Consider the following 72,089-nt stretch of genomic DNA (forward strand, 5'->3'; position numbering starts at 1 on the left):
TTACCTGGTAGTAGGGGAGGGAGGTGATGTGTCTAGTTACCTGGTAGTAGGGGAGGGGTGATGTGTGTCTAGTTACCTGGTAGTAGTGGCAGGTGATGTGTCTAGTTACCTGGTAGTAGGGGTAGGTGATGTGTCTAGTTACCTGGTGGTAGGGGTAGGGGGAGATGATGTGTCTAGTTACCTGGTAGTAGTAGGGAGGTGATGTGTCTAGTTACCTGGCAGTAGGGGTAGGGTGATGTGTCCAGTTACCTGGTGGTAGTAGGGGAGGTGATGTGTCTAGTTACCTGGTAGTAGGGCAGGGTCCAGTAGGTGATGTGTCTAGTTACCTGGTGATGTGTCCAGGGGAGGGTAGGTGATGTGTCTAGTTACCTGGTAGTAGGGGAGGTGGATGTGTCTAGTTACCTGGTAGTAGGGGAGGTGATGTGTCTAGTTACCTGGTAGTAGGGGTAGGTGATGTGTCTAGTTACCTGGTAGTAGGGGTAGGTGATGTGTCTAGTTGCCTGGCAGTAGGGTAGGTGATGTCTTAGTTACCTGGTAGTAGATGATGTGTCTAGTTACCTGGTGTAGTGGTAGGGGTAGGTGATGTGTCTGAGTTGACCTGGTAGTAGGGGTAGGTGATGTGTCTAGTTACCTGGTAGTAGGGGTAGGGGGAGGTGATGTGTCTAGCTACCTGGTGTAGGGTAGGTGATGTGTCTAGTTACCTGGTAGTAGGGGTAGGTGATGTGTCTAGTATACCTGGTAGTAGGGTAGGTGATGTGTCTAGTTACCTGGGTGGTCCTGGTAGGTGATGTGTCTAGTTACCTGGTAGTAGTGGTAGTAGGTGATGCTCTAGTTGCCTGCAGTAGGGGAGGTGATGTGTCTAGTTACCTGGTAGGGGAGGGGTAGGTGATGTGTCTAGTTACCTGGTAGTACCTGGGGGGTAGGTGATGTGTCTAGTTACCTGGTGTAGGGGTAGGTGATGTGTCTAGTTACCTGGTAGTAGTGGTAGGTGATGTGTCTAGTTACCTGGTAGTAGGGGTAGGTGATGTGTCTAGTTACCTGGGTAGTAGGGTAGGTGATGTGTCTAGTTACCTGCGGTAGGGTAGGTGATGTGTCTAGTTACCTGGTGGTAGGGGTAGGTGATGTGTCTAGTTACCTGGTAGTAGGGGTAGGTGATGTGTCTAGTTACCTGGCAGTAGGGGTGGGTGATGTGTCTAGTTACCTGGTGTAGTGGTAGGGTGATGATGTCTAGTTACCTGGCAGTAGGGGTGAGGTGATGTGTCTAGTTACCTGGTAGTAGGGTAGGGGTGAGGTGATGTGTCTAGTTACCTGGTAGTAGGGGTAGGGGAGGTGATGTGTCTAGTTACCTGGCAGTAGGGGGTGATGTGTCTAGGGCAGTAGTGGAGGTGATGTGTCTAGTTACCTGGCAGTAGGGGTAGGGGAGGTGATGTGTCTAGTTACCTGGCAGTAGGGCAGGTGATGTGTCTAGTTACCTGGTAGTAGGGGAGGTGATGTGTCTAGTTACCTGGCAGTAGGGTAGGTGATGTGTCTAGTTACCTGGTAGTAGGGTAGGTGATGTCTAGTTACCTGGCAGTAGGGAGGTGATGTGTCTAGTTACCTGGTAGTAGGGGTAGGTGATGTGTCTAGTTACCTGGTAGTAGGGGTAGGTGATGTGTCTAGTTTACCTGGCAGTAGGGGTAGGTGATGTGTCTAGTTACCTGGTAGTAGGGGAGGTGATGTGTCTAGTTGCCTGGTAGGGGAGGTGATGTGTCTAGGGGAGGTGATGTGTCTAGTTACCTGGTAGTAGGGGAGGTGATGTGTCTAGTTACCTGGCAGTAGGGGAGGTAGGGGTGATGTGTCTAGTTACCTGGTAGTAGGGGTAGTGATGTGTGAGTAGTGGAGGTGTCCAGTCACCTGGTAGTAATGGTAGGGATGTGTCTAGGGCAGTAGGTGATGTGTCCAGTTACCTGGCAGTAGGGTAGGGTGAGTGATGTGTCTAGTTACCTGGTAGTAGTGGTAGGTGATGTGTCTGAGTGCCTGGTAGTAGGGGTAGGTGATGTGTCTAGCCAGGGGTAGGGGTAGGTGATGTGTCCTGGTAGTAGGGGTAGGTGATGTGTCTAGTTACCTGGTAGGGTGGCAGGTGATGTGTCTAGTTACCTGGTAGTGATGTGGGTAGTAGGGGTAGGGTGATGTGTCTAGTTACCTGGTAGTAGTAGGGAGGTGATGTGTCTAGTTACCTGGCAGTAGGGGAGGTGATGTGGTAGTAGGGAGGGGTAGGTGATGTGTCTGTTACCTGGTAGTAGTGGTAGGTGATGTGTCTAGTTACCTGGCAGTAGGGAGGTGATGTGTCTAGTTACCTGGCAGTAGTGGTAGGTGATGTGTCTAGTTACCTGGCAGTAGGGGTAGGTGATGTGTCTAGTTACCTGGTAGTAGGGGTAGGTGATGTGTCCAGTACCTGGTAGTAGGGGAGGTGATGTGTCTAGTTACCTGGTAGTAGGGGTAGGTGATGTGTCCAGTTACCTGGCAGTAGGGGTAGGTGATGTGTCTAGTTACCTGGGTAGTAGGGCAGGTGATGTGTCTAGTTACCTGGCAGTAGGGTAGGTGATGTGTCTAGTTACCTGGTAGTAGTGGTAGGTGATGTGTCTAGTTACCTGGTAGTGGTAGGGTAGGTGATGTCTAGTTACCTGGTAGTAGGGGTAGGGGGAGGTGATGTGTCTGGTTACCTGGTAGTAGTGGTAGGTGATGTGTCTAGTTGGCAGTAGTGGAGTGATGTGTCTAGTAGGGGAGTGGATGATGTCTAGTTACCTGGCAGTAGGGTAGGTGATGTGTCTAGTTACCTGGTAGTAGGGGTAGGTGATGGCAGTAGTCTAGCTACCTGGTAGTAGGGTAGGTGATGTGTCTAGTTACCTGCCAGCCCTTGTCTGCAGTGCGATAGTAGGGGTAGTGTTTGGTGGGGCATGATGTGTGTAGATTCCAGACAGGTCAGCTGTCTGTCTGGTGCTGAAGAGATGGCCTGTACTATCAACTGGGCGTAGGAGTAGGGAGGTTCGATTCATCCTGGATAAGACAGGAGAGAGGGGTTCTGCATATATATATTGTGTCTAACCCCATTATATACTGAAGCATATACACTACACACTGGGACACACACACACACCTGGATACACAGGGGACACACACACACACACACACACACACACACACACACACACACACACACACACACACACACACACAGAGTGAAGTATACCTTGGGGCTGTCTCCGCCGGACTCTCCGTGTTGCTCAGCAACGCCCCGCTGTTGCTCGGAGACAGCCTTGGCAGCGAACTCCGCAGCCAGCTGGAGGTCAGATGTCACGCTGCGTCCGTAGCGAGTAACCTCGATGACCCCGCACCCCTCGGACTGGCCGGGCACGAGTTAGGAACACTGGAGAGGAGGATGAGAGGGGAGAAGGAGAATGAGAAGGAGAGCAGAACCTGAGAGGGGAGAAGGAGAGGACAATGAGAGGGGAGAAGGAGAGGACAATGAGAGGGGAGAAGGAGAGGACAATGAGAGGGGAGAAGGAGAGGACAATGAGAGGGGAGAAGGAGAGGACAATGAGAGGGAGAAGGAGAGCGACAATGAGAGGGGCCGGGCAGAAGGAACAGGAGAGGAGGACAACGAGAGGGGAGAAGGAGAGGACAGAATGAGAGGGGAGAAGGAGAGGACAATGAGAGGGAGAAGGAGAGACAATGAGAGGGGAGAAGGAGAGGACAATGAGAGGGGAGAAGGAGAGGACAATGAGAGGGGAGAAGGAGAGGACAATGGAGGAGAGAAGGAGAGGAGAGAAGGGAGAGGAGAGAAGGAGAGGAGAATGAGAGGGGAGAAGGAGAGGACAATGAGAGGGGAGAAGGAGAGGACAATGAGAGGAGAAGGAGAGGACAATGAGAGGGGAGAAGGAGAGGAGAATGAGAGGGGAGAAGGAGAGGACAGATGAGAGGGGAGAAGGAGAGGAGAATGGGAGGAGAGAAGGAGAGAGAATGGAGAGGGGAGAAGGAGAGGAGAAAGAGAGGGGAGAAGGAGAGGACAATGAGAGGGGAGAAGGAGAGGACAATGAGAGGGAGAAGGAGAGGACAATGAGAGGGGAGAAGGAGAGGACAATGAGAGGGGAGAAGGAGAGGACAATGAGAGGGAGAAGGAAAGGACAATGAGAGGGGATAACGGAGAGGAGAATGAGGGGAGAAGGAGAGGACAATGAGAGGGGAGAAGGAGAGGACAATGGGAGAGGAGAATGAGAGGGGAGAAGGAGAGGAGAATGAGAGGACAATGAGAGGGGAGAAGGAGAGGAGAATGAGAGGGAGAAGGATGAGAGAAGGATGAGGAGAGAGAGAGTAAGATCTAGAATAGGGTAACTCCACCTAACGGAATTGCGAATACATTTTTAAGTTAAAAATGAGCGTATGTCAAGGAGAGAACCATCAGTTCAAAGTTCAACAACAAATTCAATCCAATCAAATAAACCATTGACACGGAACATTTGACCCCATTACCTGGAACAACTGATTTACTGAGCGCCGCCAGCCCCTACGCTGTGTTCCAGATTAATTTATTTGGACCGTGGTGATTTGTAACACTGAAAGAGGCCCCTGGGTGTCACCATAACCCACCATATGACAACACCACCATACCATCACTACTATAACAGAGCTATACTATCACCACATGGTGACACCACCACTACTATAACAGAGCCATACTATCACCACTAAAATAACCGAACCAATAACACCACCATACTATCACCACTAAAATAACACCACTATACTATCACCACTAAAATAACACCACCATACTATCACCACTAAAATAACACCACCACTGTGCTAATAACACCATACTACATACTACCACCACTAAAATAACCGAACCAATCAATAACCACCACTAAAATAACACCACCATACTATCACCACTAAAATAACCCACCATACTATCACCACTAAAATAACCGAACCAATAACACCACCATACTACCACCACCACTAAAATAACACCACCATACTATCACCACTAAAATAACACCACCATACACCACCATATCACCACTAAAATAACCGAAATAACACAATAACACCACTAAAATAACATAACTATCACCACTAAAATAACACCACCATACTATCACCACTGAAATCAATAACACCACCATACTATCACCACTAAAATAACACCACCATACTATCACCACTAAAATAACCACTAAAATAACCAATAACACCACTAAAATACTATCACCACTAAAATAACACCACCATACTATCACCACTAAAATAACCGAACCAATAACACCATCATACTATCACCACTAAAATAACACCACCATACTATCACCACTAAAATAACACCACCATACTATCACCACTAAAATAACACCACCATACTATCACCACTAAAATAACACCACCATACTATCACCACTAAAATAACACCACCATACTATCACCACTAAAATAACCGAACCAATAACACCACCATACTACACACCACTAAAATAACTCACCACTGTAAAATAACACCACCATACTACCACCACTAAAATAACACCACCATACATACTATCACCACTAAAAAAATAACACCACACCACTATACTATCACCACTAAAATAACACCAATAAGCCAATAACACCACCATACTATCACCACTAAAATAACAGAACCAATAACACCACTATACTATCACCACTAAAATAACACCACCATACTATCACCACTAAAATAACAGAGCCAATAACACCACTATACTATCACCACTAAAATAACCGAACCAATAACACCACCATACTATCACCACTAAAATAACCTCACCACTGTACCAATAACACCACCATACTATCACCACTAAAATAACCGAACCAATAACACCACTATACTATCACCACTAAAATAACACCACTATACTATCACCACTAAAATAACACCACTATACTATCACCACTAAAATAACACCACCACTGTGCCAATAACACCACCATACTATCACCACTAAAATAACCGAACCAATAACACCACCATACTATCACCACTATACTATCACCACTAAAATAACCGAACCAATAACACCACCATACCATCACCACATGGTGACACCATCACTACTGTAACAGAGCTATACTATCACCACGAAAATTAACCACCACTCACCACTGTGCCAATAACACCACCATACTATCACCACTAAAATAACACCACCATACTATCACCACTAAAATAACCGAGCCAATAACAGCACCATACTATCACCACTAAAATAACCGAACCAATAACACCACTATACTATCACCACTAAAATAACACCACCATACTATCACCACTAAAATAACCGAGCCAATAACACCACCATACTATCACCACTAAAATAACCGAACCAATAACACCACCATACTACCACCACTAAAATAACACCACCATACTATCACCACTGAGTCAATAACACCACCATACCATCACCACTAAAATAACCGATAACAATAACAACCCTGCTGTCTGATCCCATGTATTAGATACCATCTCCTCCTGCTGTCTGATCCCATGTATTAGATACCATCTCCTGCTGTCTGATCCCATGTATTAGATACCATCTCCTCCTGCTGTCTGATCCCATGTATTAGATACCATCTCCTCCTGCTGTCTGATCCCATGTATTAGATACCATCTCCTGCTGCTGTCTGATCCCATGTATTAGATACCATCTCCTGCTGCTGTCTGATCCCATGTATTAGATACCATCTCCTCCTGCTGCTGTCTGATCCCATGTATTAGATACCATCTCCTCCTGCTGTCTGATCCCATGTATTAGATACCATCTCCTCCTGCTGTCTGATCCCATGTATTAGATACCATCTCCTCCTGCTGTCTGATCCCATGTATTAGATACCATCTCCTGCTGTCTGATCCCATGTATTAGATACCATCTCCTCCTGTCTGATCCCATGTATTAGATACCATCTCCTGCTGTCTGATCCCATGTATTAGATACCATCTCCTGCCAGTCTGATCCCATGTATTAGATACCATCTCCTCCTGCTGTCTGATCCCATGTATTAGATGCCATCTCCTCCTGCTGTCTGATCCCATGTATTAGATACCATCTCCTCCTGTCTGATCCCATGTATTAGATACCATCTCCTCCTGTCTCTGATCCCATGTATTACCATCTCCTCCTGCTGTCTGATCCCATGTATTAGATACCATCTCCTGCTGTCTGATCCCATGTATTAGATACCATCTCCTCCTGCTCTCTGATCCCATGTATTAGATACCATCTCCTCCTGCTGTCTGATCCCATGTATTAGATACCATCTCCTCCTGCTCTCTCTGATCCCATGTATTAGATACCATCTCCTCCTGCTGTCTGATCCCATGTATTAGATACCATCTCCTCCTGCTGTCTGATCCCATGTATTAGATACCATCTCCTCCTGCTGTCTGATCCCATGTATTAGATACCATCTCCTCCTGCTGTCTGATCCCATGTATTAGATACCATCTCCTCCTGCTGTCTGATCCCATGTATTAGATACCATCTCCTCCTGCTGTCTGATCCCATGTATTAGATACCATCTCCTCCTGCTGTCTGATCCCATGTATTAGATACCATCTCCTCCTGTCTGATCCCATGTATTAGATACCATCTCCTCCTGCTGTCTGATCCCATGTATTAGATACCATCTCCTCCTGCTGTCTCTCCTCCTGATCCCATGTATTAGATACCTCCTCCTGCTGTCTGATCCCATGTATTAGATACCATCTCCTGCTGTCTGATCCCATGTATTAGATACCATCTCCTCCTGCTGTCTGAACCCATGTATTAGATACCATCTCCTGCTGTCTGATCCCATGTATTAGATACCATCTCCTCCTGCTGCTGTCTGATCCCATGTATTAGATACCATCTCCTGCTGTCTGATCCCATGTATTAGATACCATCTCCTCCTGATCCCATGCTCTCCTGTCTGATCCCATGTATTAGATACCATCTCCTCCTCCTGTCTGATCCCATGTATTAGATACCATCTCCTGCTGTCTGATCCCATGTATTAGATACCATCTCCTGCTGCTGTCTGATCCCATGTATTAGATACCATCTCCTCCTGCTGTCTGATCCCATGTATTAGATACCATCTCCTCCTGTCTGATCCCATGTATTAGATACCATCTCCTCCTGTCTGATCCCATGTATTAGATACCATCTCCTGCTATTGGAGCCTGCTCTGCTCTGATTGGCTGCTGTATAAAACACATGTGGTCCGTCACCCCTCCATCTGCTACTGGGCGTGCAGGTTCTTGGTTCAACCCTGCTCAAACCTACCAGTCAGCTTATCAAGGTTCGGTTGAGCAGCTGAAATTTTACAACGTGGTTGTGTTAGAGCAGGGCTGGAGTAAAGCCTGCACCCCAACAGCTGGAATCTCCTGGAGGACAGTTGACCACCCTGCAACATTACATTTATAACCAAATACTGTGAGCGGCCCAGCCAGAGCCCGGACTTGAACCCGATCAAACATCTCCGAGAGAGACGTGTGTAATGAATTTCGTCTGCTGTTTGAAGAGAGTCAGACCGAAATGCAGCGTGTAGGTTACTCATGACTTTTAATGAAGAAATATGCGGTACATGAAATAACGGAAGAAGAAAACAACAAACGAGTGAAACTAATTACAGCCTATCTGGTGACTAACACTAAGACAGGTACAATCACCCACGAAATACAACGCGCACTCAGGCTGCCTAAATACGGTTCCAATCCGAGACAACGAGAATCAGCTGACTCCAATTAGGAATCGCCTCAGGCAGCCAAGCCTAACTAGACACAACCCTAATAATACACACTCCCAATTAATACAAACCCCAATACGAAATACAACATATAAACCCATGTCACACCCTGGCCTACCCAAACATATAACAAAAACACAAGATACAATGACCAAGGCGTGACAACGTGAAAATAATGGTACAGCGACGCTCCCCATCCAACCTGACAGAGCTTGAGAAGAACTACAGAAAGAATGGGAGAAATTTCCCAAATACAGGTGTGCCAAGCTTGTAGCGTCAAACCCAAGAAGACTCGATGCTGTAATCGCTGCCAAAGGTGCTTCAACAAAGTACTGAGGAAAGGGTCTGAATAGTTATGTAAAACGTGATATATATTAATTTTTTGGGGCAAACATGTCTAAAAACCTGTTTTCCCTTTGTCATTATGGAGTATTGTGATGTCGTTATGGGGTATTGTGATGTCGTTATAGGGTATTGTGATGTCGTTATGGGGTATTGTGATGTCGTTATGGGGTATTGTGATGTCGTTATGGGGTATTGTGATGTCGTTATGGGGTATTGTGATGTCGTTATAATATAATAATATGGGTATTGTGATGTCGTTATGGGGTATTGTGATGTCGTTATGGGGTATTGTGATGTCGTTATGGGGTATTGTGATGTCGTTATGGGGTATTGTGATGTCGTTATGGGGTATTGTGTGTAGATTGATGGGGGGGGTGATATAATCCAATTTAGAATAAGGCTTTAGCGTTGACAAAAGGTGTAAAAAGTCAAGTGGTTTGAATACCTTCTGAAGGCATATGTATATCCCTACTTTACAGTGTGAAGATCCCAACCCCACACACATACAGGCCCCCTCCTCTGGGCAGCAAAGTAAACACTGGTTTCCAGGGGAGAGTGTGTGTGTGTGTTTGTTTCGGCTCAGATGCTGTAGTGCGTCTGCAGGTGTTTCAAACAAAAGAAGAAGGAGACATGAGGAAGAAGAGTGAAAGACGTATGAAAGGAGAAAGAAAATACAGGAAAAGTAAGAAAAAATTACAAAAAAACTCAAATCAAACTGTAGAACTATAAAACTATAATCAAACAACCGTAGAACTATAATTAAACAACCGTAGAACGAGCTGGAACTATAATCAAACAACCGTAGAACTATAATCAAACAACCGTAGAACTATAATTAAACAACTGTAGAACTAGCTGGAACTATAATCAAACAACCATAGAGCTATAATCAAACAACCGTAGAACTAACTGGAGCTATAATCATACAACCGTAGAACGAGCTGGAACTATAATCAAACAACCGTAGAACTATAATCAAACAACCGTAGAACTATAATCAAACAACCGTAGAACTATAATTAAACAACTGTAGAACTAACTGGAACTATAATCAAACAACCGTAGAACTATAATTAAACAACTGTAGAACTAACTGGAACTATAATCAAACAACCGTAGAACTATAATCAAACAACTGTAAAACTAGCTGGAGCAATAATCAAACAACTGTAAAACTATGCAAATAGGTGTACAACTCTAGAACTATGCAAATAGGTGTACAACTCTAGAACTATGCAAATAGGTGTACAACTCTAGAACTATGCAAATAGGTGTACAACTCTAGAACTATGCAAATAGGTGTACAACTCTAGAACTATGCAAATAGGTGTACAACTCTAGAACTATGCAAATAGGTGTACAACTCTAGAACTATGCAAATAGGTGTACAACTCTAGAACTATGCAAATAGGTGTACAACTCTAGAACTATGCAAATAGATAGTGTACAACTCTAGAACTATTAACAAATAGAGTGTTGTACAAGTAACTCTTACAACTGTAGAACTAGAGAAATAGATAGTTGTAATTAACATGGTAGTAACCCTGTCATTAACCAACTGTAGAAATAGAGAAATAGATAGTTGTAATTAACATGGTAGTAACCCCTGTCATTAACCAACTGTAAAATAGAGAAATAGATAGTTGTAATGGTAGTAACCCTGTCATTAACCAACTGTAGAAATAGATAGTTGTAATTAACATGGTAGTAACCCTGTCATTAACCAACTGTAGAAATAGAGAAATAGATAGTTGTAATTAACATGGTAGTAACCCCTGTCATTAACCAACTGTAGAAATAGAGAAATAGATAGTTGTAATTAACATGGTAGTAACCCTGTCATTAACCAACTGTAGAAATAGATAGTTGTAATTAACATGGTAGTAACCCCTGTCATTAACCAACTGTAGAAATAGATAGTTGTAATTAACATGGTAGTAACCCCTGTCATTAACCAACTGTAGAAATAGAGAAATAGATAGTTGTAATTAACATGGTAGTAACCCCTGTCATTAACCAACTGTAGAAATAGAGAAATAGATAGTTGTAATTAACATGGTAGTAACCCCTGTCATTAACCAACTGTAGAAATAGAGAAATAGATAGTTGTAATTAACATGGTAGTAACCCCTGTCATTAACCAACTGTAGAAATAGATAGTTGTAATTAACATGGTAGTAACCCCTGTCATTAACCAACTGTAGAAATAGAGAAATAGATAGTTGTAATTAACATGGTAGTAACCCCTGTCATTAACCAACTGTAGAAATAGAGAAATAGATAGTTGTAATTAACATGGTAGTAACCCCTGTCATTAACCAACTGTAGAAATAGATAGTTGTAATTAACATGGTAGTAACCCCTGTCATTAACCAACTGTAGAAATAGATAGTTGTAATTAACATGGTAGTAACCCCTGTCATTAACCAACTGTAGAAATAGAGAAATAGATAGTTGTAATTAACATGGTAGTAACCCCTGTCATTAACCAACTGTAGAAATAGAGAAATAGATAGTTGTAATTAACATGGTAGTAACCCCTGTCATTAACCAACTGTAGAAATAGATAGTTGTAATTAACATGGTAGTAACCCCTGTCATTAACCAACTGTAGAAATAGATAGTTGTAATTAACATGGTAGTAACCCCTGTCATTAACCAACTGTAGAAATAGATAGTTGTAATTAACATGGTAGTAACCCCTGTCATTAACCAACTGTAGAAATAGATAGTTGTAATTAACATGGTAGTAACCCCTGTCATTAACCAACTGTAGATAGATAGTTGTAAACATGGTAGTAACCCCTGTCATTAACCAACTGTAGAAATAGATAGATAGTTGTAATTAACATGGTAGTAACCCCTGTCATTAACCAACTGTAGAAATAGATAGTTGTAATTAACATGGTAGTAACCCCTGTCATTAACCAACTGTAGAAATAGATAGTTGTAATTAACATGGTAGTAACCCCTGTCATTAACCAACTGTAGAAATAGATAGTTGTAATTAACATGGTAGTAACCCCTGTCATTAACCAACTGTAGAAATAGATAGTTGTAATTAACATGGTAGTAACCCCTGTCATTAACCAACTGTAGAAATAGATAGTTGTAATTAACATGGTAGTAACCCCTGTCATTAACCAACTGTAGAAATAGATAGTTGTAATTAACATGGTAGTAACCCCTGTCATTAACCAACTGTAGAAATAGATAGTTGTAATTAACATGGTAGTAACCCAGTCATTAACCAACTGTAGAAATAGATAGTTGTAATTAACATGGTAGTAACCCCTGTCATTAACCAACTGTAGAAATAGATAGTTGTAATTAACATGGTAGTAACCCCTGTCATTAACCAACTGTAGAAATAGATAGTTGTAATTAACATGGTAGTAACCCCTGTCATTAACCAACTGTAGAAATAGATAGTTGTAATTAACATGGTAGTAACCCCTGTCATTAACCAACTGTAGAAATAGATAGTTGTAATTAACATGGTAGTAACCCCTGTCATTAACCAACTGTAGAAATAGATAGTTGTAATTAACATGGTAGTAACCCCTGTCATTAACCAACTGTAGAAATAGATAGTTGTAATTAACATGGTAGTAACCCCTGTCATTAACCAACTGTAGAAATAGATAGTTGTAATTAACATGGTAGTAACCCCTGTCATTAACCAACTGTAGAAATAGATAGTTGTAATTAACATGGTAGTAACCCCTGTCATTAACCAACTGTAGAAATAGATAGTTGTAATTAACATGGTAGTAACCCCTGTCATTAACCAACTGTAGAAATAGAACCCCTGTCATAGTAGAAATAGTAATTAACATGGTAGTAACCCCTGTCATTAACCAACTGTAGAAATAGATAGTTGTAATTAACATGGTAGTAACCCCTGTCATTAACCAACTGTAGAAATAGATAGAAATAGATAGTTGTAATTAACATGGTAGTAACCCCTGTCATTAACCAACTGTAGAAATAGATAGTTGTAATTAACATGGTAGTAACCCCTGTCATTAACCAACTGTAGAAATAGATAGTAGTAATTAACATGGTAGTAACCCTGTCATTAACCAACTGTAGAAATGTAGAAATAGATAGTAGTAATTAACATGGTAGTAACCCCTGTCATTAACCAACTGTAGAAATAGATAGTAGTAATTAACATGGTAGTAACCCCTGTCATTAACCAACTGTAGAAATAGATAGTTGTAATTAACATGGTAGTAACCCAGTCATTAACCAACTGTAGAAATAGATAGTTGTAATTAACATGGTAGTAACCCCTGTCATTAACCAACTGTAGAAATAGAGAAATAGATAGTTGTAATTAACATGGTAGTAACCCCTGTCATTAACCAACTGTAGAAATAGATAGTTGTAATTAACATGGTAGTAACCCCTGTCATTAACCAACTGTAGAAATAGATAGTAGTTGTAATTAACATGGTAGTAACCCCTGTCATTAACCAACTGTAGAAATAGATAGAAATAGTAACCCTAGTTGTAATTAACATGGTAGTAACCCCTGTCATTAACCAACTGTAGAAATAGAAATAGAAATTAACATGGTAGTAACCCCTGTCATTAACCAACTGTAGAAATAGATAGTAGTTGTAATTAACATGGTAGTAACCCCTGTCATTAACCAACTGTAGAAATAGATAGTTGTAATTAACATGGTAGTAACCCCTGTCATTAACCAACTGTAGAAATAGATAGTTGTAATTAACATGGTAGTAACCCCTGTCATTAACCAACTGTAGAAATAGATAGTTGTAATTAACATGGTAGTAACCCCTGTCATTAACCAACTGTAGAAATAGATAGTTGTAATTAACATGGTAGTAACCCCTGTCATTAACCAACTGTAGAAATAGATAGTTGTAATTAACATGGTAGTAACCCCTGTCATTAACCAACTGTAGAAATAGATAGTTGTAATTAACATGGTAGTAACCCCTGTCATTAACCAACTGTAGAAATAGATAGTTGTAATTAACATGGTAGTAACCCCTGTCATTAACCAACTGTAGAAATAGATAGTTGTAATTAACATGGTAGTAACCCCTGTCATTAACCAACTGTAGAAATAGATAGATAGTTGTAATTAACATGGTAGTAACCCCTGTCATTAACCAACTGTAGAAATAGATAGTTGTAATTAACATGGTAGTAACCCCTGTCATTAACCAACTGTAGAAATAGATAGTTGTAATTAACATGGTAGTAACCCCTGTCATTAACCAACTGTAGAAAATAGAACCCCTAGTTGTAATTAACATGGTAGTAACCCCTGTCATTAACCAACTGTAGAAATAGATAGTTGTAATTAACATGGTAGTAACCCCTGTCATTAACCAACTGTAGAAATAGATAGTTTGTAATTAACATGGTAGTAACCCCTGTCATTAACCAACTGTAGAAATAGATAGTTGTAATTAACATGGTAGTAACCCCTGTCATTAACCAACTGTAGAAATAGATAGATAGTTGTAATTAACATGGTAGTAACCCCTGTCATTAACCAACTGTAGAAATAGATAGTTGTAATTAACATGGTAGTAACCCCTGTCATTAACCAACTGTAGAAATAGATAGTTGTAATTAACATGGTAGTAACCCCTGTCATTAACCAACTGAAATAGAAATAGATAGTAAATTAACATGGTAGTAACCCCTGTAATTAAATAGATAGTTGTAATTAACATGGTAGTAACCCCTGTCATTAACCAACTGTAGAAATAGATAGTTGTAATTAACATGGTAGTAACCCCTGTCATTAACCAACTGTAGAAATAGATAGTTGTAATTAACATGGTAGTAACCCCTGTCATTAACCAACTGTAGAAATAGATAGTTGTAATTAACATGGTAGTAACCCCTGTCATTAACCAACTGTAGAAATAGATAGTAGTTAACATGGTAATTAACAACTGTAGAAATAGATAGTTGTACATGGTAGTAACCCTGTCATTAACCAACTGTAGAAATAGATAGTTGTAATTAACATGGTAGTAACCCCTGTCATTAACCAACTGTAGAAATAGATAGTTGTAATTAACATGGTAGTAACCCCTGTCATTAACCAACTGTAGAAATAGATAGTTGTAATTAACATGGTAGTAACCCCTGTCATTAACCAACTGTAGAAATAGATAGTTGTAATTAACATGGTAGTAACCCCTGTCATTAACCAACTGTAGAAATAGATAGTTGTAATTAACATGGTAGTAACCCCTGTCATTAACCAACTGTAGAAATAGATAGTTGTAATTAACATGGTAGTAACCCCTGTCATTAACCAACTGTAGAAATAGATAGTTGTAATTAACATGGTAGTAACCCCTGTCATTAACCAACTGTAGAAATAGATAGTTGTAATTAACATGGTAGTAACCCCTGTCATTAACCAACTGTAGAAATAGATAGTTGTAATTAACATGGTAGTAACCCCTGTCATTAACCAACTGTAGAAATAGATAGTTGTAATTAACATGGTAGTAACCCCTGTCATTAACCAACTGTAGAAATAGATAGTTGTAATTAACATGGTAGTAACCCCTGTCATTAACCAACTGTAGAAATAGATAGTTGTAATTAACATGGTAGTAACCCCTGTCATTAACCAACTGTAGAAATAGATAGTTGTAATTAACATGGTAGTAACCCCTGTCATTAACCAACTGTAGAAATAGATAGTTGTAATTAACATGGTAGTAACCCCTGTCATTAACCAACTGTAGAAATAGATAGTTGTAATTAACATGGTAGTAACCCCTGTCATTAACCAACTGTAGAAATAGAGATAGTTGTAAATAGATAGTTGTAATTAACATGGTAGTAACCCCTGTCATTAACCAACTGTAGAAATAGAGAAATAGATAGTTGTAATTAACATGGTAGTAACCCCTGTCATTAACCAACTGTAGAAATAGATAGTTGTAATTAACATGGTAGTAACCCCTGTCATTAACCAACTGTAGAAATAGATAGATAGTTGTAATTAACATGGTAGTAACCCCTGTCATTAACCAACTGTAGAAATAGATAGAAATAGATAGTTGTAATTAACATGGTAGTAACCCCTGTCATTAACCAACTGTAGAAATAGATAGTTGTAATTAACATGGTAGTAACCCCTGTCATTAACCAACTGTAGAAATAGAGATAGTGTAATTAACATGGTAGTAACCCTATTAACCAACTGTTAGTAATTAACATGGTAGTAACCCCTGTCATTAACCAACTGTAGAAATAGATAGTTGTAATTAACATGGTAGTAACCCCTGTCATTAACCAACTGTAGAAATAGATAGTTGTAATTAACATGGTAGTAACCCCTGTCATTAACCAACTGTAGAAATAGATAGTTGTAATTAACATGGTAGTAACCCCTGTCATTAACCAACTGTAGAAATAGATAGTTGTAATTAACATGGTAGTAACCCCTGTCATTAACCAACTGTAGAAATAGATAGTTGTAATTAACATGGTAGTAACCCCTGTCATTAACCAACTGTAGAAATAGATAGTTGTAATTAACATGGTAGTAACCCCTGTCATTAACCAACTGTAGAAATAGATAGTTGTAATTAACATGGTAGTAACCCCTGTCATTAACCAACTGTAGAAATAGATAGTTGTAATTAACATGGTAGTAACCCCTGTCATTAACCAACTGTAGAAATAGATAGAAACCCCTGTCAGAAATAGTTGTAATTAACATGGTAGTAACCCCTGTCATTAACCAACTGTAGAAATAGATAGTTGTAATTAACATGGTAGTAACCCCTGTCATTAACCAACTGTAGAAATAGATAGTTGTAATTAACATGGTAGTAACCCCTGTCATTAACCAACTGTAGAAATAGAAATAGATAGTTGTAATTAACATGGTAGTAACCCCTGTCATTAACCAACTGTAGAAATAGATAGTTGTAATTAACATGGTAGTAACCCCTGTCATTAACCAACTGTAGAAATAGAAGTTGTAATTAACATGGTAGTAACCCCTGTCATTAACCAACTGTAGAAATAGATAGTTGTAATTAACATGGTAGTAACCCCTGTCATTAACCAACTGTAGAAATAGATAGTTGTAATTAACATGGTAGTAACCCCTGTCATTAACCAACTGTAGAAATAGATAGTTGTAATTAACATGGTAGTAACCCCTGTCATTAACCAACTGTAGAAATAGATAGTTGTAATTAACATGGTAGTAACCCCTGTCATTAACCAACTGTAGAAATAGATAGTTGTAATTAACATGGTAGTAACCCCTGTCATTAACCAACTGTAGAAATAGATAGTTGTAATTAACATGGTAGTAACCCCTGTCATTAACCAACTGTAGAAATAGATAGTTGTAATTAACATGGTAGTAACCCTGTCATTAACCAACTGTAGAAATAGATAGTTGTAATTAACATGGTAGTAACCCCATTAACCAACTGTCATTAACCAACTGTAGAAATAGAGAAATAGATAGTTGTAATTAACATGGTAGTAACCCCTGTCATTAACCAACTGTAGAAATAGATAGATTTGTAATTAACATGGTAGTAACCCCTGTCATTAACCAACTGTAGAAATAGAGAAATAGATAGTTGTAATTAACATGGTAGTAACCCTGTCATTAACCAACTGTAGAAATAGATAGTTGTAATTAACATGGTAGTAACCCCTGTCATTAACCAACTGTAGAAATAGATAGTTGTAATTAACATGGTAGTAACCCCTGTCATTAACCAACTGTAGAAATAGAAATAGATAGTTGTAATTAACATGGTAGTAACCCCTGTCATTAACCAACTGTAGAAATAGAGAAATAGATAGTTGTAATTAACATGGTAGTAACCCCTGTCATTAACCAACTGTAGAAATAGATAGTTGTAATTAACATGGTAGTAACCCCTGTCATTAACCAACTGTAGAAATAGATAGTTGTAATTAACATGGTAGTAACCCCTGTCATTAACCAACTGTAGAAATAGATAGTTGTAATTAACATGGTAGTAACCCCTGTCATTAACCAACTGTAGAAATAGAGAAATAGATAGTTGTAATTAACATGGTAGTAACCCCTGTCATTAACCAACTGTAGAAATAGATAGTTGTAATAGTTGTAATTAACATTAACCAACTAGTAACCCCTAGTCATTAACCAACTGTAGAAATAACTGAGAAATAGATAGTTGTAATTAACATGGTAGTAACCCCTGTCATTAACCAACTGTAGAAATAGATAGTTGTAATTAACATGGTAGTAACCCCTGTCATTAACCAACTGTAGAAATAGATAGTTGTAATTAACATGGTAGTAACCCCTGTCATTAACCAACTGTAGAAATAGATAGTTGTAATTAACATGGTAGTAACCCCTGTCATTAACCAACTGTAGAAATAGATAGTTGTAATTAACATGGTAGTAACCCCTGTCATTAACCAACTGTAGAAATAGATAGTTGTAATTAACATGGTAGTAACCCCTGTCATTAACCAACTGTAGAAATAGATAGTTGTAATTAACATGGTAGTAACCCCTGTCATTAACCAACTGTAGAAATAGATAGTTGTAATTAACATGGTAGTAACCCAGTCATTAACCAACTGTAGAAATAGATAGTTGTAATTAACATGGTAGTAACCCCTGTCATTAACCAACTGTAGAAATAGATAGTTGTAATTAACATGGTAGTAACCCCTGTCATTAACCAACTGTAGAAATAGATAGTTGTAATTAACATGGTAGTAACCCAGTCATTAACCAACTGTAGAAATAGATAGTTGTAATTAACATGGTAGTAACCCCTGTCATTAACCAACTGTAGAAATAGATAGTTGTAATTAACATGGTAGTAACCCCTGTCATTAACCAACTGTAGAAATAGATAGTTGTAATTAACATGGTAGTAACCCCTGTCATTAACCAACTGTAGAAATAGATAGTTGTAATTAACATGGTAGTAACCCCTGTCATTAACCAACTGTAGAAATAGATAGTTGTAATTAACATGGTAGTAACCCTTGTCATTAACCAACTGTAGAAATAGATAGTTGTAATTAACATGGTAGTAACCCCTGTCATTAACCAACTGTAGAAATAGATAGTTGTAATTAACATGGTAGTAACCCCTGTCATTAACCAACTGTAGAAATAGATAGTTGTAATTAACATGGTAGTAACCCCTGTCATTAACCAACTGTAGAAATAGATAGTTGTAATTAACATGGTAGTAACCCCTGTCATTAACCAACTGTAGAAATAGATAGTTGTAATTAACATGGTAGTAACCCCTGTCATTAACCAACTGTAGAAATAGATAGTTGTAATTAACATGGTAGTAACCCCTGTCATTAACCAACTGTAGAAATAGATAGTTGTAATTAACATGGTAGTAACCCCTGTCATTAACCAACTGTAGAAATAGATAGAATTAACATGGTAGTAACCCCTGTCATTAACCAACTGTTGTAATTAACATGGTAGTAACCCCTGTCATTAACCAACTGTAGAAATAGATAGTTGTAATTAACATGGTAGTAACCCCTGTCATTAACCAACTGTAGAAATAGATAGTAACCCCTGTCATGTAATTAACATGGTAGTAACCCCTGTCATTAACCAACTGTAGAAATAGATAGTTGTAATTAACATGGTAGTAACCCCTGTCATTAACCAACTGTAGAAATAGATAGTTGTAATTAACATGGTAGTAACCCCTGTCATTAACCAACTGTAGAAATAGATAGTTGTAATTAACATGGTAGTAACCCTGTCATTAACCAACTGTAGAAATAGAGAAATAGATAGTTGTAATTAACATGGTAGTAACCCCTGTCATTAACCAACTGTAGAAATAGAGAATTAACATAGATAGTTGTAATTAACATGGTAGTAACCCTGTAGAAATAGATAGTTGTAATTAACATGTCATTAACCAACTGTAGAAATAGATAGTTGTAATTAACATGGTAGTAACCCCTGTCATTAACCAACTGTAGAAATAGATAGTTGTAATTAACAGGGTTAGTAACCCCTGTCATTAACCAACTGTAGAACTGTAGAAATAGATAGTTGTAATTAACATGGTAGTAACCCCTGTCATTAACCAACTGTAGAAATAGATAGTTGTAATTAACATGGTAGTAACCCCTGTCATTAACCAACTGTAGAAATAGATAGTTGTAATTAACATGGTAGTAACCCCTGTCATTAACCAACTGTAGAAATAGATAGTTGTAATTAACATGGTAGTAACCCCTGTCATTAACCAACTGTAGAAATAGATAGTTGTAATTAACAGGGTTAGTAACCCCTGTCATTAACCAACTGTAGAAATAGATAGTTGTAATTAACATGGTAGTAACCCCTGTCATTAACCAACTGTAGAAATAGATAGTTGTAATTAACATGGTAGTAACCCCTGTCATTAACCAACTGTAGAAATAGATAGTTGTAATTAACATGGTAGTAACCCCTGTCATTAACCAACTGTAGAAATAGATAGTTGTAATTAACATGGTAGTAACCCCAGTCATTAACCAACTGTAGAAATAGATAGTTGTAATTAACATGGTAGTAACCCCTGTCATTAACCAACTGTAGAAATAGAGAAATAGATAGTTGTAATTAACATGGTAGTAACCCCTGTCATTAACCAACTGTAGAAATAGATAGATAGTTGTAATTAACATGGTAGTAACCCCAGTCATTAACCAACTGTAGAAATAGATAGTTGTAATTAACATGGTAGTAACCCCTGTCATTAACCAACTGTAGAAAACATAGTAACCCCTGTCAAATAGATAGATAGTTGTAATTAACATGGTAGTAACCCCTGTCATTAACCAACTGTAGAAATAGATAGTTGTAATTAACATGGTAGTAACCCCTGTCATTAACCAACTGTAGAAATAGATAGTTGTAATTAACATGGTAGTAACCCAGTCATTAACCAACTGTAGAAATAGATAGTTGTAATTAACATGGTAGTAACCCCTGTCATTAACCAACTGTAGAAATAGATAGTTGTAATTAACATGGTAGTAACCCCTGTCATTAACCAACTGTAGAAATAGATAGTTGTAATTAACATGGTAGTAACCCCTGTCATTAACCAACTGTAGAAATAGATAGTTGTAATTAACATGGTAGTAACCCCTGTCATTAACCAACTGTAGAAATAGATAGTTGTAATTAACATGGTAGTAACCCCTGTCATTAACCAACTGTAGAAATAGATAGTTGTAATTAACATGGTAGTAACCCTGTCATTAACCAACTGTAGAAATAGATAGTTGTAATTAACATGGTAGTAACCCCAGTCATTAACCAACTGTAGAAATAGATAGTTGTAATTAACATGGTAGTAACCCCTGTCATTAACCAACTGTAGAAATAGATAGTTGTAATTAACATGGTAGTAACCCCTGTCATTAACCAACTGTAGAAATAGATAGTTGTAATTAACATGGTAGTAACCCCTGTCATTAACCAACTGTAGAAATAGATAGTTGTAATTAGAGTAACCCCTGTCATTAACCAACTGTAAAATTAGATAGTTGTAATTAACATGGTAGTAACCCCTGTCATTAACCAACTGTAGAAATAGATAGTAGTTGTAATTAACATGGTAGTAACCCCTGTCATTAACCAACTGTAGAAATAGAGAAATAGATAGTTGTAATTAACATGGTAGTAACCCCTGTCATTAACCAACTGTAGAAATAGATAGTTGTAATTAACATGGTAGTAACCCTTGTCATTAACCAACTGTAGAAATAGAGAAATAGATAGTTGTAATTAACATGGTAGTAACCCCTGTCATTAACCAACTGTAGAAATAGATAGTTGTAATTAACATGGTAGTAACCCCTGTCATTAACCAACTGTAGAAATAGATAGTAGTTGTAATTAACATGGTAGTAACCCCTGTCATTAACCAACTGTAGAAATAGATAGTTGTAATTAACATGGTAGTAACCCCTGTCATTAACCAACTGTAGAAATAGATAGTTGTAATTAACATGGTAGTAACCCCTGTCATTAACCAACTGTAGAAATAGATAGTTGTAATTAACATGGTAGTAACCCCTGTCATTAACCAACTGTAGAAATAGATAGTTGTAATTAACATGGTAGTAACCCCTGTCATTAACCAACTGTAGAAATAGATAGTTGTAATTAACATGGTAGTAACCCCTGTCATTAACCAACTGTAGAAATAGATAGTTGTAATTAACATGGTAGTAACCCCTGTCATTAACCAACTGTAGAAATAGATAGTTGTAATTAACATGGTAGTAACCCCTGTCATTAACCAACTGTAGAAATAGATAGTTGTAATTAACATGGTAGTAACCCCTGTCATTAACCAACTGTAGAAATAGATAGTTGTAATTAACATGGTAGTAACCCCTGTCATTAACCAACTAGAGAAATAGATAGTTGTAATTAACATGGTAGTAACCCTGTCATTAACCAACTGTAGAAATAGATAGTTGTAATTAACATGGTAGTAACCCCTGTCATTAACCAACTGTAGAAATAGATAGTTGTAATTAACATGGTAGTAACCCCTGTCATTAACCAACTGTAGAAATAGATAGTTGTAATTAACATGGTAGTAACCCCTGTCATTAACCAACTGTAGAAATAGATAGTTGTAATTAACATGGTAGTAACCCCTGTCATTAACCAACTGTAGAAATAGATAGATAGATAGTTGTAATTAACATGGTAGTAACCCCTGTCATTAACCAACTGTAGAAATAGATAGTTGTAATTAACATGGTAGTAACCCCTGTCATTAACCAACTGTAGAAATAGATAGTTGTAATTAACATGGTAGTAACCCCTGTCATTAACCAACTGTAGAAATAGATAGTTGTAATTAACATGGTAGTAACCCCTGTCATTAACCAACTGTAGAAATAGATAGTTGTAATTAACATGGTAGTAACCCCTGTCATTAACCAACTGTAGAAATAGATAGTTGTAATTAACATGGTAGTAACCCCTGTCATTAACCAACTGTAGAAATAGATAGTTGTAATTAACATGGTAGTAACCCCTGTCATTAACCAACTGTAGAAATAGATAGTTGTAATTAACATGGTAGTAACCCCTGTCATTAACCAACTGTAGAAATAGATAGTTGTAATTAACATGGTAGTAACCCCTGTCATTAACCAACTGTAGAAATAGATAGTTGTAATTAACATGGTAGTAACCCCTGTCATTAACCAACTGTAGAAATAGATAGTTGTAATTAACATGGTAGTAACCCCTGTCATTAACCAACTGTAGAAATAGATAGTTGTAATTAACATGGTAGTAACCCCTGTCATTAACCAACTGTAGAAATAGATAGTAACCCCTTGTAAATAGATTAACATGGTAGTAACCCCTGTCATTAACCAACTGTAGAAATAGATAGTTGTAATTAACATGGTAGTAACCCCTGTCATTAACCAACTGTAGAAATAGATAGTTGTAATTAACATGGTAGTAACCCCTGTCATTAACCAACTGTAGAAATAGATAGTTGTAATTAACATGGTAGTAACCCCTGTCATTAACCAACTGTAGAAATAGATAGTTGTAATTAACATGGTAGTAACCCCTGTCATTAACCAACTGTAGAAATAGATAGTTGTAATTAACATGGTAGTAACCCCTGTCATTAACCAACTGTAGAAATAGATAGTTGTAATTAACATGGTAGTAACCCCTGTCATTAACCAACTGTAGAAATAGATAGATAGTAATTAACATGGTAGTAACCCCTGTCATTAACCAACTGTAGAAATAGATAGTTGTAATTAACATGGTAGTAACCCCTGTCATTAACCAACTGTAGAAATAGATAGTTGTAATTAACATGGTAGTAACCCCTGTCATTAACCAACTGTAGAAATAGATAGTTGTAATTAACATGGTAGTAACCCCTGTCATTAACCAACTGTAGAAATAGATAGTTGTAATTAACATGGTAGTAACCCCTGTCATTAACCAACTGTAGAAATAGATAGTTGTAATTAACATTAACCAACTGTAGAAATAACCCCTGTCATTAACCTCACAACCTTTTCTTTAACTCATGTATTTTGTAATAAATCTGTCTTTTTTCAGCACCTTACTTTTGCTACAAACGACAACACTCCACCCCCTTCTCTCCCTACACATCCCTCCTCTTCTCTGTCTCCCCCCCCACAGTGTCAGCACGAGAACTGCCAAGGAGAGGGGGAGGTTTGGGGAGAATATAAACACACACAGTATAAACTTGTCCAACTAGATCAGTGGCTCGTATTACCATGTGAAGGTCCAATGTTTTTGTTTTGAGAGTGTGTTAGTGTGTGTGTGTGTTAGTGTGTGTGTGTGTGTGTTAGTGTGTGTGTGTTAGTGTGTGTGTGTGTGTTAGTGTGTGTGTGTTAGTGTGTGTGTGTGTGAATTGTTGTGGGGGAGTGTTACAGTAGCTAAAGTAGCAAGCCTGAAAAAGGTCACAGTGTGATAGGAGCGAGGGAAGGGGTGTGTGTGTGTGTGTATGGGGGAGTGTGTGTGTGGGAGTGTGTGTGTATGGGTGAGTGTGTGTGTATGGGGGAGTGTGTGTGTATGGGTGAGTGTGTGTGTATGGGTGAGTGTGTGTGTGTGTGTGTGTGTGTGTATGGGGGAGTGTGTGTGTATGGGTGAGTGTGTGTGTGTGTGTGTGTGTGTGTGTATGGGGAGTGTGTGTGTATGGGGAGTGTGTGTGTATGGGGAGTGTGTGTGTGTGGGGGGAGTGTGTGTGTGTGGGGGAGTGTGTGTGTGAGTGTGTGTGTATGGGTGAGTGTGTGTGTATGGGGGAGTGTGTGTGTATGGGGGAGTGTGTGTATGGGGGAGTATGTGTGTGTGTGTGTGTGTGTATGGGGGAGTGTGTGTGTATGGGGAGTGTGTGTGTATGGGGAGTGTGTGTGTGTGGGGGGAGTGTGTGTGTGGGGGGAGTGTGTATGTGTGAGTGTGTGTGTATGGGTGAGTGTGTGTGTATGGGGGAGTGTGTGTGTGGGGGAGTGTGTGTGTATGGGGGAGTATGTGTGTGTGTGTGTGTGTGTGGGGAGTGTGTGTGTATGTGTGTGTGTGTGTGGGGAGTGTGTGTGTGTGGGGGAGTGTGTGTGTGTGGGGGAGTGTGTATGTGTGTGTGTGTGTGTGTGTGTGTGTGTGTGTGTGTGTGTGTGTGTGTGTGTGTGTGTGTGTGTGTGTGTGTGTGTGTGTGTGTGTGTGTGTGTGTGTGTGTGTGTGTGTGGGAGTGTGTGTGTGTGTGTGTGTGTGTGTGTGTGTGTGTGTGTGTGTGTGTGTGTGTGTGTGTGTGTGTGTGGGGCCTAAGGGGGAGCTCTGAAAAGGAAACCAGTGAGTGGAGAGCAGGAGAAAAAAAAAACACAAGTTGAGGCAAAAAAAACAAAAAACCTGGGGTTGGACCAATCAGGAGCCTGCTAGCGGCTGCCGTGCCATATATGGCTTGTGTACACATACTATGACACCGGATGGCCCACGTGGTGCAGGACAACACACACACCACCAGGGGGAGACAGACACACAGGGAATAATGCTAGAATACTTCCTCTTTCCAGGTTTTTTATTCTGATTCAAAGTATTGTTCGAGTGTTTTCAGGCACCTATGTCCAAACAGTAAAGAAGATAATAATAATAATAATAATAATAATAATAATAATAATAATAATAATAAAATGATATAATTTTTCAGAACGGATAAATGTTTTTATTGTAAAATTAAAACGACTAAAACCCAGATATAAAAGTATGTAGAAAAGATAGAGCTCTATCTTGAACTAAAAGATAGAGTTCTATCTTGGAATAAAAGATAGAGCTATATAATTGAAATAAAAGATAGAGCTATATAATTGAAATAAAAGATAGAGCTCTATCTTGAAATAAAAGATAGAGCTATATATTGAAATAAAAGATAGAGCTATATATTGAAATAAGATCATGTTGTTTGAGAACTAACAGTCACCAAAATAAAAACTAGACAAATCAGGGACAATCTGAAATTCCCCCGAATTATGGTGTCATGGCACGAGCCTCCACTAAAGCCAATTCAGAGATTCTGAACGTGAGTGAGTGAGTGAGTGAGTGAGTGAGTGAGTGAGTGAGTGTGTGTGTGTGTGAGAGCAGACATGTGTTGGTGTGTCTCCTCACCTGAGGGTCCCTGTCGGAGAGGGCAGCGGGCTGACCAGGTGTCGCAGGTCCTCGTGGTGCATTGTGGGAATGCTGATCTTGAGGGGGGAGATGTGTGGGAGGAGGGTGAGGCGGGGCGGGGGGAGACCGCTGCTCCTCCTCTCTCGACTCCTCCCAGACAACAGAGAGGAGAACTGGATTTTGATCACTGTACTGGGGAACCTGAACACACATCTAGGAGGAGAGGTAGAGAGGAAGAGGAGGAGAGGGGGAAGAGGAGGCGAGGGGGGAAGAGGAGGCGAGGGGGGGAAGAGGAGGCGGAGGGGGGAAGAGGAGGCGAGGGGGAAGAGGAGGCGAGGGAAGAGGAGGCGAGGAAGAGGAGAGCGAGGGAAGAGGAGGCGAGGGAAGAGGAGGCGAGGGAAGAGGAGGCGAGGGAAGAGGAGGCGAGGAAGAGGAGGCGAGGGAAGAGGAGGCGAGGGAAGAGGAGGCGAGGGAAGAGGAGGCGAGGGAAGATGAGGAGAGGGAAGAGGAGATCGGGAGGAAGACGGACGGAGGTGTTTTTTTTAGTATATCTTAGAGTTACTAGACATCTCTTCAGTAAAACACTTCCTACTTCCTGGTAGTGCAGGCTTTAGTTCCAACCCAGCAATAAGTTTAAAACCTCAACAGAATCGGTGGGTCCCTCCGCGGGACGGTTGAGCTAACGTAGGCTAATCACATTAGCCTGAGGTTGTAAGTAACAAGAACATTTCCCAGGACGTAGACATATCTGATATTGGCAGAATGCCTAAATTATTGTTAATCTAACTGCACTGTCCAATTTACAGTAGCTGTTACAGTGAACTAATACCATGCTATTGTTTGAGGAGAGCACACAGTTATGAACTTGAAAATGTATTGATAAACCAATTAGGCACATTTGGGTAGTCTTGATACAATATCTTGCACAGAAATGCAATGGTTCATTGGATCAGGCTAAAACTTTGCACGTACACGGCTGCCAACTAGTGGCCAAAATCTAAATTGCGGCTAAAGTCCAAAGTTAAATCAGGAAATGTATTATCTTTTACCAGATCTAACGAGTTACATTCTCCTACATTCATTTAACATTTCCACAAACTTCAGTGTTTCCTTTCAAATAGTATCAAGAATATGCATATTCTTGCTTCAGGATAGTTAGTTTTTGGGTATGTTTTTTTTTTAAATATGTTTTTTTTATTAAGGGGCGGAACCTTTTAACACACCTGGTTACACCTGTGGTAACAGGCCTCCAGACTAACATTTTCCCCTGGTGATACTGGTGCCACTAAGTTTTTCAGTTGGTGGCAGCAGGTTAGCATATAGACAGAGACAGACAGACTTTTACACACACACACACACACACACACAAATAGTTCCATTGACAGCTGTACCTGCCTCACACTTAATTTCTTTAAACATCCACATACCTGGGTAAGAAAACAGGAGCTATCCCTTGTTCTCCTTTCAAAATGTGTGTGTGACTGGGAAAAGGAGGAGATACATCTCTAATTGATGAGATCCCATTGGATGATTGGAGATGACATCATAGAATTAAGAATCCTATTCCTCATTACAAAAACAAAACAAAAAACAAAGCAACAGTATTGTCATCTGTGTGATCAGCTGACGGCTTGACGCTGCGGCAACGGTGATCTTGGGCTTGTGTGCGCGGCTGCTCAGTCACGGAAACCCATTTTCATGAAGCTCTCGATCAATAGTTATTGTGCTGACGTTGCTTCCAGAGGCAGTTTGGAGTCTGTAGTGAGTGTTGCAACGGAGGACAGACGACAACAACGAAAAATGCTTCAGCGGGCCCCTTCACTACAGACCCTGGTTCGATTCCTTCCTGTGAGCTTGGGCTCGGGGTGTCACTACAGACCCTGGTTCGATTCCTTCCTGTGAGCTTGGGCTCGGGGTGTCACTACAGACCCTGGTTCGTTTCCTTCCTGTGAGCTTGGGCTAGAGGCGTCACTACAGACCCTGGTTCGATTCCTTCCTGTGAGATTGGGCTAGAGGTGTCACTACAGACCCTGGTTCGATTCCTTCCTGTGAGCTTGGGCTAGAGGTGTCACTACAGACCCTGGTTTGATTCCTTCCTGTGAGCTTGGGCTAGGTGTCACTACAGACCCTGGTTCGATTCCTTCCTGTGAGCTTGGGCTCGAGGTGTCACTACAGACCCTGGTTCGATTCCTTCCTGTGAGCTTGGGCTAGAGTTGTCACTACAGACCCTGGTTCGATTCCTTCCTGTGAGCTTGGGCTCCCTGGTGGCGCAGCGGTCTAAGGCAGTGCATCTCAGCGCTAGAGGTGTCACTACAGACCCTGGTTCGATTCCTTCCTGTGATCTCGGGCTCCCGGGTGGCGCAGCGGTCTAAGGCACTGCATCTCAGCGCTAGAGGTGTCACTACAGACCCTGGTTTGATTCCAGGCTGTATCACAACCAGTTGTGTTTGAAGTCCCATAGGACGGTGCACAATCGACCCAGAGTTGTCCAGGTTAGGGTTTGGCAGTCATTGTAAATAAGAATTTGTTCTTAATTGACTTGCCTAGTTGAAAGATTAAATAAATAACATTTAAAAATGGCGTGTCCTACCACTTCGAGGCTGAGCCGTTGTTGCTCCTAGACGTTTCCACTTCACAATAACAGCACTTATAGTTGACCGGGGGGCAGCTCTAGAAAGGCAGACAATTTACAACCTGACTTGGTTGGAAAGGGGGCATCCTATGACGTTGAAAGTCACTGAGCTCTTCACTAAGGCCATTCTACTGTTAATGTTTGTCTATGGAGATTGCATGGCAGTGTGTTTGATTATATACAGCTGTCGGCAACGGGTGCGGCTGAAATAAACAAATCCACTAATTTGAAGGGTTGTCCACATACTTTTGGCCATGTATTATTAATGTATATATTAAACCCCTTCAAATGAGTGGATTAGTGTGTTTTGTCTGTCTATCTATCTATATATATATAGATATATATATTTTTTTTTGGGGGGGGATAATGTGTGTATTTTTCTGTATTTACTTGATAGGTATTAGTGTTGGGAGCTAGAAACACACGTATACTGCACCTGCAGATCTGTGTTACGCGACCAATAAACGTAGGTTTGATAGTGAATAGCCGTCATGCTGACTTGAGACTGTTTACATTCTGTGTTTACGGGACACAATGTCGCCACCACCGTCCGTCAAAAACCACAAAGTAACTCTAAAATGTTTCCGTTTAGCTGCGCAGTCTCCTAAAGACCAGAAGACTGCAATGGATTCACTTTAGCTAAACAGCTCGTATCTTCCCAATGTAGTTTTAAACCAAGTTAAGAGACTGTGTCTATATATATATATATATATTTTTTTTTTACAATATCGGGTTTTCAATGCGAATGGCTAATGCATAGAGTAGACAACTTTGACTAGTGGTCTTAACTTTCTAACTTACAGCTAAAAAAATGTGAATCGTGGCAGGTGTTTGTTTATTAATTAACAAGTCCAACAAAAAGTTTGCTTTAATTAACATAACTAGCATGCTAATGTTGCTAACTTTACAGTAGGCAGCTGAAAAATGTGACTTGTGGCAGGTACTTACTCCCGGGGCAGCTGCAGGGGAGGCGCGCCTCTCCTCTGAAACACGCCGTCCACGAAGACGCCGTTCTTCCCGAGGCAGCGCAGCGAAAACCCGCACGGCTCCTCGAAGGTGATCTGGAGGTGCCGCCGAGAGATGAAGCTCGAGTGACCCATGTTTATATCCACGGAGCCGTGCGACGAGTTACGGCCTACGGTCACTGTCCGCTGCCTCATGACGAAATCAAAGTCCCGGCCTTCGAGCCTGGCCAGGGCCCGAGGAGGAGACGCGAGGCGAGGAGGCATCGCGCAGCCCCGACTCAGCACCGAAGAGCCCGAGAAGGTGAAATTGGGAGGGTATGCGGGTGAGGTCACCCCGACTCGAACAGGGCTGCACGGGGCAGATTGCAAGGCCAGTAGGGCTCGAGCTCCGGTGTCGTCCCGAAAGTCTGCCATCTTCTTTTTTTTGGGGGGGGGGGGGGTTGAATACAAACACACTCTCGACTCTCAGACACACAGGTCCCAGTAACGCGAAGGGTTATTGGACGGGCCGCTCACGAGCTCCGTCGCTGTGGGAGAGAGACAGAAACAACATGGATTCTGGCCGCGGCGAAAACCCGGCGTGAACGCGGGGAGTGTGAATCCGGAAATGGCTTTAGTTTCGAAAAAGTTGTCTCGACCCTCAATCCAATAACACCGATAAGAGAAGTGGTAAACATCACACTGTTTGCTGCTCAGTATATTACACCCCCATCCTATAACCCACGAGCCCTATTTATTTGTGGCATTGTTCAAGACCGGGATGGCTATTATTATTATTATTGAAGAAGTTAGGCATATTGTAATCTTATTTAACAATATTATCTTAAGATGAATTGTTTTTGTCTTATTTGTTTGTTTCTAAACGGGAAAAGGAGGCTATGGACGGGAGAGGGTTATAAATGCTCGTTTCCAGGAACCGGACGACACGTGCATTGGTTCCGGGCCAGAATGAGAAATGTTTTTAATTTGAGCAGATGACTTGTTTTGGTCACTGCTTTCCCCGACTGTTTGTTCGTAATGTGAAGGTGAACTTTTCTCTGCGTGAAGGAGATGAACTTTGGTGACCAGATATTCTCTCTACACTGTTTATAAATGCAGAAAGTACAAGAGAACTGGAAAGTGTGGAGAGTGGATCGGTAGTTTGGAATGGGACCAGGCGAGTTTACCACCCTAACGGGAAAAAAAAGATTGCAGTCAGTGCAATTTAACTGCATTTAAAGTATTTAACAGCTGTATGTTACAAATACTGCGTACAAAATAGCACTGTTTAAAAAATAAAATTAAAATAAGTAATAAGTAATTTTAAAGTAATAAATAAGTAATTTTACTGCATCCAAAATACTACAGTTGACTGATGTTACTGCAGTTTCAAAACTAATATTTGTTTGTTGTGGTTGTAAGGGCAGCGCTGTGTATTTACATCCACACGAGGGCGGTACTGGGATCGGAAACGAAACCTACGTAATGACCCAGTCTTAACACTACAATTAGGCTTAACTGAATAAATTATAAATATGTATTGATCAATCAAAACAAGTGTGTGTGTGTGTGTGTGTGTGTGTGTGTGTGTGTGTGTGTGTGTGTGTGTGTGTGTGTGTGTGTGTGTGTGTGTGTGTGTGTGTGTGTGTGTGTGTGTGTGTGTGTGTGTGTGTGTGTGTGAGATTAAAAACAAAACAAAAACTCAGTTTTAAGTGAGAATGGACTGAAGATAGGAAATGAACATGCGCATTACAAATGCCTCTTACACCCATGCTCTACCAAGGGTTTTCCCAGCACCACAGCTTTTTGACCTATAACAGTAGCTATGTTGGTCTATTGTACTTTAAAACAATGTGTAAGGCAGGTTGCTTAGGATTCAAAACCTTCTCAAACAGCCTCATTCATACTGCTAGAGGAGGTGCTTCCACAATGGTGCTGGGAAAACCCTTGGTAGAGCATGGGTGGAAGACAGCCTAATTCATACTGCTAGAGGAGGTGCTTCCACAATGGTGCTGGGAAAACCCTTGGTAGAGCATGGGTGGAAGAGGCCTTGTGGTGCTGGGAAAACCCTTGGTAGAGCATGGGTGGAAGAGGCCTTGTGGTGCTGGGAAAACCCTTGGTAGAGCATGGGTGGAAGAGGCCTTGTGGTGCTGGGAAAACCCTTGGTAGAGCAGGGGTGGAAGAGGCCTTGTGGTGCTGGGAAAACCCTTGGTAGAGCATGGGTGGAAGAGGCCTTGTGGTGCTGGGAAAACCCTTGGTAGAGCATGGGTGGAAGACAGCCTCATTCATACTGCTAGAGGAGGGCTTCCACAATAGTGTGATTTGTGCCACAGACAAGGTAACGTATTGGATTCTTCACACACCACAGTAAGATAGTATCTCATTATACCTTTTCATGCTTTAACAAAAAAAATAAATGAAAACAAATTTAGCTTTTATACTTACACTGAACAAAAATATAAATGTGTTATGTAACAATAAGATTTTACTGAGTTACAGTTCATATCAGGAAATCAGTCAATTGAAATAAATAAATTAGGCCCTAATCTATGGATTTCACATGACTGGGAATAAATGTATTATTATTTGTGTATAGTGGATCAGAAAACCAGTCTGTCTGGTGTGACCACCGTTTGCCTCATGCAGCGTGAAACATCTCCTTCACATAGAGTTGATCTGTTGATTGTGGCCTGTGGAATGTTGTTCCACTCCTCTTTAATGGCTGTGGTTGAAGTTGCTGGATATTGGCGGGAACTGGAACACGCTGTCGTACACATCGATCCAGAGCATCCCAAACATGCTCAATGGGTGACATGTCTGGTGAGTAATGCAGGCCATGGAAGAACTGGGAACAGTTTCCAGGAATTGTGTACAGATCCTTGCGACATTGCATTATCATGCCGAAACATGAGGTGATGGCGGCGGATGAATGGCATGACAACGGGCCTCAGGATCTCGTCACGGTATCTCTATGCATTTCAAAATTGCCATCGATAAAATGTAATTGTGTAGCGTATGCCTGTCCATTCCATAACCAGACCACCACCTTAGGGCTGTTCACCTGCATAACCTATGCCTGTCCATTCCATAACCAGACCACCACCGTAGGCCTGTTCACCTGCATAACCTATGCCTGTCCATTCCATAACCAGACCACCACCGTAGGGCTGTTCACCTGCATAACCTATGCCTGTCCATTCCATAACCAGACCACCACCGTAGGGCTGTTCACCTGCATAACCTATGCCTGTCCATTCCATAACCAGACCACCACCGTAGGGCTGTTCACCTGCATAACCTATGCCTGTCCATTCCATAACCAGACCACCACCGTAGGGCTGTTCACCTGCATAACCTATGCCTGTCCATTCCATAACCAGACCACCACCGTAGGGCTGTTCACCTGCATAACCTATGCCTGTCCATTCCATAACCAGACCACCACCGTAGGGCTGTTCACCTGCATAACCTATGCCTGTCCATTCCATAACCAGACCACCACCGTAGGGCTGTTCACCTGCATAACCTATGCCTGTCCATTCCATAACCAGACCACCACCGTAGGGCTGTTCACCTGTTCCACCATAACCAGACCACCACCGTAACCTGCATAACCTATGCCTGTCCATTCCATAACCAGACCACCACCGTAGGGCTGTTCACCTGCATAACCTATGCCTGTCCATTCCATAACCAGACCACCACCGTAGGGCTGTTCACCTGCATAACCTGTGCCTGTCCATTCCATAACCAGACCACCACCGTAGGGCTGTTCACCTGCATAACCTATGCCTGTCCATTCCATAACCAGACCACCACCGTAGGGCTGTTCACCTGCATAACCTATGCCTGTCCATTCCATAACCAGACCACCACCGTAGGGCTGTTCACCTGCATAACCTATGCCTGTCCATTCCATAACCAGACCACCACCGTAGGGCTGTTCACCTGCATAACCTGTGCCTGTCCATTCCATAACCAGACCACCACCGTAGGGCTGTTCACCTGCATAACCTATGCCTGTCCATTCCATAACCAGACCACCACCGTAGGGCTGTTCACCTGCATAACCTATGCCTGTCCATTCCATAACCAGACCACCACCGTAGGGCTGTTCACCTGCATAACCTATGCCTGTCCATTCCATAACCAGACCACCACCGTAGGGCTGTTCACCTGCATAACCTATGCCTGTCCATTCCATAACCAGACCACCACCGTCCAGGGGCTGTTCACCTGCATAACCTGTGCCTGTCCATTCCATAACCAGACCACCACCGTAGGGCTGTTCACCTGCATAACCTATGCCTGTCCATTCCATAACCAGACCACCACCGTAGGGCTGTTCACCTGCATAACCTATGCCTGTCCATTCCATAACCAGACCACCACCGTAGGGCTGTTCACCTGCATAACCTATGCCTGTCCATTCCATAACCAGACCAGTACCGTAGGGCTGTTCACCTGCATAACCTTGTAGATTGTCAAGAGCAAATTTGGATAACTCCTGACACGAACTCTGTAACGAAATGACAAACTGCTGAGAAACAGCTACAAAATACAAAAGTCATTAGACTTTAGCACAAAACTCATGAGAGAAAATTATAGACATATTTACAACTCTGAAAGTGGATAGGTGCTCCAAACCCAACTCTGAAAGTGGATAGGTGCTCCAAACCCTTGAATACAAAACTTCAGCTACAAATGTCCAGTTGTTTTCATTTCTTTACTTTACTTTACACACACACACACACACACACACACACACACACACACACACACACACACACACACACACACACACACACACACACACACACACACACACACACACACACACACACACACACACACACACACACACACACACACACACACACACACACACCTTTTTTTCTCGCACTGTTGGTTAGAGCCTGTAAGTCAGCATTTCACTGTGAGGTCTACTACACCTGTTGTATTCAGCATTTCACTGTATGGTCTACTACACCTGTTGTATTCAGCATTTCACTGTGAGGTCTACTACACATGTTGTATTGAGGATTTCACTGTAAGGTCTACTACACCTGTTGTATTGAGGATTTCACTGTGAGGTCTACTACACCTGTTGTATTCAGCATTTCACTGTAAGGTCTACTACACATGTTGTATTGAGGATTTCACTGTGAGGTCTACTACACCTGTTGTTGTCAGCATTTCCCTGTGAGGTCTACTACACCTGTTGTATTCAACATTTCACTGTGAGGTCTACTACACCTGTTGTATTCAGCATTTCACTGTAAGGTCTACTACACCTGTTGTATTCAGCATTTCACTGTAAGGTCTACTACACCTGTTGTATTCAGCATTTCACTGTGAGGTCTACTACACCTGTTGTATTCAGCATTTCACTGTGAGGTCTACTACACCTGTTGTATTCAGCATTTCCCTGTGAGGTCTACTACACCTGTTGTATTCAGCATTTCACTGTGAGGTCTACTACACCTGTTGTATTCAGCATTTCACTGTCAGGTCTACTACACCTGTTGTATTGAGCATTTCACTGTATGGTCTACTACACCTGTTGTATTCAGCATTTCACTGTAAGATCTACCTACACCTGTTGTATTGAGCATTTCACTGTGAGGTCTACTACACCTGTTGTATTCAGCATTTCACTGTGAGGTCTACTAAACCTGTTGTATTCAGCATTTCACTGTAAGGTCTACTACACCTGTTGTATTCAGCATTTCACTGTGAGGTCTACTACACCTGTTGTATTGAGCATTTCACTGTGAGGTCTACTACACCTGTTGTATTCACGATTTCACTGTTTGGAGACAGATATAAATGGCAGTATAAATAGGAAAACAGAGAACTCACAGCTTTGGAGACAGATATAAATGGCAGTATAAATAGGAAAACAGAGAACTCACAGCTTTGGAGACAGATATAAATGGCAGTATAAACAGGATAACAGATATAAATGGCAGTATAAACAGGAAAACAGATATAAATGGCAGTATAAACAGGACAACAGATATAAATGGCAGTATAAATAGAAAAACAGATATAAATGGCAGTATAAATAGGAAAACAGATATAAATGGCAGTATAAACAGGAAAACAGATATAAATGGCAGTATTACATTTACATTACATTTAAGTCATTTAGCAGACGCTCTTATCCAGAGCGACTTACAAATTGGTGCATTCACCTTATGACATCCAGTGGGACAGTCACTTAACAATAGTGCATCTAAAACTTAGGGGGGGTGGGGTGAGAGGGATTACTTAACCTATCCTAGGTATTCCTTAAAGAGGTGGGGTTTCAGGTGTCTCCGGAAGGTGGTGATTGACTCCGCTGTCCTGGCGTCGTGAGGGAGTTTGTTCCACCATTGGGGGGCCAGGGCAGCGAACAGTTTTGACTGGGCTGAGCGGGAGCTGTACTTCCTCAGTGGTAGGGAGGCGAGCAGGCCAGAGGTGGATGAACGCAGTGCCCTTGTTTGGGTGTAGGGCCTGATCAGAGCCTGGAGGTACTGAGGTGCCGTTCCCCTCACAGCTCCGTAGGCAAGCACCATGGTCTTGTAGCGGATGCGAGCTTCAACTGGAAGCCAGTGGAGAGAACGGAGGAGCGGGGTGACGTGAGAGAACTTGGGAAGGTTGAACACCAGACGGGCTGCGGCGTTCTGGATGAGTTGAAGGGGTTTAATGGCACAGGCAGGGAGCCCAGCCAACAGCGAGTTGCAGTAATCCAGACGGGAGATGACAAGTGCCTGGATTAGGACCTGCGCCGCTTCCTGTGTGAGGCAGGGTCGTACTCTGCGGATGTTGTAGAGCATGAACCTACAGGAACGGGCCACCGCCTTGATGTTAGTTGAGAACGACAGGGTGTTGTCCAGGATCACGCCAAGGTTCTTGGCGCTCTGGGAGGAGGACACAATGGAGTTGTCAACCGTGATGGCGAGATCATGGAACGGGCAGTCCTTCCCCGGGAGGAAGAGCAGCTCCGTCTTGCCGAGGTTCAGCTTGAGGTGGTGATCCGTCATCCACACTGATATGTCTGCCAGACATGCAGAGATGCGATTCGCCACCTGGTCATCAGAAGGGGAAAGGAGAAGATTAATTGTGTGTCGTCTGCATAGCAATGATAAGAGAGACCATGTGAGGTTATGACAGAGCCAAGTGACTTGGTGTATAGCGAGAATAGGAGAGGGCCAAGAACAGAGCCCTGGGGGACACCAGTGGTGAGAGCGCGTGGTGAGGAGACAGATTCTCGCCACGCCACCTGGTAGGAGCGACCTGTCAGGTAGGACGCAATCCAAGCGTGGGCCGCGCCGGAGATGCCCAACTCGGAGAGGGTGGAGAGGAGGATCTGATGGTTCACAGTATCGAAGGCAGCCGATAGATCTAGAAGGATGAGAGCAGAGGAGAGAGAGTTAGCTTTAGCAGTGCGGAGCGCCTCCGTGATACAGAGGAGAGCAGTCTCAGTTGAATGACTAGTCTTGAAACCTGACTGATTTGGATCAAGAAGGTCATTCAGAGAGAGATAGCGGGAGAGCTGGCCAAGGACAGCACGTTCAAGAGTTTTGGAGAGAAAAGAAAGAAGGGATACTGGTCTGTAATTGTTGACATCGGAGGGATCGAGTGTAGGTTTTTTCAGAAGGGGTGCAACTCTCGCTCTCTTGAAGACGGAAGGGACGTAGCCAACGGTCAGGGATGAGTTGATGAGCGAGGTGAGGTAAGGGAGAAGGTCTCCGGAAATGGTCTGGAGAAGAGAGGAGGGGATAGGGTCAAGCGGGCAGGTTGTTGGGCGGCCGGCCGTCACAAGACGCGAGATTTCATCTGGAGAGAGAGGGGAGAAAGAGGTCAGAGCACAGGGTAGGGCAGTGTGAGCAGAACCAGCAGTGTCGTTTGACTTAGCAAACGAGGATCGGATGTCGTCGACCTTCTTTTCAAATTGGTTGACGAAGTCATCTGCAGAGAGGGAGGAGGGGGGCGGAGGATTCAGGAGGGAGGAGAAGGTGGCAAAGAGCTTCCTAGGGTTAGAGGCAGCAGCTTGGAATTTAGCGTGGTAGAAAGTGGCTTTAGCAGCAGAGACAGAGGAGGAAAATGTAGAGAGGAGGGAGTGAAAGGATGCCAGGTCCGCAGGGAGGCGAGTTTTCCTCCATTTCCGCTCGGCTGCCCGGAGCCCTGTTCTGTGAGCTCGCAATGAGTCATCGAGCCACGGAGCGGGAGGGGAGGACCGAGCCGGCCTGGAGGATAGGGGACATAGAGAGTCAAGGGATGCAGAGAGGGAGGAGAGGAGGGTTGAGGAGGCAGAATCAGGAGATAGGTGGGAGAAGGTTTGAGCGGAGGGAAGAGATGATAGGATGGAAGAGGAGAGAGTAGCGGGGGAGAGAGAGCGAAGGTTGGGACGGCACGATACCATCCGAGTAGGGGCAGTGTGGGAGGTGTTGGATGAGAGCGAGAGGGAAAAGGATACAAGGCAGTGGTCGGAGACTTGGAGGGGAGTTGCAATGAGGTTAGTGTAAGAACAGCATCTAGTAAAGATGAGGTCGAGCGTATTGCCTGCCTTGTGAGTAGGGGGGGAAGGTGAGAGGGTGAGGTCAAAAGAGGAGAGGAGTGGAAAGAAGGAGGCAGAGAGGAAAGAGTCAAAGGTAGACGTGGGGAGGTTAAAGTCGCCCAGAACTGTGAGAGGTGAGCCGTCCTCAGGAAAGGAGCTTATCAAGGCATCAAGCTCATTGATGAACTCTCCGAGGGAACCTGGAGGGCGATAAATGATAAGGATGTTAAGCTTGAAAGGGCTAGTAACTGTGACAGCATGGAATTCAAAGGAGGCGATAGACAGATGGGTAAGGGAGAAAGAGAGAATGACCACTTGGGAGAGATGAGGATCCCGGTGCCACCACCCCGCTGACCAGACGCTCTCGGGTGTGCGAGAACACGTGGGCGGACGAAGAGAGAGCAGTAGGAGTAGCAGTGTTGTCTGTGGTGATCCATGTTTCCGTCAGGGCCAAGAAGTCGAGGGACTGGAGGGAGGCATGGGCTGAGATGAACTCTGCCTTGTTGACCGCAGATTGGCAGTTCCAGAGGCTACCGGAGACCTGGAACTCCACGTGGGTCGTGCGCGCTGGGACCACCAGAGTAGGGTGGCCGCGGCCACGCGGTGAGGAGCGTTTGTATGGTCTGTGCAGAGAGGAGAGAACAGGGATAAACCGACACATAGTTGACAGGCTACAGAAGAGGCTACGCTAATGCAAAGGAGATTGGAATGACAAGTGGACTACACGTCTCGAATGTTCAGAAAGTTAAGCTACGTAGCAAGAATCTTATTGACTAAAATGATTAAAATGATACAGTACTGCTGAAGTAGGCTAGCTGGCAGTGGCTGCGTTGTTGACTTTGTAGGCTAGCTGGCAGTGGCTGCGTTGTTGACACTACACTAATCAAGTCGTTCCGTTGAGTGGCAGTATAAATAGGAAAACAGATATAAATGGCAGTATAAACAGGAAAACAGAGAACTCACAGCTTTGGAGACAGATATAAATGGCAGTATAAACAGGAAAACAGAGAACTCACAGCTTTGGAGACAGATATAAATGGCAGTATAAACAGGAAAACAGATATAAATGGCAGTATAAACAGGAAAACAGATATAAATGGCAGTATAAACAGGAAAACAGATATAAATGGCAGTATAAACAGGAAAACAGATATAAATGGCAGTATAAATAGAAAAACAGATATAAATGGCAGTATAAATAGGAAAACAGATATAAATGGCAGTATAAACAGGAAAACAGATTTAAATGGCAGTATAAATAGAAAAACAGATATAAATGGCAGTATAAACAGGAAAACAGAGAACTCACAGCTTTGGAGACAGATATAAATGACAGTATAAATAGGAAAACAGATATAAATGGCAGTATAAACAGAAAAACAGATATAAATGGCAGTATAAATAGAAAAACAGATATAAATGGCAGTATAAACAGGAAAACAGAGGACAGCTTTGGAGACAGATATAAATGGCAGTATAAATAGGAAAACAGAGAACAGCTTTGGAGACAGATAAATGGCAGTATAAACAGGAAAACAGATATAAATGGCAGTATAAACAGGAAAACAGATATAAATGGCAGTATAAACAGGAAAACAGATATAAATGGCAGTATAAACAGGAAAACAGAGAACTCACAGCTTTGGAGACAGATATAAATGGCAGTATAAACAGGAAAACAGATATAAATGGCAGTATAAACAGGAAAACAGATATAAATGGCAGTATAAATAGGAAAACAGATATAAATGGCAGTATAAACAGGAAAACAGATATAAATGGCAGTATAAACAGGAAAACAGATATAAATGGCAGTATAAACAGGAAAACAGAGAACAGCTTTGGAGACAGATATAAATGGCAGTATAAACAGGAAAACAGATAAAAATGGCAGTATAAGCAGGAAAACAGATATAAATGGCAGTATAAATAGGAAAACAGATATAAATGGCAGTATAAACAGGAAAACAGAGAACTCACAGCTTTGGAGACAGATATAAATGGCAGTATAAACAGGAAAACAGAGAACTCACAGCTTTGGAGACAGATATAAATGGCAGTATAAACAGGAAAACAGATATAAATGGCAGTATAAATAGGAAAACAGATATAAATGGCAGTATAAATAGGAAAACAGATATAAATGGCAGTATAAACAGGAAAACAGATATAAATGGCAGTATAAACAGGAAAACAGATATAAATGGCAGTATAAATAGGAAAACAGATATAAATGGCAGTATAAACAGGAAAACAGAGGACAGCTTTGGAGACAGATATAAATGGCAGTATAAACAGGAAAACAGAGAACTCACAGCTTTGGAGACAGATATAAATGGCAGTATAAACAGGAAAACAGATATAAATGGCAGTATAAATAGGAAAACAGATATAAATGGCAGTATAAATAGGAAAACAGATATAAATGGCAGTATAAACAGGAAAACAGATATAAATGGCAGTATAAACAGGAAAACAGATATAAATGGCAGTATAAATAGGAAAACAGATATAAATGGCAGTATAAACAGGAAAACAGAGGACAGCTTTGGAGACAGATATAAATGGCAGTATAAATAGGAAAACAGATATAAATGGCAGTATAAACAGGAAAACATATATAAATGGCAGTATAAACAGGAAAACAGAGAACTCACAGCTTTGGAGACAGATATAAATGGCAGTATAAACAGGAAAACAGAGAACTCACAGCTTTGGAGACAGATATAAATGGCAGTATAAACAGGAAAACAGATATAAATGGCAGTATAAATAGGAAAACAGATATAAATGGCAGTATAAATAGGAAAACAGATATAAATGGCAGTATAAACAGGAAAACAGATATAAATGGCAGTATAAACAGGAAAACAGATATAAATGGCAGTATAAATAGGAAAACAGATATAAATGGCAGTATAAACAGGAAAACAGAGGACAGCTTTGGAGACAGATATAAATGGCAGTATAAACAGGAAAACAGAGAACTCACAGCTTTGGAGACAGATATAAATGGCAGTATAAACAGGAAAACAGATATAAATGGCAGTATAAACAGGAAAACAGATATAAATGGCAGTATAAATAGGAAAACAGATATAAATGGCAGTATAAATAGGAAAACAGATATAAATGGCAGTATAAACAGGAAAACAGATATAAATGGCAGTATAAACAGGAAAACAGATATAAATGGCAGTATAAATAGGAAAACAGATATAAATGGCAGTATAAACAGGAAAACAGAGGACAGCTTTGGAGACAGATATAAATGGCAGTATAAATAGGAAAACAGATATAAATGGCAGTATAAACAGGAAAACATATATAAATGGCAGTATAAATCAGAGAACTCACAGCTTTGGAGACAGATATAAATGGCAGTATAAATAGGAAAACAGAGAACTCACAGCTTTGGAGACAGATATAAATGGCAGTATAAACAGGAAAACAGATATAAATGGCAGTATAAATAGGAAAACAGAGAACTCACAGCTTTGGAGACAGATATAAATGGCAGTATAAATAGGAAAACAGATATAAATGGCAGTATAAATAGGAAAACAGATAACAGTAGTGTTCTGTGGGGAATAACAGTAGAGTTCTGTGGGGAATAACAGTAGTGTTCTGTGGGGAATAACAGTAGTGTTCTGTGGGGAATAACAGTAGTGTTCTGTGGGGAATAACAGTAGTGTTCTGTGGGGAATAACAGTAGTGTTCTGTGGGGAATAACAGTAGTGTTCTCGTTGATCTATATTTTAGCTAATTGTTAAGAATTAGAATTTAGCTAATGAGAGAATGAGTAAATAGCCAATGAAATCTCCTGATGACAAGATTACATGAATCTGCCCCTAAACTATATTTATTGCCCTGTGGGTCCTGGTCTAAAACAGGTGCAGTAGGACTACGGCCTGGCTGTGATACTGTAGGACTACTGCACCTGTTGGACCTGGCTGTGATACTGTAGGACTACTGCACCTGTTGGGCATGGCTGTCATACTGTAGGACTACTGCACCTGCTTGGACCTGGCTGCGATACTGTAGGACTACTGCACCTGGCTGGGATACTGTAGGACTACTGCACCTGGCTGGGATACTGTAGGACTACTGCACCTGGCTGGGATACTGTAGGACTACTGCACCTGGCTGGGATACTGTAGGACTACTGCACCTGGCTGGGATACTGTAGGACTACTGCACCTGGCTGGGATACTGTAGGACTACTGCACCTGGCTGGGATACTGTAGGACTACTGCACCTGTTGGGCCTGGCTGTGATACTGTAGGACTACTGCACCTGTTGGACCTGGCTGTGATACTGTAGAACTACTTATGTTACTTTACTGGGTGAATTCAGGAAGCATTCCAAGGTCCTCCTGTGTTTGTGTTTACCATGGCAACCAGAAATGTAAATAAAACGAGATGATTGCCCGAATGATAATCAGCCTCTGTGTCTGAGGATCTATTTCCCCTAAATGTAATGTTCATGTCAACCCAGGTCCATCTTTTCAAAGAAACACAATTTATTTAAATCTAGTTCCGTTTTCACTTTTTATTGCCTGCTAAATAACCAACAACCATAGATAACGAAAATGAGAATAAGGTGAGGAATCATTCCATGTCAACTAGGCGCATCTTTCTTTTAAAGAAACACCATTTATTTCAATCTCTAGTTGAGAGAAATAAGTAGTTTTGTTCCCGGTCACAAAATAATCCAGAAAAAAAATGCAATAGACAGCGCCACACTCAGGCAGAAAACGGAATGTTCTATTCTAAACCAGGCTCATCTCTTTAAAAATAAAACACCATTTATTTAACTTGTGTTCCTGTGAGCACAAGAAAATCCTAACAATTCGGGTAAAGATCGCCACAGTCAAGGCAGAACATTGTGAATGTTCTATCATAAAGTCAGAACAATTGGTTTCCCCTGGCTGTTATATGGCTGCTAACCTATAACCGGTCCAGATTGACACCCAGAAAATATTATATATAACTCATTACCGCAATGACCCTTCAGTGCGCGTCTGTGTGTGCCCGTTATCCGACGAGAGAGCCGCGACCTTTCAGCAGCAATGTATAAAATAATGACATAACACAGACTATCTGGACTAGCCAACTCAAAACACAACGTGTAGCAGTTCTCTAACTGAGCATTTAATGTCAGTCAGAACAATTGGTTTCCCCTGGCTGTTATATGGCTGCCAGTAAATGAATAGAAGACATTCACCTGCTTTAAACCTGTCTCCGATTTAATCGCATAGTTTACACTGATCCCACCGCGGACCTTTGACAAATAAATATCCGTCTGAAAAAGGCGTCCAATGGTCTGTTTTGTCAACGAGTTTAAAGTATTCCAAACACTGGTCATAACCAAATGATCCCAATAATTTAGTTAGTAAACGATGCCCTCTTCTGGTATGTTCTATTGCGACCTGTCTGTGGGACTCGTTGTTTCCCTATTAACTACTGAGAGATACAGTGAAGTCAAAGACGAAATTAACCGCAACACACTGGTCTCAAATATATTACCATAACTAAGGCAACACAGAACCACGGCGGACCCATTGTTAAAATGAGAGGCTCTTCACCATATTAAAAGGTGTCCCACTGCAACGTACCTAGCTCCGCCCACTGGGGCGTGACTTATGGAGCGCTCTTTGAAATAAACGCTCCTATCGTTATATATGGAGAGTGCTTGACTTGGGCCGGAGCTGTCCAGAGCGCCTTACCGATACTTCAATTTTTTTTTTGCGGTTCCTCTATTAAACAAAGTAGCCTATAACCGGCCCAGATTGACACCCAGAAAATGTTATATATAATTCATAATCGCAATGACCCTTCAGTGCGTGTCTGTGTGTACCCGTTATCCGACGAGAGAGCCGCGACATTTCAACAGCATGTATAAAATAATGACAAAACACAGACTATCTGGACCAGCCAATTCAAAACACAACGTGTAGCAGTTCTCTGAGCATTAATGTCCCTTTAGCAGTCTGTAGCAGTTCTCTAACTGAGCATTAATGTCCCTTTAGCCGTCTGTAGCAGTTCTCTAACTGAGCATTAATGTCCCTTTAGCCGTCAGTAGCAGTTCTCTAACTGAGCATTAATGTCCCTTTAGCAGTCTGTAGCAGTTCTCTAACTGAGCATTAATGTCCCTTTAGCCGTCTGTAGCAGTTCTCTAACTGAGCATTAATGTCCCTTTAGCCGTCTGTAGCAGTTCTCTAACTGAGCATTAATGTCCCTTTAGCCGTCTGTAGCAGTTCTCTAACTGAGCATTAATGTACCTTTAGCCGTCCGTAGCAGTTCTCTAACTGAGCATTAATGTCCCTTTAGCCGTCTGTAGCAGTTCTCTAACTGAGCATTAATGTCCCTTTAGCCGTCTGTAGCAGTTCTCTAACTGAGCATTAATGTCCCTTTAGCCGTCTGTAGCAGTTCTCTAACTGAGCATTAATGTCCCTTTAGCCGTCTGTAGCAGTTCTCTAACTGAGCATTAATGTCCCTTTAGCCGTTTGACCGGAACTGTATAGCCGAAATAAATCTGCAAGGTTGGGAAAACTAGGATTAAACAGTAAAGCCATGTAATTGGGAGACCGTTAAAAAATATGCCAAGAATAGCTGTTAATTAATTAATTAATTGACTTGCTGTGCATAGACCTCACCTGAAACATGAATATTTGAGCCTTATATACAGTTGAAGTCGGAAGGATACATACACCTTAGCCAAATACATTTAAACTCAGTTTTTCATAATTCCTGACAATTAATCCTAGTAAACATGTTTTATGTCTGTTAGAATCACCACTTCATTTTAAGAATGTGAAATGTCAGAATAATAGTAGAGGGAATGATTTATTTCAGCTTGTATTTCTTTCATCACATTCCCAGTGGGTCAGAAGTTTACATACACTCAATTAGTATTTGGTAGCATTACCTATAAATTGTCTAACTTGCGTCAAACGTTTCGGGTAGCCTTCCACAAGCTTTCCACAATAAGTTGGGTGAATTTTGGCCCATTCCTCCTGACAGAGCTGGTGTAACTGAGTCAGGTTTGAGGGCCTCCTTACTCGCACACGCTTTTTCAGATCTGCCCACACATTTTCTATGGGATTGAGTTCAGGGCTTTGTGATGACCACTCCAACAGCTTGACTTTGTTGTCCATTTTGTCACAACTTTGGAAGTATGCTTGGGGTCATTGTCCATTTGGAAGACCCATTTGCGACGAAGCTTTAACTTCGTGACTGATGTCTTGAGATGTTGCTTCAATATGCCCACATCTATTTTGTAAAGTGCACCAGTCCCTCCTGCAGCAAAGCATCCCCACAACATGATGCTGCCACCCCTGTGCTTCACGGTTGGCATGGTGTTCTTTGGCTTGCAAGCCTCCCCCTTTTTCCGCCAAACATAATGATGGTCATTATGGCCAAACAGTTCTATTTTTGTTTCATCAGACCTGAGGACATTTCTCCAAAAAGTACAATCTTTGTCCCCATGTGCAGTTGCAAACCGTAGTCTGGCTTTTTTATGGCGGTTTTGGAGCAGTGGCTTCTTCCTTGCAGAGCGGCCTTTTGGGTTATGTTGATATAGGACTCGTTTTACTGTGGATATAGATACTTTTGTACCTGTTTCCTCCAGCATCTTCACATGGTACTTTGCTGTTGTTCTGGGATTGATTTGCACTTTTCGCACCAAAGTACGTTCATCTCTAGGACACAGAACGTGTCTCCTTCCTGAGCGGTATGACGGCTGAGTAGTCCCATGGTGTTTATACTTGCATACTATTGTTTGTACAGATGAACGTGGTACCTTCAGGTGTTTGGAAATTGCTCCCAAGGATAAACCAGACTTGTGGAGGTCTACAATGTTTTTTCTGAGGTCTTGGCTGATTTCTTTGATGTCAAGCAAAGAGGCACCGAGTTTGAAGGCAGGCCTTGAAATACATCCACAGGTACACCACCAATTTACTCAAATGATGTCAGTTAGCCTATCAGAAGCTTCTAAAATTACTTGACTTGGGTCATGCACAAAGTAGATGTCCTAACCGACTTGCCAAAACTATAGTTTGTTAACAAGACATTTGTGGAGTGGTTGAAAAACTAGTTTTAATGACTCCAACCGAAGTGTATGTAAACTTGTGTTGTGTGCGTCCAATCAAGTTGATTTGTGAATTTTCTTATTAAGAGATTGGTTGGGATGAAGAAATGAGAATTTAACACTGAGCATCAACCAACATGCCTACAGTAGACAATCATCTATAATGTTTTGTCTTATGGATGCTAATAAAATACACAGACGACCTTGTTCATTAGCGTGATGATTTTATTGGTTTGTGATGATTAAAGTTAAAACCAAGCAGCTGCAGGGATCATCTCAACAGACAGTAAAGATTCTATTTTGGAATGACTGGACAGCAGAACACCCAGAGGAACAGAATGAGAGTACAGTTCTAGAGAACACCAGCTAGAGTTCTACATTCTAGGAGAATTCCAGCCTCCAGCCACCAGTGTCCAGGATCCAGACATGACATCATGCCATGGATTTAATACCCCCTGGTGTCTAACTTTAACAAGACATGTACCTCCAATGCAGCCATAGTATTACTATCTCTCTTTTATCTGGTGGAAATGGGTTTCTGAGTCCTACTCAAACCAAGCATACGACTGAGACCAGGATTCAATCCCAGCGCTTTATCAGCTATGTGCCATTTTAAATGTAATTTCTGATTGAACTGACTGAACTGAACATTTCATTGTGTGTGTGTGACTGATTGAGGTTGTGGACAGGTGTATTTTATACTGATAACAAGTTCAAACAGGTGCCATTAATACAGGTAACGAGTGGAGGACAGAGGAGCCTCTTAAAGAAGAAGTTACAGGTCTGTGAGAGCCAGAAATCTTGCTTGTTTCTAGGTGATCAAATACTTATTTTCCACCACAATTTGCAAATAAATTCATTAAAAATCCTACAATGTGATTTTCTGGATTTTTTTCCCTAATTTTGTCTGTCATAGTTGAAGTGTACCTATGATGAAAATTACAGGCCTCTCATCTTTTTAATTGGGAGAACTTGCACAATTGGTGGCTGACTAAATACTTTTTGCCCCACTGTATATAGTAGGGTTCTCCCGGGTAGGGTAGGGTGCTCTAGAGTAGGGTGGGGTGCTCTAGGGTAGGGTGGGGGCTCTAGAGTAGGGTGGGGTGCTCTAGGGTAGGGTGGGGGCCTCTAGGGGGGGGCTCTAGGGTAGGGTGGGGGGCTCTAGGGGGGCTCTAGGGAAGGGTGGGGTGCTCTAGGGTAGGGTGGGGGGCGCTCTAGGGTAGGGTGGGGGCTCTAGGGTAGGGTGGGGGGCTCTAGGGTGGGGTGGGGGACACTAGGGTGGGGTGGGGTGCTCTAGGGTAGGGTGGGGTGCTCTAGGGTAGGGTGGGGGGCTCTAGGGTAGGGTGGGGGACACTAGGGTGGGGTGGGGTGCTCTAGGGTAGGGTGGGGTGCTCTAGGGTAGCGTGGGGTGCTCTAGGGTAGGGTGGGGGGCTTTAGGGTAGGGTGGGGGGCTCTAGGGTAGGGTGGGGGCTCTAGAGTAGGGTGGGGTGCTCTAGGGTAGGGTGGGGGGCTCTAGGGTAGGGTGGGGGCTCTAGAGTAGGGTGGTGTGCTCTAGGGTAGGGTGGGGGCTCTAGGGGGGCTCTAGAGTAGGGTGGGGTGCTCTAGAGTAGGGTGGGGGGCTCTAGAGTAGGGTGGGGGGCTCCTGCATTCGGTCACATTGTTGGACTCTTCAGAGTGGTAGCGGTGGTGTTGCTAGGGGTGTTGCTACGGGGGTCCAGCCTCAGTTTGATTGGTCGTTTTGGCATCAGGAAACCCTGGTTGTCAATCTCCAAAGGGATCTATAGAGAATAACAGACCATGTTAAAACAGGTGGTGACCATGTTAAAACAGGTGCTGACCATGCAGGTGCTGACCATGTTAAACAGGTGGTGACCATGTTAAACTGGTGATGACCATGTAAAAACAGGTGGTGACCATGCAGGTGCTGACCATGTTAAACAGGTGGTGACCATGTTAAACAGGTGGTGACCATGTAAAAACAGGTGGTGACCATGTAAAAACAGGTGGTGACCATGTTAAAACAGGTGGTGACCATGTAAAAACAGGTGGTGACCATGTTAAACAGGTGGTGACCATGTTAAAACAGGTGGTGACCATGCAGGTGCTGACCATGTTAAACAGGTGGTGACCATGTTAAACAGGTGGTGACCATGTTAAACAGGTGGTGACCATGTTAAAACAGGTGGTGACCATGTTAAACAGGTGGTGACCATGTAAAAACAGGTGGTGACCATGTAAAAACAGGTGGTGACCATGTTAAACAGGTGGTGACCATGTTAAACAGGTGGTGACCATGTTAAAACAGGTGGTGACCATGTTAAACAGGTGGTGACCATGTAAAAACAGGTGGTGACCATGTAAAAACAGGTGGTGACCATGTAAAAACAGGTGGTGACCATGTTAAAACAGATGGTGACCATGTTAAAACAGGTGGTGACCATGTTAAAACAGGTGGTGACCATGTAAAAACAGGTGGTGACCATGTAAAAACAGGTGGTGACCATGTTAAAACAGGTGGTGACCATGTTAAAACAGGTGGTGACCATGTTAAACAGGTGGTGACCATGTTAAAACAGGTGGTGACCATGTTAAAACAGGTGGTGACCATGTTAAAACAGGTGGTGACCATGTTAAAACAGGTGCTGACCATGCAGGTGCTGACCATGTTAAACAGGTGGTGACCATGTTAAACTGGTGGTGACCATGTAAAAACAGGTGGTGACCATGCAGGTGCTGACCATGTTAAACAGGTGGTGACCATGTTAAACAGGTGGTGACCATGTTAAACAGGTGGTGACCATGTTAAAACAGGTGGTGACCATGTTAAAACAGGTGGTGACCATGTTAAAACAGGTGGTGACCATGTTAAACAGGTGGTGACCATGTTAAAACAGGTGGTGACCATGTTAAAACAGGTGGTGACCATGTTAAAACAGGTGGTGACCATGTTAAAACAGGTGGTAACCATGCTAAAACAGGTGGTGACCATGTTAAAACAGGTGCTGACCATGTTAAAACAGGTGGTGACCATGTTAAAACACGTGGTGACCATAATAAAACACGTGGTGATCATGTTAAAACAGGTGGTGACCATGCTAAAACAGGTGCTGACCATGTTAAAACAGGTGGTGACCATGCTGAAACAGAAACTGACGTTTGATGGTGTCATATTCTGTCTGCTCAGGTGAGCGTCTCACCTCGGTCTCGTCGCAGACGGAGAAAGTGAAACTCTGGAGGATCTCGACCATGGCCAGTTTGATCATGATCAGGGCGAAGCGCATCCCGATACAGTTCCTGGGCCCCGCCCCAAACGGCATGTACGTGTTCGGATCAATAGGCTCCTTGTTCTCCTTACTGAACCTGGACAGGGGGAGGGCAGACACATTACACATTGTATTGTAGTTGATTTGTGGTTGTGATATTGTTGTACTGTGGTTGTATTAAGGTTGTGTTATGGTTGTATTGTGGTTACGGTGCGGTCCAGTACCTCTCTGGTTTGAACTCCTCAGGGTCAGACCAGATCTCTGGGTCACGGTGGAGGGTCCACGTGGGAACCAGGACAACGCAGTCTTTGGGGATGACGATGCCGTTGATCTCCACCGTCTTCTTGGCGACCCTCTCCAGTCGCGGGGCGATGGGGTACAGTCTCAGAGACTCGTTCAACACACAGTCCAAATAGTCCATCTGCATCAGAGCTTCGTACTGGATTGGAGCCTGCACCGTGGTTACATACACATCAGTAACTCATCCCATCTGACACCGGGGTTACACACACATCAGTACCTCAACACATCTGGCACCCACACAGGATCTATCTTCATCAGGGGGTGCGTCACCTGAGTGGGTTGATTCACTGTTGTGGTTACATACACATCAGTACCTCACCCCATCTGACACCGTGGTTACACACACATCAGTACCTCACCCCATCTGGCACCGTGGTTACATACACATCAGTACCTCACCTCATCTGACACCGGGGTTACATACACATCAGTACCTCACCTCATCTGACACCGGGGTTACACACACATCAGTACCTCACCCCATCTGACACCGGGGTTAAACACACATCAGTACCTCAACACATCTGGCACCGGGGTTAAACACACATCAGTACCTCACCTCATCTGACACCGGGGTTACACACACATCAGTACCTCACCCCATCTGACACCGGGGTTACACACACATCAGTACCTCACCCCATCTGACACCGGGGTTACACACACATCAGTACCTCACCCCATCTGACACCGTGGTTACACACACATCAGTACCTCAACACATCTGGCACCCACACAGGATCTATCTTCATCAGGGGGTGCGTCACCTGAGTGGGTTGATTCACTGTTGTGGTTACATACACATCAGTACCTCACCCCATCTGACACCGTGGTTACACACACATCAGTACCTCACCCCATTTGACACCGGGGTTACACACACATCAGTACCTCACCCCATCTGACACCGGGGTTACACACACATCAGTACCTCACCCCATCTGACACCGTGGTTACATACACATCAGTACCTCACCTCATCTGACACCGGGGTTACACACACATCAGTACCTCACCCCATCTGACACCGGGGTTAAACACACATCAGTACCTCAACACATCTGGCACCGGGGTTAAACACACATCAGTACCTCACCTCATCTGACACCGGGGTTACACACACATCAGTACCTCACCCCATCTGACACCGGGGTTACACACACATCAGTACCTCACCCCATCTGACACCGGGGTTACACACACATCAGTACCTCACCCCATCTGACACCGTGGTTACATACACATCAGTATCTCACCCCATCTGACACCGGGGATACACACACATCAGTACCTCACCCCATCTGACACCGGGGTTACACACACATCAGTACCTCACCCCATCTGACACCGTGGTTACATACACATCAGTACCTCACCCCATCTGACACCGGGGATACACACACATCAGTACCTCACCCCATCTGACACCGGGGTTACATACACATCAGTACCTCACCTCATCTGACACCGGGGTTACATACACATCAGTACCTCACCCCATCTGACACCGGGGTTACACACACATCAGTACCTCACCCCATCTGACACCGGGGTTACACACACATCAGTACCTCACCCCATCTGACACCGTGGTTACATACACATCAGTATCTCACCCCATCTGACACCGGGGATACATACACATCAGTACCTCACCCCATCTGACACCGGGGTTACACACACATCAGTACCTCACCCCATCTGACACCGGGTTACACACACATCAGTACCTCACCCCATCTGACACCGTGGTTACATACACATCAGTACCTCACCCCATCTGACACCGGGGTTACACACACATCAGTACCTCACCCCATCTGACACCGTGGTTACATACACATCAGTACCTCACCCCATCTGACACCGGGGTTACACACACATCAGCACCTCACCCCATCTGACACCGGGGTTACATACACATCAGTACCTCACCCCATCTGACACCGGGGTTACACACACATCAGTACCTCACCCCATCTGACACCGGGGTTACACACACATCAGTACCTCACCCCATCTGACACCGGGGATACACACACATCAGTACCTCACCCCATCTGACACCGGGGTTACAACACATCAGTACCTCACCCCATCTGACACCGGGGTTACACACACATCAGTACCTCAACACATCTGTTGGAGAACACAGTATCTATTTCCTCCTGCAGTTTGGTCATGTTGTGGGGGTTACCTTGTTGGGGAACACAGTATCTATCTCCTCCTGCAGTTTGGTCATGGTGTGGGGATTACCTTGTTGGGGAACACAGTATCTATCTCCTCCTGCAGTTTGGTCATGGTGTGGGGATTACCTTTTTGGGGAACACAGTATCTATCTCCTCCTGCAGTTTGGTCATGGTGTGGGGATTACCTTGTTGGGGAACACAGTATCTATCTCTTCCTGCAGTTTGGTCATGGTGTGGGGATTGGTTGCCAGGTTATAGGCCAGGAAACTCATAGTACTGCTGCTGGTCTCGTAGCCACCGAAGATGAACATGATGGCCTGAGACAAGATCTCATGATCAGTCAGTCCTGTGGAGAGAGAGGAGAGGAGAGGAGGGAATAGGAGAGAGAATATGTTTGTAACAAGTGTGTGTTTGTAACAGCAGTTTACAGGTGTGTGTTTGTAACAGCAGTTTCCAGGTGTGTGTTTGTAACAGCAGTTTACAGGTGTGTGTTTGTAACAAGTGTGTGTTTGTAACAGCAGTTTCCAGGTGTGTGTTTGTAACAGCAGTTTACAGGTGTGTGTTTGTAACAAGTGTGTGTTTGTAACAGCAGTTTCCAGGTGTGTGTTTGTAACAAGTGTGTGTTTGTAACAGCAGTTTACAGGTGTGTGTTTGTAACAGCAGTTTCCAGGTGTGTGTTTGTAACAGCAGTTTACAGGTATGTGTTTGTAACAGTAGTTTCCAGGTGTGTGTTTGTAACAGCAGTTTACAGGTGTGTGTTTGTAACAGCAGTTTACAGGTGTGTGTTTGTAACAGCAGTTTACAGGTGTGTATTTGTAACAGTAGTTTCCAGGTGTGTATTTGTAACAGTTTACAGGTGGGTGTTTGTAACAGCAGTGTTTGTAACAGCAGTTTCCAGGTGTGTGTTTGTAACAGTAGTTTACAGGTGTGTGTTTGTAACAGCAGTTTACAGGTGTGCGTTTGTAACAGTAGTTTACAGGTGTGTTTGTAACAGTAGTTTACAGGTGTGTGTTTGTAACAGTAGTTTACAGGTGTGTGTTTGTAACAGCAGTTTACAGGTGTGCGTTTGTAACAGTAGTTTACAGGTGTGTTTGTAACAGTAGTTTACAGGTGTGTATTTGTAACAGTAGTTTCCAGGTGTGTGTTTGTAACAGCAGTTTCCAGGTGTGTGTTTGTAACAGCAGTTTCCAGGTGTGTGTTTGTAACAGCAGTTTCCAGGTGTGTGTTTGTAATAGTTTACAGGTGTGTGTTTGTAATAGTTTAAAGGTGTGTGTTTGTAACAGCAGTTTCCAGGTGTGTGTTTGTAACAGCAGTTTACAGGTGTGTGTTTGTAACAGCAGTTTACAGGTGTGTGTTTGTAATAGTTTACAGGTGTGTGTTTGTAACAGCAGTTTCCAGGTGTGTGTTTGTAACAGCAGTTTCCAGGTGTGTGTTTGTAACAGCAGTTTCCAGGTGTGTGTTTGTAACAGCAGTTTCCAGGTGTGTGTTTGTAACAGTAGTTTACAGGTGTGTGTTTGTAACAGTAGTTTACAGGTGTGTGTTTGTAACAGCAGTTTCCAGGTGTGTATTTGTAATAGTTTACAGGTGTGTGTTTGTAACAGCAGTTTACAGGTGTGTGTTTGTAACAGCAGTTTCCAGGTGTGTGTTTGTAACAGCAGTTTCCAGGTGTGTGTTTGTAACAGCAGTTTCCAGGTGTGTGTTTGTAACAGCAGTTTCCAGGTGTGTGTTTGTAACAGCAGTTTCCAGGTGTGTGTTTGTAACAGCAGTTTATAGGTGTGTGTTTGTAATAGTTTACAGGTGTGTGTTTGTAATAGTTTACAGGTGTTTGTTTGTAACAGCAGTTTCCAGGTGTGTGTTTGTAACAGTAGTTTCCAGGTATGTGTTTGTAACAGCAGTTTCCAGGTGTGTGTATGTAACAGTAGTTTACAGGTGTGTGTTTGTAATAGTTTCCAGGTGTGTGTTTGTAACAGCAGTTTCCAGGTGTGTGTTTGTAACAGCAGTTTCCAGGTGTGTGTTTGTAACAGTAGTTTACAGGTGTGTGTTTGTAACAGCAGTTTACAGGTGTGTGTTTGTAACAGTAGTTTCCAGGTGTGTGTTTGTAACAGTAGTTTACAGGTGTGTGTTTGTAACAGCAGTTTCCAGGTGTGTGTTTGTAACAGTAGTTTACAGGTGTGTGTTTGTAACAGTAGTTTACAGGTGTGTATTTGTAACAGTTTACAGGTGGGTGTTTGTAACAGCAGAGTTTGTAACAGCAGTTTCCAGGTGTGTGTTTGTAACAGTAGTTTCCAGGTGTGTGTTTTTAACAGCAGTTTCCAGGTGTGTGTTTGTAACAGCAGTTTACAGGTGTGTGTTTGTAACAGCAGTTTCCAGGTGTGTGTTTGTAACAGGTGTGTGTTTGTAACAGCAGTTTACAGGTGTGTGTTTGTAACAGTAGTTTACAGGTGTGTGTTTGTAACAGCAGTTTCCAGGTGTGTGTTTGTAACAGCAGTTTACAGGTGTGTGTTTGTAATAGTTTACAGGTGTGTGTTTGTAATAGTTTACAGGTGTTTGTTTGTAACAGCAGTTTCCAGGTGTGTGTTTGTAACAGTAGTTTCCAGGTGTGTGTTTGTAACAGCAGTTTCCAGGTGTGTATTTGTAACAGTAGTTTACAGGTGTGTGTTTGTAATAGTTTACAGGTGTGTGTTTGTAACAGCAGTTTCCAGGTGTGTGTTTGTAACAGTAGTTTACAGGTGTGTGTTAGTAACAGCAGTTTCCAGGTGTGTGTTTTTAACAGCAGTTTCCAGGTGTGTGTTTGTAACAGCAGTTTACAGGTGTGTGTTTGTAACAGCAGTTTACAGGTGTGTGTTTGTAACAGCAGTTTACAGGTGTGTATTTGTAACAGTAGTTTCCAGGTGTGTGTTTGTAACAGTAGTTTACAGGTGTGTATTTGTAACAGTTTACAGGTGGGTGTTTGTAACAGCAGTGTTTGTAACAGCAGTTTCCAGGTGTGTGTTTGTAACAGTAGTTTACAGGTGTGTGTTTGTAACAGCAGTTTACAGGTGTGCGTTTGTAACACTAGTTTACAGGTGTGTTTGTAACAGTAGTTTACAGGTGTGTATTTGTAACAGTAGTTTCCAGGTGTGTGTTTGTAACAGCAGTTTCCAGGTGTGTGTTTGTAACAGCAGTTTCCAGGTGTGTGTTTGTAACAGCAGTTTCCAGGTGTGTGTTTGTAATAGTTTACAGGTGTGTGTTTGTAATAGTTTACAGGTGTGTTTGTAACAGCAGTTTCCAGGTGTGTGTTTGTAACAGCAGTTTCCAGGTGTGTGTTTGTAACAGCAGTTTCCAGGTGTGTGTTTGTAACAGCAGTTTCCAGGTGTGTGTTTGTAACAGTAGTTTACAGGTGTGTGTTTGTAACAGTAGTTTACAGGTGTGTGTTTGTAACAGCAGTTTCCAGGTGTGTATTTGTAATAGTTTACAGGTGTGTGTTTGTAACAGCAGTTTACAGGTGTGTGTTTGTAACAGCAGTTTCCAGGTGTGTGTTTGTAACAGCAGTTTACAGGTGTGTGTTTGTAACAGCAGTTTCCAGGTGTGTGTTTGTAACAGCAGTTTCCAGGTGTGTGTTTGTAACAGCAGTTTACAGGTGTGTGTTTGTAACAGGTGTGTGTTTGTAACAGTAGTTTACAGGTGTGTGTTTGTAACAGCAGTTTCCAGGTGTGTGTTTGTAACAGCAGTTTATAGGTGTGTGTTTGTAATAGTTTACAGGTGTGTGTTTGTAACAGGTGTGTGTTTGTAACAGCAGTTTCCAGGTGTGTGTTTGTAACAGCAGTTTCCAGGTGTGTGTTTGTAACAGCAGTTTCCAGGTGTGTGTTTGTAACAGCAGTTTATAGGTGTGTGTTTGTAATAGTTTACAGGTGTGTGTTTGTAATAGTTTACAGGTGTTTGTTTGTAACAGCAGTTTCCAGGTGTGTGTTTGTAACAGTAGTTTCCAGGTATGTGTTTGTAACAGCAGTTTCCAGGTGTGTGTATGTAACAGTAGTTTACAGGTGTGTGTTTGTAATAGTTTCCAGGTGTGTGTTTGTAACAGCAGTTTCCAGGTGTGTGTTTGTAACAACAGTTTCCAGGTGTGTATTTGTAATAGTTTACAGGTGTGTGTTTGTAACAGCAGTTTACAGGTGTGTGTTTGTAACAGCAGTTTCCAGGTGTGTGTTTGTAACAGCAGTTTCCAGGTGTGTGTTTGTAACAGCAGTTTCCAGGTGTGTGTTTGTAACAGCAGTTTCCAGGTGTGTGTTTGTAACAGCAGTTTCCAGGTGTGTGTTTGTAACAGCAGTTTATAGGTGTGTGTTTGTAATAGTTTACAGGTGTGTGTTTGTAATAGTTTACAGGTGTTTGTTTGTAACAGCAGTTTCCAGGTGTGTGTTTGTAACAGTAGTTTCCAGGTATGTGTTTGTAACAGCAGTTTCCAGGTGTGTGTATGTAACAGTAGTTTACAGGTGTGTGTTTGTAATAGTTTCCAGGTGTGTGTTTGTAACAGCAGTTTCCAGGTGTGTGTTTGTAACAGCAGTTTCCAGGTGTGTGTTTGTAACAGTAGTTTACAGGTGTGTGTTTGTAACAGCAGTTTACAGGTGTGTGTTTGTAACAGTAGTTTCCAGGTGTGTGTTTGTAACAGTAGTTTACAGGTGTGTGTTTGTAACAGCAGTTTCCAGGTGTGTGTTTGTAACAGTAGTTTACAGGTGTGTGTTTGTAACAGTAGTTTACAGGTGTGTATTTGTAACAGTTTACAGTTGGGTGTTTGTAACAGCAGTGTTTGTAACAGCAGTTTCCAGGTGTGTGTTTGTAACAGTAGTTTCCAGGTGTGTGTTTTTAACAGCAGTTTCCAGGTGTGTGTTTGTAACAGCAGTTTACAGGTGTGTGTTTGTAACAGCAGTTTCCAGGTGTGTGTTTGTAACAGGTGTGTGTTTGTAACAGCAGTTTACAGGTGTGTGTTTGTAACAGTAGTTTACAGGTGTGTGTTTGTAACAGCAGTTTCCAGGTGTGTGTTTGTAACAGCAGTTTACAGGTGTGTGTTTGTAATAGTTTACAGGTGTGTGTTTGTAATAGTTTACAGGTGTTTGTTTGTAACAGCAGTTTCCAGGTGTGTGTTTGTAACAGTAGTTTCCAGGTGTGTGTTTGTAACAGCAGTTTCCAGGTGTGTATTTGTAACAGTAGTTTACAGGTGTGTGTTTGTAATAGTTTACAGGTGTGTGTTTGTAACAGCAGTTTCCAGGTGTGTGTTTGTAACAGTAGTTTACAGGTGTGTGTTAGTAACAGCAGTTTCCAGGTGTGTGTTTTTAACAGCAGTTTCCAGGTGTGTGTTTGTAACAGCAGTTTACAGGTGTGTGTTTGTAACAGCAGTTTACAGGTGTGTGTTTGTAACAGCAGTTTACAGGTGTGTATTTGTAACAGTAGTTTCCAGGTGTGTGTTTGTAACAGTAGTTTACAGGTGTGTATTTGTAACAGTTTACAGGTGGGTGTTTGTAACAGCAGTGTTTGTAACAGCAGTTTCCAGGTGTGTGTTTGTAACAGTAGTTTACAGGTGTGTGTTTGTAACAGCAGTTTACAGGTGTGCGTTTGTAACACTAGTTTACAGGTGTGTTTGTAACAGTAGTTTACAGGTGTGTATTTGTAACAGTAGTTTCCAGGTGTGTGTTTGTAACAGCAGTTTCCAGGTGTGTGTTTGTAACAGCAGTTTCCAGGTGTGTGTTTGTAACAGCAGTTTCCAGGTGTGTGTTTGTAATAGTTTACAGGTGTGTGTTTGTAATAGTTTACAGGTGTGTGTTTGTAACAGCAGTTTCCAGGTGTGTGTTTGTAACAGCAGTTTACAGGTGTGTGTTTGTAACAGCAGTTTACAGGTGTGTGTTTGTAACAGCAGTTTCCAGGTGTGTGTTTGTAACAGCAGTTTCCAGGTGTGTGTTTGTAACAGCAGTTTCCAGGTGTGTGTTTGTAACAGTAGTTTACAGGTGTGTGTTTGTAACAGTAGTTTACAGGTGTGTGTTTGTAACAGCAGTTTCCAGGTGTGTATTTGTAATAGTTTACAGGTGTGTGTTTGTAACAGCAGTTTACAGGTGTGTGTTTGTAACAGCAGTTTCCAGGTGTGTGTTTGTAACAGGAGTTTACAGGTGTGTGTTTGTAACAGCAGTTTCCAGGTGTGTGTTTGTAACAGCAGTTTCCAGGTGTGTGTTTGTAACAGCAGTTTACAGGTGTGTGTTTGTAACAGGTGTGTGTTTGTAACAGTAGTTTACAGGTGTGTGTTTGTAACAGCAGTTTCCAGGTGTGTGTTTGTAACAGCAGTTTATAGGTGTGTGTTTGTAATAGTTTACAGGTGTGTGTTTGTAATAGTTTACAGGTGTTTGTTTGTAACAGCAGTTTCCAGGTGTGTGTTTGTAACAGTAGTTTCCAGGTGTGTGTTTGTAACAGCAGTTTCCAGGTGTGTGTATGTAACAGTAGTTTACAGGTGTGTGTTTGTAATAGTTTCCAGGTGTGTGTTTGTAACAGCAGTTTCCAGGTGTGTGTTTGTAACAGCAGTTTCCAGGTGTGTGTTTGTAACAGTAGTTTACAGGTGTGTGTTTGTAACAGCAGTTTCCAGGTGTGTGTTTGTAACAGTAGTTTACAGGTGTGTGTTTGTAACAGTAGTTTACAGGTGTGTATTTGTAACAGTTTACAGGTAGGTGTTTGTAACAGCAGTGTTTGTAACAGCAGTTTCCAGGTGTGTGTTTGTAACAGCAGTTTCCAGGTGTGTGTTTGTAACAGCAGTTTATAGGTGTGTGTTTGTAACAGGTGTGTTTGTAACAGTAGTTTACAGGTGTGTGTTTGTAACAGCAGTTTCCAGGTGTGTGTTTGTAACAGCAGTTTATAGGTGTGTGTTTGTAATAGTTTACAGGTGTGTGTTTGTAATAGTTTACAGGTGTTTGTTTGTAACAGCAGTTTCCAGGTGTGTGTTTGTAACAGTAGTTTCCAGGTGTGTGTTTGTAACAGCAGTTTCCAGGTGTGTGTATGTAACAGTAGTTTACAGGTGTGTGTTTGTAATAGTTTCCAGGTGTGTGTTTGTAACAGCAGTTTCCAGGTGTGTGTTTGTAACAGCAGTTTCCAGGTGTGTGTTTGTAACAGTAGTTTACAGGTGTGTGTTTGTAACAGCAGTTTCCAGGTGTGTGTTTGTAACAGTAGTTTACAGGTGTGTGTTTGTAACAGTAGTTTACAGGTGTGTATTTGTAACAGTTTACAGGTGGGTGTTTGTAACAGCAGTGTTTGTAACAGCAGTTTCCAGGTGTGTGTTTGTAACAGTAGTTTCCAGGTGTGTGTTTTAACAGCAGTTTCCAGGTGTGTGTTTGTAACAGCAGTTTACAGGTGTGTGTTTGTAACAGCAGTTTCCAGGTGTGTGTTTGTAACAGGTGTGTGTTTGTAACAGCAGTTTACAGGTGTGTGTTTGTAACAGTAGTTTACAGGTGTGTGTTTGTAACAGCAGTTTCCAGGTGTGTGTTTGTAACAGCAGTTTACAGGTGTGTGTTTGTAATAGTTTACAGGTGTGTGTTTGTAATAGTTTACAGGTGTTTGTTTGTAATAGCAGTTTCCAGGTGTGTGTTTGTAACAGTAGTTTCCAGGTGTGTGTTTGTAACAGCAGTTTCCAGGTGTGTGTATGTAACAGTAGTTTACAGGTGTGTGTTTGTAATAGTTTCCAGGTGTGTGTTTGTAACAGCAGTTTCCAGGTGTGTGTTTGTAACAGTAGTTTACAGGTGTGTGTTTGTAATAGTTTACAGGTGTGTGTTTGTAACAGCAGTTTACAGGTGTGTGTTTGTAACAGTAGTTTACAGGTGTGTGTTTGTAATAGTTTACAGGTGTGTGTTTGTAACAGCAGTTTCCAGGTGTGTGTTTGTTAGTTTACAGTGTGTGTTTGTAACAGCAGTTTACAGGTGTGTGTTTGTAACAGCAGTTTACAGGTGTGTGTTTGTAACAGCAGTTTACAGGTGTGTGTTTGTAACAGCAGTTTCCAGGTGTGTGTTTGTAACAGTAGTTTACAGGTGTGTGTTTGTAACAGTAGTTTACAGGTGTGTGTTTGTAACAGTAGTTTACAAGTGTGTGTTTGTAATAGTTTACAGGTGTGTGTTTGTAACAGCAGTTTACAAGTGTGTGTTTGTAAAAGCAGTTTCCAGGTGTGTGTTTGTAACAGCAGTTTACAGGTGTGTGTTTGTAACAGGTGTGTGTTTGTAACAGCAGTTTACAGGTGTGTGTTTGTAACAGCAGTTTCCAGGTGTGTGTTTGTAACAGCAGTTTCAGGTGTGTGTTTGTAATAGTTTACAGGTGTGTGTTTGTAATAGTTTCAGGTGTTTGTTTGTAACAGCAGTTTCCAGGTGTGTGTTTGTAACAGCAGTTTACAGGTGTGTGTTTGTAATAGTTTACAGGTTTGTGTTTGTAACAGCAGTTTCCAGGTGTGTGTTTGTAACAGCAGTTTACAGGTGTGTGTTTGTAACAGCAGTTTCCAGGTGTGTGTTTTTAACAGCAGTTTCCAGGTGTGTGTTTGTAACAGCAGTTTCCAGGTGTGTGTTTGTAACAGCAGTTTCAAGGTGTGTGTTTGTAACAGCAGTTTCCAGGTGTGTGTTTTTTAACAGCAGTTTCCAGGTGTGTGTTTGTAACAGCAGTTTCCAGGTGTGTGTTTGTAACAGCAGTTTCCAGGTGTGTGTTTGTAACAGCAGTTTCCAGGTGTGTGTTTGTAACAGTAGTTTCCAGGTGTGTGTTTGTAACAGTAGTTTCCAGGTGTGTGTTTGTAATAGTTTACAGGTGTGTGTTTGTAACAGCAGTTTACAGGTGTGTGTTTGTAACAGCAGTTTACAGGTGTGTGTTTGTAACAGCAGTTTACAGGTGTGTGTTTGTAACAGCAGTTTCCAGGTGTGTGTTTGTAACAGCAGTTTCCAGGTGTGTGTTTGTAACAGCAGTTTCCAGGTGTGTGTTTGTAACAGTAGTTTACAGGTGTGTGTTTGTAACAGTAGTTTACAGGTGTGTGTTTGTAACAGTAGTTTACAAGTGTGTGTTTGTAATAGTTTACAGGTGTGTGTTTGTAACAGCAGTTTACAAGTGTGTGTTTGTAAAAGCAGTTTCCAGGTGTGTGTTTGTAACAGAAGTTTACAGGTGTGTGTTTGTAACATGTGTGTCTTTGTAACAGCAGTTTACAGGTGTGTGTTTGTAACAGCAGTTTACAGGTGTGTGTTTGTAACAGCAGTTTACAGGTGTGTGTTTGTAACAGTAGTTTCCAGGTGTGTGTTTGTAACAGCAGTTTCCAGGTATGTGTTTGTAACAGCAGTTTCCAGGTGTGTGTTTGTAACAGTAGTTTACAGGTGTGTGTTTGTAATAGTTTACAGGTGTGTGTTTGTAATAGTTTACAGGTGTGTGTTTGTAACAGCAGTTTCCATGTGTGTGTTTGTAACAGCAGTTTCCAGGTGTGTGTTTGTAACAGTAGTTTACAGGTGTGTGTTTGTAACAGTAGTTTCCAGGTGTGTGTTTGTAACAGCAGTTTCAGTTTCTGCAGGTGTGTGTTTGTAACAGTAGTTTACAGGTGTGTGTTTGTAACAGTAGTTTACAGGTTTGTGTTTGTAACAGTAGTTTCCACGTGTTTTTGTAACAGCAGTTTACAGGTGTGTGTTTGTAACAGTAGTTTAAAGGTGTGTGTTTGTAACAGCAGTTTCAGGTGTGTGTTTGTAATAGTTTACAGGTGTGTGTTTGTAACAGCAGTTTGCAGGTGTGTGTTTGTAACAGCAGTTTCCAGGTGTGTGTTTGTAACAGCGGTTTACAGGTGTGTGTTTGTAACAGCAGTTTACAGTGTTGTTTGTAACAGTAGTTTACAGTTTGTTTGTAACAGTAGTGTACAGGTGTGTGTTTGTAACAGTAGTTTACAGGTGTGTTTGTTTGGTGTGTGTTTGTAACAGTAGTTTCCAGGTTTGTTTGTAACAGGTGTGTGTTTGTAACAGCAGTTTCCAGGTTGTGTTTGTAACAGGTTTCCAGGTGTGTTTTGTAACAGCAGTTTCCAGTGTGTGTTTGTAACAGCAGTTTCCAGGTGTGTGTTTGTAACAGCAGTTTCCAGGTGTGTGTTTGTAACAGTAGTTTACAGGTGTGTGTTTGTAATAGTTTCCAGGTGTGTGTTTGTAACAGCAGTTTCCAGGTGTGTGTTTGTAACAGTACTTTACACGTGTGTGTTTGTAATAGTTTACAGGTGTGTGTTTGTAACAGTAGTTTACAGGTGTGTGTTTGTAACAGTAGTTTCCAGGTGTGTGTTTGTAATAGTTTAACAGTAGTTTACAGGTGTGTGTTTGTAACAGTAGTTTACAGGTGTGTGTTTGTAACAGTAGTTTACAGGTGTGTGTTTGTAACAGCAGTTTCCAGGTGTGTGTTTTTAACAGCAGTTTCCAGGTGTGTGTTTGTAACAGCAGGTTTGTTTGTAACAGCAGGTGTGTGTTTGTAACAGCAGTTTAGGTGTGTGTTTGTAACAGCAGTTTCCAGGTGTGTGTTTGTAACAGCAGTTTCCAGGTGTGTGTTTGTAACAGCAGTTTACAGGTGTGTGTTTGTAACAGCAGTTTCCAGGTGTGTGTTTGTAACAGCAGTTTCCAGGTGTGTGTTTGTAACAGTAGTTTCCAGGTGTGTGTTTGTAACAGTAGTTTACAGGTGTGTGTTTGTAACAGTGTGTGTTTGTAGTTTACAGGTGTGTGTTTGTAACAGCAGTTTACAGGTGTGTGTTTGTAACAGCAGTTTACAGTTTGTTTGTAACAGCAGTTTCAGGTGTGTGTTTGTAACAGCAGTTTCCAGGTGTTGTTTGTAACAGGTTTCCAGGTGTGTTTGTAACAGTAGTTTACAGGTTTGTTTGTAACAGGTTTACAGGTGTGTTTTGTAACAGCAGTTTCAGGGTGTGTGTTTGTAACAGCAGTTTACAGGTGTGTGTTTGTAACAGTTTCAGGTTTGTTTGTAACAGCAGGTGTGTGTTTGTAACAGCAGTTTCCAGGTGTGTGTTTGTAACAGCAGTTTCCAGGTGTGTGTTTGTAACAGCAGTTTCCAGGTGTGTGTATGTAACAGTAGTTTACAGGTGTGTGTTTGTAATAGTTTCCAGGTGTGTGTTTGTAACAGCAGTTTCCAGGTGTGTGTTTGTAACAGTACTTTACACGTGTGTGTTTGTAATAGTTTACAGGTGTGTGTTTGTAACAGTAGTTTACAGGTGTGTGTTTGTAACAGCAGTTTCCAGGTGTGTGTTTGTAATAGTTTACAGGTGTGTGTTTGTAACAGTAGTTTACAGGTGTGTGTTTGTAACAGCAGTTTACAGGTGTGTGTTTGTAACAGCAGTTTCCAGGTGTGTGTTTGTAACAGTAGTTTACAGGTGTGTGTTTGTAACAGCAGTTTCCAGGTGTGTGTTTTTAACAGCAGTTTCCAGGTGTGTGTTTGTAACAGCCGTTTACAGGTGTGTGTTTGTAACAGCAGTTTCCAGGTGTGTGTTTGTAACAGCAGTTTCCAGGTGTGTGTTTGTAACAGCAGTTTCCAGGTGTGTGTTTGTAACAGCAGTTTCCAGGTGTGTGTTTGTAACAGCAGTTTACAGGTGTGTGTTTGTAACAGCAGTTTCCAGGTGTGTGTTTGTAACAGCAGTTTCCAGGTGTGTGTTTGTAACAGTAGTTTCCAGGTGTGTGTTTGTAACAGTAGTTTCCAGGTGTGTGTTTGTAATAGTTTACAGGTGTGTGTTTGTAACAGCAGTTTACAGGTGTGTGTTTGTAACAGCAGTTTACAGGTGTGTGTTTGTAACAGCAGTTTACAGGTGTGTGTTTGTAACAGCAGTTTCCAGGTGTGTGTTTGTAACAGCAGTTTCCAGGTGTGTGTTTGTAACAGCAGTTTCCAGGTGTGTGTTTGTAACAGTAGGTTACAGGTGTGTGTTTGTAACAGTAGTTTACAGGTGTGTGTTTGTAACAGTAGTTTACAAGTGTGTGTTTGTAACAGTAGTTTACAGGTGTGTGTTTGTAACAGCAGTTTACAAGTGTGTGTTTGTAAAAGCAGTTTCCAGGTGTGTGTTTGTAACAGCAGTTTACAGGTGTGTGTTTGTAACAGGTGTGTGTTTGTAACAGCAGTTTACAGGTGTGTGTTTGTAACAGCAGTTTACAGGTGTGTGTTTGTAACAGCAGTTTACAGGTGTGTGTTTGTAACAGTAGTTTCCAGGTGTGTGTTTGTAACAGCAGTTTCCAGGTGTGTGTTTGTAACAGCAGTTTCCAGGTGTGTGTTTGTAACAGTAGTTTACAGGTGTATGTTTGTAATAGTTTACAGGTGTGTGTTTGTAATAGTTTACAGGTGTGTGTTTGTAACAGCAGTTTCCAGGTGTGTGTTTGTAACAGCAGTTTCCAGGTGTGTGTTTGTAACAGTAGTTTACTGGTGTGTGTTTGTAACAGTAGTTTCCAGGTGTGTGTTTGTAACAGCAGTTTCCAGGTGTGTGTTTGTAACAGCAGTTTCCACGTGTGTGTTTGTAATAGTTTACAGGTGTGTGTTTGTAACAGTAGTTTAAAGGTGTGTGTTCGTAACAGCAGTTTCCAGGTGTGTGTTTGTAACAGTAGTTTACAGGTGTGTGTTTGTAACAGTAGTTTCCAGGTGTGTGTTTGTAACAGCAGTTTCCAGGTGTGTGTTTGTAACAGCAGTTTCCAGGTGTGTGTTTGTAACAGCAATTTACAGGTGTGTGTTTATAACAGCAGTTTCCAGGTGTGTGTTTGTAACTGCAGTTTCCAGGTGTGTGTTTGTAACAGTAGTTTACAGGTGTGTGTTTGTAACAGTAGTTTCCACGTGTGTGTTTGTAACAGCAGTTTCCAGGTGTGTGTTTGTAACAGCAGTTTCCAGGTGTGTGTTTGTAACAGCAGTTTCCAGGTGTGTGTTTGTAATAGTTTACAGGTGTGTGTTTGTAATAGTTTACAGGTGTGTGTTTGTAACAGCAGTTTCCAGGTGTGTGTTTGTAACAGTAGTTTCCAGGTGTGTGTTTGTAATAGTTTACAGGTGTGTGTTTGTAGCAGTAGTTTACAGGTGTGTGTTTGTAACAGTAGTTTAAAGGTGTGTGTTTGTAACAGCAGTTTCCAGGTGTGTGTTTGTAATAGTTTACAGGTGTGTGGTTGTAACAGTAGTTTACAGGTGTGTGTTTGTAACAGTAGTTTCCAGGTGTGTGTTTGTAACAGCGGTTTCCAGGTGTGTGTTTGTAACAGTGGTTTACAGGTGTGTGTTTGTAACAGCAGTTTACAGGTGTGTGTTTGTAACAGTAGTTTACAGGTGTGTGTTTGTAACAGTAGTGTACAGGTGTGTGTTTGTAACAGTAGTTTACAGGTATGTGTTTGTAACAGTAGTTTACAGGTGTGTGTTTGTAACAGTCGTTTCCAGGTGTGTGTTTGTAACAGTAGTTTCCAGGTGTGTGTTTGTAACAGTAGTTTCCAGGTGTGTGTTTGTAACAGCAGTTTCCAGGTGTGTGTTTGTAACAGCAGTTTCCAGGTGTGTGTTTGTAACAGTAGTTTCCAGGTGTGTGTTTGTAATAGTTTACAGGTGTGTGTTTGTAATAGTTTACAGGTGTGTGTTTGTAACAGTAGTTTACAGGTGTGTGTTTGTAACAGTAGTTTACAGGTGTGTGTTTGTAACAGTAGTTTACAGGTGTGTGTTTGTAACAGTAGTTTCCAGGTGTGTGTTTGTAACAGCAGTTTCCAGGTGTGTGTTTGTAACAGTAGTTTACAGGTGTATGTTTGTAATAGTTTACAGGTGTGTGTTTGTAATAGTTTACAGGTGTGTGTTTGTAACAGCAGTTTCCAGGTGTGTGTTTGTAACAGCAGTTTCCAGGTGTGTGTTTGTAACAGTAGTTTCCAGGTGTGTGTTTGTAACAGTAGTTTCCAGGTGTGTGTTTGTAACAGTAGTTTACAGGTGTGTGTTTGTAACAATAGTTAACAGGTGTTTGTTCGCCAGGTACCTTTAGTCTGTTCCCCTCCTGTCTTTGTGTCGTTGCCTTTCTGAGAGTCGATCATCAGCTGTAAGAAATCCACCCGACTCTGGAAGCAGAAAGACATGAGGTCAAATCCGTCCAATCACATCCAACACAAACAGATTCCACAGGATCTGGTCCAATCACAACCATCACCAACATATTCTTATGGATCTGGTCCAATCACAACCATCACCAACATATTCTTATGGATCTGGTCCAATCACAACCAACACAATCAGATTCTAATGGATCTGGTCCAATCACAACCAACACAAGCAGATTCTAATGGATCTGGTCCAATCACAACCAACACAAGCAGATTCTAATGGATCTGGTCCAATCACAACCAACACAATCAGATTCTAATGGATCTGGTCCAATCACAACCAACACAATCAGATTCTAATGGATCTGGTCCAATCACAACCAACACAATCAGATTCTAATGGATCTGGTCCAATCACAACCAACACAATCAGATTCTAATGGATCTGGTCCAATCACAACCAACACAAGCAGATTCTAATGGATCTGGTCCAATCACAACCAACACAAGCAGATTCTAATGGATCTGGTCCAATCACAACCAACACAATCAGATTCTAATGGATCTGGTCCAATCACAACCAACACAATCAGATTCTAATGGATCTGGTCCAATCACAACCAACACAATCAGATTCTAATGGATCTGGTCCAATCACAACCAACACAATCAGATTCTAATGGATCTGGTCCAATCACAACCAACACAATCAGATTCTAATGGATCTGGTCCAATCACAACCAACACAATCAGATTCTAATGGATCTGGTCCAATCACAACCAGATTCTAATGGATCTGGTCCAATCACAACCAACACAATCAGATTCTAATGGATCTGGTCCAATCACAACCAACACAATCAGATTCTAATGGATCTGGTCCAATCACAACCAACACAATCAGATTCTAATGGATCTGGTCCAATCACAACCAACACAATCAGATTCTAATGGATCTGGTCCAATCACAACCAACACAATCAGATTCTAATGGATCTGGTCCAATCACAACCAACACAATCAGATTCTAATGGATCTGGTCCAATCACAACCAACACAATCAGATTCTAATGGATCTGGTCCAATCACAACCAACACAATCAGATTCTAATGGATCTGGTCCAATCACAACCAACACAATCAGATTCTAATGGATCTGGTCCAATCACAACCAACACAATCAGATTCTAATGGGATCTGGTCCAATCACAACTAACACAAACAGATTCTAACATCAATGAAGATATTTGGGTCCCAATAATAGTGTTTTTCAATTCCGACATGATATCGATTTGGACATTCCATATTGGTGGAGAATATTACAGTACAAATATAAAATGTACAGATAAAAATATCAACATAATCAAATATAAATATAAAACATGTTTACAGTTGAGTTCCCAGAGTCACGTCCAGATTTGATCTTCGCCAGCGAGGCGTAAAAGAAGTCCAACACTGCAGTCGGGAAGAAAGAAAACTTCATCTTCTCCAAGATCGGACCAGTGAAGGGAAACAACACTGGAGAAGGAGAGGAGGGAGAGGAGGGGAGAGGAGATGAGGAGAGGAGGGGAGGAGGAGGGGAGGAGGGGAGGACAGGAGAGTAGAGGAGGACAGGAGAGGAGAAGAGGAGGAGGGGAGTGAAGAAGAGAGGAAGAGAGGAGGACGGGAGAGGATGGGAGAGGAAATTTTTATAAAAAGATACACATACATACGATTATAAAGAACAACTTTGTGTCTGTGTGTGTTTGTACGTATACAGTCTCACTGATTAGGAGGAACAGTGGGTTGAACAGGTTAAACTTGAACATCTTCTTGACGTTGGAGACAAAGGGGTCTGAAGGGTTGTTCAGAGAGTCAATGTCCACACTGAAAGCTGTGCTGGTGACCACGTCCATACTGTAGGGCCCAAAGAACCTGCAACACAACCACAATTACACAACTACTGATCACAATTACACAACTACGAACCACAACTATGGACCACAACTACTGACCACAACCACAAAACTACTGACCACACAACTTCCGACCACACAACTACAGACCACAAAACTACAGACAACACAACTACTGAAAACACAACTACTGACCACACAACCACTGACAACAACAAATGGCAACAACTGCTGACCACACAACTGCTGACCACACAACTAAAACAAATCAAATGTGTTTGTCACACAACTTGCCAGCTGCAACAGAGCCTGGACTCGAACCAGGATTTCTAGTGGCACAGCGAGCACTGCGGTGCTTTAGACCATTGCGCCACTCGGGAGGCTCCGGGTGACTGGAGTCTTTGACAATTTTTGGGGCCTTCCTCTGACACCGCCGAGTACACACTGTTGAAGTCGGAAGTTTACATACACCTTAGCCAAATACATTTAAACTCAGTTTTCAACAATTCTTGACATTTAATCTGAGTAAAATTTCCCTGTCTTAGGTCAATTAGGATCACCACTTAATTTTAAGAATGTGAAATGTCAGGATAATAGTACAGATAATTATTTATTTCTGCTTTTATTTCATTCATCACATTCCCAGTGGGTCAGAAGTTTACATACACTCAATTAGTATTTGGTAGCATTACGTTTAAATTGTTTAACTTGGGTCAAACGTTTCGGGTAGCCTTCCAGAAGCTTCCCACAATAAGTTGGGTGAATTTTGGCCCATTCCTCCTGACAGAGCTGGTATAACTAAGTCCAGTTTTTAGGCCTCCTGACAGAGCTGGTATAACTAAGTCCAGTTTTTAGGCCTCCTGACAGAGCTGGTATAACTAAATCCAGTATTTAGGCCTCCTGACAGAGCTGGTATAACTAAGTCCAGTTTTTAGGCCTCCTGACAGCTGGTATAAGTAAGTCCAGTTTTTAGGCCTCCTGACAGAGCTGGTATAACTAAGTCCAGTTTTTAGGCCTCCTGGCAGAGCTGGTATAACTAAGTCCAGTTTTTAGGCCTCCTGACAGAGCTGGTATAACTAAGTCCAGTTTTTAGGCCTCCTGACAGACCTGGTATAACTAAGTCCAGTTTTTAGGCCTCCTGACAGAGCTGGTATAACTAAGTCCAGTTTTTAGGCCTCCTGACAGACCTGGTATAACTAAGTCCAGTTTTTAGGCCTCCTGACAGAGCTGGTATAACTGAGTCCATTATGTAGGCCTCCTGACAGAGCTGGTATAACTATGTCCAGTTTTTAGGCCTCCTGACAGAGCTGGTATAACTAAGTCCAGTTTTAGGCCTCCTGACAGAGCTGGTATAACTGAGTCCATTATGTAGGCCTCCTGACAGAGCTGGTATAACTATGTCCAGTTTTTAGGCCTCCTGACAGAGCTGGTATAACTAAGTCCAGTTTTTAGGCCTCCTGACAGAGCTGGTATAACTAAGTCCAGTTTTTAGGCCTCCTGACAGAGCTGGTATAACTAAGTCCAGTTTTTAGGCCTCCTGACAGAGCTGGTATAACTAAGTCCAGTTTTTAGGCCTCCTGACAGAGCTGGTATAACTAAGTCCAGTTTTAAGCCTCCTGACAGAGCTGGTATAACTAAGTCCAGTTTTTAGGCCTCCTGACAGAGCTGGTATAACTAAGTCCAGTTTTTAGGCCTCCTGACAGAGCTGGTATAACTAAGTCCAGTTTTCAGGCCTCCTGACAGAGCTGGTATAACTAAGTCCAGTTTTTAGGCCTCCTGACAGAGCTGGTATAACTAAGTCCAGTTTTTTGGCCTCCTGACAGAGCTGGTATAACTAAGTCCAGTTTTTTGGCCTCCTGACAGAGCTGGTATAACTAAGTCCAGTTTTTAGGCCTCCTGACAGAGCTGGTATAACTAAGTCCAGTTTTTATCCTGACAGAGCTGGTATAACTAAGTCCAGTATTTAGGCCTCCTGACAGAGCTGGTATAACTAAGTCCCGTTTTTAGGCCTCCTGACAGAGCTGGTATAACTAAGTCCAGTTTTTAGGCCTCCTGACAGAGCTGGTATAACTAAGTCCAGTATTTAGGCCTCCTGACAGAGCTGGTATAACTAAGTCAGGTTTGTAGGCCTCCTTGCACACACTTTTTCTATATGATTGAGGTCAGGGCTTTGTGATGGCCGCTCCAATACCTTGACTTTGTTGTCCTTAAGCCATTTTGCCACAACTTTGGAAGTATGCTTGGGGTCAATGTCCGTTTGGAAGACCCATTTGCGACCAAGCTTTAACTTCCTGACTGATGTCTTGAGATGTTGCTTCAATATATCCACATAATTTTCGTGCCTCATGATGCCATCTATTTTGTGAAGTACACCAGTCCCTCCTGCAGCAAAGCACCCCCACAACATGATGCTGCCACCCACCGTGCTTCACGGTTGGGATGGTGTTCTCCGGCTTGCAAGCCTCCCCCTTTTCCTAACCGACTTGCCAAAACTATAGTTTGTTAACAAGAAATTTGTGGACTGGTTGAAAAACAAGTTTTAATGACTCCTACATAAGTGTATGTAAACTTCCGACATCAACTGTAGGTCCTGGATGGCAGGAAGTTTGGCCCCAGTGCTGTACTGGTCTGTACACACTACCCTCAGTATGACATGCTGGTAATCTGTCCTGTGTGACATGCTGGTAATCTGGTCCTGCACATGTGACATGCTGGTAATCTGTCCTGCCCTGCGGTTGCACATGTGACATGCTGGTAATCTGTCCTGCCCTGCGGTTGCACATGTGACATGCTGGTAATCTGTCCTGCCCTCCACATGTGACATGCTGGTAATCTGTCCTGCCCTGTGGTTGCACATGTGACATGCTGGTAATCTGTCCTGCCCTGCGGTTGCACATGTGACATGCTGGTAATCTGTCCTGCCCTGCGGTTGCACATGTGACATGCTGGTAATCTGTCCTGCCCTGCGGTTGCACATGTGACATGCTGGTAATCTGTCCTGCCCTGCGGTTGCACATGTGACATGCTGGTAATCTGTCCTGCCCTGCGGTTGCACATGTGACATGCTGGTAATCTGTCCTGCCCTGCGGTTGCACATGTGACATGCTGGTAATCTGTCCTGCCCTGCGGTTGCACATGTGACATGCTGGTAATCTGTCCTGCCCTGCGGTTGCACATGTGACATGCTGGTAATCTGTCCTGCCCTGCGGTTGCACATGTGACATGTGGTAATCTGCACATGTGACATGCTGGTAATCTGTCCTGCCCTGCGGTTGCACATGTGACATGCTGGTAATCTGTCCTGCCCTGCGGTTGCACATGTGACATGCTGGTAATCTGTCCTGCCCTGCGGTTGCACATGTGACATGCTGGTAATCTGTCCTGCCCTGCGGTTGCACATGTGACATGCTGGTAATCTGTCCTGGTTTGCACATGTGACATGCTGGTAATCTGTCCTGCCCTGCGGTTGCACATGTGACATGCTGGTAATCTGTCCTGCCCTGCGGTTGCACATGTGACATGCTGGTAATCTGTCCTGCCCTGTGGTTGCACATGTGACATGCTGGTAGATATTAGATCAAACGGATTTAAGTTAAAGTCACTTGGAGCTCCGCTCATGGCCTTATTTTTACACATTTTTATTTTACCTTTAATTAACTAGGCAAGTCAGTTAAGATTACATTATTATTTTACCTTTAATTAACTAGGCAAGTCAGTAAAGATTACATTATTATTTTACCTTTAATTAACTAGGCAAGTCAGTTAAGATTACATTATTATTTTACCTTTAATTAACTAGGCAAGTCAGTAAAGATTACATTATTATTTTACCTTTAATTAACTAGGCAAGTCAGTT

General features: G+C 42.0%; 1 protein-coding gene and 1 pseudogene across 1 annotated transcript in view; both read right to left on the reverse strand.

Moving 5' to 3' along the window:
• Window positions 1-2,886: 2,886 nt before the first annotated feature.
• Window positions 2,887-30,782, reverse strand: LOC124025062 (annotated as a pseudogene).
• Window positions 30,783-48,069: 17,287 nt separating this feature from the next.
• LOC124025063 (cytochrome P450 3A27-like) overlaps window positions 48,070-72,089 on the reverse strand; it is a gene marked incomplete at its 5' end in the record, with an annotated part of 38,256 nt that continues 14,236 nt past the window's right edge. The window contains 7 exons of the mRNA XM_046338746.1: window positions 48,070-48,343; window positions 49,763-49,925; window positions 50,053-50,279; window positions 52,506-52,666; window positions 66,278-66,356; window positions 67,729-67,856; window positions 68,104-68,252. Of these exons, the coding sequence (XP_046194702.1) occupies window positions 48,218-48,343; window positions 49,763-49,925; window positions 50,053-50,279; window positions 52,506-52,666; window positions 66,278-66,356; window positions 67,729-67,856; window positions 68,104-68,252 (1,033 nt within the window). The remainder of the gene's footprint in view (window positions 48,344-49,762; window positions 49,926-50,052; window positions 50,280-52,505; window positions 52,667-66,277; window positions 66,357-67,728; window positions 67,857-68,103; window positions 68,253-72,089) is intronic.

This window comes from Oncorhynchus gorbuscha, unplaced genomic scaffold (genome assembly GCF_021184085.1).
Source record: "Oncorhynchus gorbuscha isolate QuinsamMale2020 ecotype Even-year unplaced genomic scaffold, OgorEven_v1.0 Un_scaffold_2147, whole genome shotgun sequence".
In the NCBI taxonomy this organism is placed as follows: Eukaryota; Metazoa; Chordata; class Actinopteri; order Salmoniformes; family Salmonidae; genus Oncorhynchus; species Oncorhynchus gorbuscha.